The sequence below is a fragment of the Sesamum indicum genome, linkage group LG3 (genome assembly GCF_026168435.1).
Source record: "Sesamum indicum cultivar Baizhima isolate 11 linkage group LG3, ASM2616843v1, whole genome shotgun sequence".
In the NCBI taxonomy this organism is placed as follows: Eukaryota; Viridiplantae; Streptophyta; class Magnoliopsida; order Lamiales; family Pedaliaceae; genus Sesamum; species Sesamum indicum.
The window spans coordinates 1,880,739-1,950,572 of NC_142659.1; the positions used below are offsets into that span (position 1 = coordinate 1,880,739).

The 69,834-nt window shown below is 34.7% G+C and overlaps 10 protein-coding genes across 11 annotated transcripts in view; 8 read left to right on the forward strand and 2 right to left on the reverse strand.

The window, feature by feature from the left end:
- The window catches only part of LOC105156993 (uncharacterized), an 8,997-nt gene extending 3,567 nt beyond the window's left edge, over window positions 1-5,430 (forward strand). The window contains exons 4-8 of the mRNA XM_011073277.3: window positions 670-905; window positions 2,073-2,159; window positions 3,312-3,411; window positions 3,551-3,743; window positions 3,871-5,430. Of these exons, the coding sequence (XP_011071579.1) occupies window positions 670-905; window positions 2,073-2,159; window positions 3,312-3,411; window positions 3,551-3,743; window positions 3,871-4,982 (1,728 nt within the window). The 3' untranslated portion in view covers window positions 4,983-5,430. The remainder of the gene's footprint in view (window positions 1-669; window positions 906-2,072; window positions 2,160-3,311; window positions 3,412-3,550; window positions 3,744-3,870) is intronic.
- Window positions 5,431-6,886: 1,456 nt separating this feature from the next.
- LOC105156994 (imidazoleglycerol-phosphate dehydratase, chloroplastic) lies at window positions 6,887-9,998 on the forward strand. Its single transcript, XM_011073278.3, has 8 exons — window positions 6,887-7,113; window positions 7,218-7,342; window positions 7,608-7,712; window positions 8,196-8,288; window positions 8,968-9,042; window positions 9,256-9,318; window positions 9,423-9,532; window positions 9,610-9,998. The coding sequence occupies exons 1-8, from the start codon at window positions 6,999-7,001 to the stop codon at window positions 9,620-9,622; spliced, it is 699 nt and encodes a 232-aa protein (XP_011071580.1). The 5' UTR covers window positions 6,887-6,998; the 3' UTR covers window positions 9,623-9,998.
- A 2,091-nt stretch (window positions 9,999-12,089) lies between these two features.
- LOC105156995 (imidazoleglycerol-phosphate dehydratase, chloroplastic) lies at window positions 12,090-16,381 on the forward strand. The gene is made up of 9 exons (XM_011073279.3): window positions 12,090-12,267; window positions 12,374-12,498; window positions 13,288-13,386; window positions 13,877-13,969; window positions 14,516-14,590; window positions 14,802-14,864; window positions 15,335-15,444; window positions 15,633-15,693; window positions 16,067-16,381. Exons 1-8 carry the CDS (start codon window positions 12,168-12,170, stop codon window positions 15,658-15,660), a joined length of 693 nt encoding a protein of 230 aa, XP_011071581.1. The 5' UTR covers window positions 12,090-12,167; the 3' UTR covers window positions 15,661-15,693; window positions 16,067-16,381.
- Window positions 16,382-25,476: 9,095 nt separating this feature from the next.
- Window positions 25,477-28,321, forward strand: LOC105156997 (imidazoleglycerol-phosphate dehydratase 1, chloroplastic). The gene is made up of 8 exons (XM_011073280.3): window positions 25,477-25,678; window positions 25,756-25,880; window positions 25,950-26,051; window positions 26,229-26,321; window positions 26,450-26,524; window positions 26,692-26,754; window positions 27,602-27,711; window positions 27,856-28,321. Exons 1-8 carry the CDS (start codon window positions 25,561-25,563, stop codon window positions 27,872-27,874), a joined length of 705 nt encoding a protein of 234 aa, XP_011071582.1. The 5' UTR covers window positions 25,477-25,560; the 3' UTR covers window positions 27,875-28,321.
- A 14,635-nt stretch (window positions 28,322-42,956) lies between these two features.
- On the forward strand, window positions 42,957-46,911 carry LOC105156998 (FRIGIDA-like protein 4a). The gene is made up of 3 exons (XM_011073281.3): window positions 42,957-44,005; window positions 45,510-45,685; window positions 46,145-46,911. The coding sequence occupies exons 1-3, from the start codon at window positions 43,099-43,101 to the stop codon at window positions 46,622-46,624; spliced, it is 1,563 nt and encodes a 520-aa protein (XP_011071583.1). The 5' UTR covers window positions 42,957-43,098; the 3' UTR covers window positions 46,625-46,911.
- A 2,174-nt stretch (window positions 46,912-49,085) lies between these two features.
- Window positions 49,086-50,972, forward strand: LOC105157000 (Ribosomal L18p/L5e family protein). The gene has a single exon (XM_011073284.3). It carries the CDS (start codon window positions 49,501-49,503, stop codon window positions 50,590-50,592), a length of 1,092 nt encoding a protein of 363 aa, XP_011071586.1. The 5' UTR covers window positions 49,086-49,500; the 3' UTR covers window positions 50,593-50,972.
- Window positions 50,973-51,339: 367 nt separating this feature from the next.
- Window positions 51,340-51,960, reverse strand: FDC1 (2Fe-2S ferredoxin-like superfamily protein). The gene has a single exon (XM_011073282.3). The coding sequence runs from the start codon at window positions 51,890-51,892 to the stop codon at window positions 51,437-51,439; it is 456 nt and encodes a 151-aa protein (XP_011071584.1). The 5' UTR covers window positions 51,893-51,960; the 3' UTR covers window positions 51,340-51,436.
- A 7,119-nt stretch (window positions 51,961-59,079) lies between these two features.
- On the forward strand, window positions 59,080-62,805 carry LOC105157001 (cysteine synthase). 2 transcript variants are annotated; one of them, XM_011073285.3, is made up of 11 exons: window positions 59,080-59,218; window positions 59,798-59,854; window positions 59,981-60,090; window positions 60,254-60,311; window positions 60,441-60,704; window positions 60,789-60,926; window positions 61,068-61,119; window positions 61,737-61,816; window positions 61,924-61,983; window positions 62,104-62,184; window positions 62,512-62,805. In XM_011073285.3, exons 2-11 carry the CDS (start codon window positions 59,813-59,815, stop codon window positions 62,602-62,604), a joined length of 978 nt encoding a protein of 325 aa, XP_011071587.1. In that variant the 5' UTR covers window positions 59,080-59,218; window positions 59,798-59,812; the 3' UTR covers window positions 62,605-62,805. The 2 variants fall into 2 exon arrangements, with proteins under 2 accessions (XP_011071587.1, XP_011071588.1); XM_011073286.3 differs by lacking the exon at window positions 59,080-59,218 and adding an exon at window positions 59,300-59,430.
- A 2,628-nt stretch (window positions 62,806-65,433) lies between these two features.
- On the forward strand, window positions 65,434-68,336 carry LOC105157002 (prefoldin 2). The gene is made up of 2 exons (XM_011073287.2): window positions 65,434-65,588; window positions 67,629-68,336. The coding sequence occupies exon 2, from the start codon at window positions 67,639-67,641 to the stop codon at window positions 68,080-68,082; it is 444 nt and encodes a 147-aa protein (XP_011071589.1). The 5' UTR covers window positions 65,434-65,588; window positions 67,629-67,638; the 3' UTR covers window positions 68,083-68,336.
- Window positions 68,337-68,776: 440 nt separating this feature from the next.
- Window positions 68,777-69,586, reverse strand: SECE1 (secE/sec61-gamma protein transport protein). Its single transcript, XM_011073288.3, has one exon. The coding sequence runs from the start codon at window positions 69,493-69,495 to the stop codon at window positions 68,995-68,997; it is 501 nt and encodes a 166-aa protein (XP_011071590.3). The 5' UTR covers window positions 69,496-69,586; the 3' UTR covers window positions 68,777-68,994.
- Between the last annotated feature and the right edge of the window lie 248 nt (window positions 69,587-69,834).

The following is a 69,834-nucleotide window of genomic DNA, read 5'->3' on the forward strand; positions in this document are numbered from 1 at the left end:
GGTGTTTGCAGTTATCCACAGTTTTCTTTCCCTTACTTCATATAGCCTAGATTATTGGATTTGGTCTCCTATGTTGTTATTGAGGATTTGGGAGAAGAGAATTCTCGTTGTTTCTTTTCCATTATATCTGAATGATTCTTCTATATGTGGTTTTTGAATTAGTGATTCATCTCCCATCGAGCTTTGGTGCCTAAAATTTTCAGTTGAATATATCTCTTTCTCTAATTGATCAGAGTTTTATGCACCCAAGCTTTTGTTGCTTTCTTATTTTTGTTTCCACTTAAATGGCTGCTAGCTAGGGGCTGTTTTTACCTCTTAAAACCTTTGTGAGAAAGTGTCATCCTGATCTATATATAGCCTCTGATCTCTCTGCCTAGCCTAAACAATTGACTACAGGTTGTTAGTACTAATAAATTTGAAAGGGTCTTTTGCGTCAACTTCTCTATTTATTTATTTATTCTTTTAATTGCAAAATACAAGATGATATTCATTGACCAATGCTCAAGATCTTCAATTGTAAGTAAACTCTACTTGTGCCTGCATCCTGGTGCACTTCACTGTATATTGTGGGATATAGTGTTGATTTTGCAATTTCTATGTTGATATACCCTATTGAATCAATGGCTCAGTTTAGCATAATTTTTCTTGTACTTGTTTTTGGTTCTACAGCTGCATGATCATTTTCAGAAGATTCTCGGAGTCAAACACGAACTGGAAACAGGACTTTCGTGGTCTCTTATTCAGAGAACAGATGTGTCTGATGAGTCACAACGTAGTTTTTCTCAAAGGGTGGAGTGTAACTCTAAGCTCGCTGTTGCATTGTCCGTTATGGATGAATGTTTTTTGCCTATCATTGATAGGAGAAGTGGGATAAATATTATACATAATGTTGCCTATAACTGTGGGTAAGCTGTTCTTGACCATGCTAATGCATCCATTATGCGACTTTCTTCACCCTCCTCCACTATTACACCCTGATCTTAGTTTATATTACTTGGCTTAGCAGATTGCGTTCTTGTAGTGTGTATACAAATCTTGTATGTATCATGATCCTTGGGGAGTCCATAAATTTCTTTGTATTTGCTAGTTGTGGATGGTCTTGTTAGATTCAGTGCCCAAAACAGGGTTGATCTCCTCGTAATCTTCTTCTGAATTTTAGTTTACTTTTGCTTACTTCTCATCGAATTAACTATAACTTAAACTGAGGTTATCAAAAGAACTGCTTTGCTTAGAGTTACCATTTGCAAGCCTAATAGCAGGTCTTATGATGTTTCTGTTTGTAATTGGTTTGTTATGGTAGTACTCTATATTTAAAGTCCCATTTGATCATATTTCACTTGCCTTATAAATACCGAGAGTAGTGTCGCCGCACCCCTCTCTTTTCCTTCAGATGACTTCTAGTTCTTTTTACCATGCAGTAAATAAATCTTGCTTCTTTTACCCCCTATGATGCACACCCCTTATGAAGCAGGGACACAAACACGAATGTCCTAAAAGCTTTTAGGAGTCGGTATAGCTGGGACATGCTTTGGGTGTGACACATACAAAAACATAAAATATACACTATGTGCTCAGTAAAGGTAAAAGTACATTGAGAAAGACTTTCATCTTGGTTATGGTGTCTGGTATATGATAATTTGATTTGTAACAATGATATTGTTGGAAGTGAAAAGGTATAACCTTCAAAAGCTAGAGTTCAAAGGGGGAGACAGAGAAACGAACTTAGGTTGAATAATACTAGTTTTTCAAGTTAATTTCCTATTCTTTGAACAAAATTTATTAGCCTGATTATTGGTATTTATCTTCAAAAGAAACCACTCCGCATGTCTAAAATGTCTAGTACACACCAACAGCTGAGTCAGTGTCATGTCTGTTCCAGGCAGTGTCAGAGCCATACTAGGTGATTTTTCAGAGTGTGGGTGGTGCATACATCTGCCCCCTATCCTGAATATCATTTTCCACTCTCGTTTCCTCTCTCTCTCTCTCTAGCAACGGTGCACACAGACAAAATATTCAATTTCACCGTCCATAGAAACAGATTTACTGATGATTATTTTTCTTTCATCATGCAGATCAAATTTCAACCGGCTGAATTTTCGTGGATTTTATACAGCAATTCTGGAGAGGTCTGATGAAATAATATCTGCAGCGGCTATCAGGTATAGAATGACTTCACATAGGTTGGTCTGCGTCTTGTAGTAATAATCGAAGCACATCCTATGTCTGGTAATCTTAATAGCTCTGTAGACGGATGATCTGGTTCTCTGCAAAGCAAGTCTGTTGATGTTTATTGTTTGATTTTACTCCTAATCTTTTGATAATGAGTTTGATCCAACCCACCAATAAAAGGCGTTACTTCCTCTTTTTTCTTTTTTTTTTTTTTTTTTGAAAGGGCGTTACTTCCATTATCAGCAATTGATTTGAAGCATAGTGTGTTTTTCTCTTTGAGAGTGAGGATTCTTAACCAAGAGCCAAAAAATGTGGTTGGGTGGGGGTTCAATGACCCAAAACTTCTATTTTTCTAGGAATTTGATCCTACCCTCTTACCCCAAATTGGGTGTTGAGTTAGATTGAGAAATATGTTCACATATGGCAGCTTTCATTCTATTGTTTTCATACTGTCAAATCCGACACACCTTGTGTACAATGTACCAATTTCCGTGCAACTTTAGCTCCAAGTAGTGGCTGTGAAATTAATTTCTTTGATAAAAGAACAGTAACAGAGAAACACAATCCTTTAGTTATCTCTTCGCTCAAAAGATGCAGACTTTTGTTTAACACCATCAAGTTTAGGGCCTTTTCATTTGTTCGGACTATTCATTCTTAATTGCATCTTATCAGTATATGGAATCCATTTTTAGCTTACATGTTACCTCTTTTTCTTTGGATAGTCCGACTAGTATTGTTTTGTTATATTTTGGGATAAATAACATTTTTCTATCCGAACTCTGCCCGTTTTATACTTTGCCATTGAAACTTTTTTTTGTATCAACTCCATCTCAACTTTATGAAATTTGCCCTTTGGCATATATGACCGCCTTTTTGTTAATTTTTTCTACCAAAAAACATCACATGTTTTGTATACGTTAAAAATATCACGTTACATAACCTTTAAATATCATATGCGCATTGCATGTGATGTTTTTTCGACAAAGAATTTGGTTGAAAAATAGTTACAAATGGCAAACTATAAAATTTTGTAAAGTTGAGATAAAGTTAACACAAAAAAAAAGTTTAGATGTCAAAGTGTAAAAATGGTCATAGTTCGGATGGCAAAATGTAATTGACCCTATATTTTGTTTCCTTTTCAGGCTTCATGGAACCCGTCTTGCTGAGATGCCATTTATTGGGACTCGTGAGATGTATAGGCGGCAAGGAATGTGCCGGCGTCTTTTGTCGGCAATCGAAACTGTAAGAATATTGGATTTGCCATTATATTCTAAACTTGATAAGTATGCATAACTTTTTCTTAAGCTGTGAAGTCTTGTCTGCTGAGTCCTGAATTCTTACTCCTGGGCTAGTGATTTAATATCTACTATTGTGATTCCAGGAACTTTGTTCTCTCAAGGTTGAACAATTGATTATTCCTGCCATATCAGAGCACATGAACACGTGGACTACAGTTTTTGGGTTTGATGAACTTGAGGATGTACATAAGAAAGAAATAAAGTCCATGAACATGTTGGTGTTTCCGGGGACAGATATGCTACAGAAGCAGTTAGTGAAGCCGGAAAATTCTGATGGTAAACCACATTGCCACGTGATATTTGTTAATTGAACTATTATACCCTGTCAAATAATCTGTTTTTCTTTTCTATTTCATCTAAACTATGCTATCTTTGCCTCTGACTATACCTTTATCAATTTCAGGCGACAAGATTTCTGATTCAACTAAGAATCAGCCTCAATCGCCAATTTCAATAAAAAACTCGCACTCTGATTCATCTTCAGAGCAGAACAGACAGGCAAATAACGACTCTGGATGCTGCGACGAGTTCAAGACTAACGATGAAGTTGGTGTTCTGTGTTCTGGTTCTCCAGCTCTTGCCACTCCTTCAAATGATAATACAACAGCTAGTCCTTCAGATACAACTGGTGAAGCTGATGCTCTTCTTGCCAGCCAGAGAGCTGTGGTCAAGCCTGAGGTGGAAAATGAGCGAAAAGAATCCTCTGCTAACTTGAAGTGCTTTCCTACACCTGCTGAAAGCAATAACGGTACCACCGACGTGGAACGTCAATTGCTAGATCCTCCTGCAAAGGATAAGGCTGACTCTGCAGAGGCTACCATAGGCAAAACATGCAAAACTGGAGCTCCTTGCCAGGAATCTGCAAATATTCAGGTCAATGCAGATTGCTCTGTGAATGTTTCTGAAGATAGTAACCCTGGCAACACAGCGAACAACGGTTCTGTTGAATCTCAGCCTGGTTTTGTTTGTGAAACATCTGAGAGTTCTATGGATAAATTCAATGGAGAACCCGACGTCACATCTTGTCAGACAACAGTTTCCAGTGAACATCTTAACCTGGGCCCAAGTGCACTTGTCATGAACAGTAAACTTCATTTATCCATGGAGCCTTCCCCTGATTCTGCTGCCACCCATGATGCTAGGGTGGATGGTGCCGATGATAATAGCAGATGTGATGGCAGAGCCTTGTGCCATACCCTCAAAGTTAGTGCTGCCCAGCTGACTCCTGGTCCTTCATCCGAAGTTTCTGCTAATGATTCTTCTCAAACAACCAACGAGAAACAAACTCTCGCCCTGATATCTGCTTCTTGTGATTTCCAAGAAAGTAGCATGACATGCAACACTCGTAACACTGAAACTGATAAACCTGATGGAGAACTCGAACCATCTCGTGGGTTTGTCCAAAAAGTTGCTTCTCCTATTTCCTCTTGTGATGCTTTGGCTGAGAATACGGCAACCACTGAGAACCATCAGAATCAAGTGACTGCTGATAGAAACGGAAATGCAGCAGCTTAGTGAAACTCAGTGACTGGGCTCATTCGGTTCAAATTTGACATTCCTATTCCAACATAATCTTCCATTCCCACAAGCGCTGCCAAAATTTGATCTCAAATAAGATGAAAGTTTGAAAGAAGAGGAGCTTCAACGGCAGCCTTATGGCTCAGGAAACAATTTCTTGCGGATTCTGCTGCCCTTTATGGTATATATGAGTAGCATTGGACTTGATACAATGTACATATGTAGATCATATTTTAGGGGACCTCGTTTTTGTTACAGCGTATGGGACGATGATAGATGTGAGTCTGCTGTATTTGAAGCAGGTGATTTTGGAATATGTTTATAATCCTGCTTTATCTTCTTTCTCTTTCATCTGTTATTATAGACTATAAGTAGCTGTTCCTGGGGGTTTACTGATTATAATTATTATTTCGAAATTGACAAATTCTTTCCTTTGAGTTTATAATTAGTAATGTTATGATATTTGACGCGATGCAGTTTTTTTTTTTTTCTTTTTTGGTAAACTACAACAATTTTTATGAAGTTTGTTTTAATTACAAATATCTCTGGTTGTTTGGAAAATTATAAATGAGCCCTCTTGAAATTTAAAAATACCTTAATAATTACTCTTTTGTAATAGTTTATTGTGTAGAGTGTCTGTTAGAATTTGTAATTTTTTAAACAATAAAACATATTTATAATCAGGCGAACTTCATAGAAGCTTAGTGTAATTTACCCTAGTGTTTTCTATTTTACAGAGTTGAACTGTTTTGTATCAAGAAGGTATTTAGATAAAGCTGTTTTTTCTATTTTACAGAGTTGAACTGTTTTGTATCAAGAAGGTATTTAGATAAAGCTGTTCAGAGCCATCATATACGTTTCGTATATTTATGAGATGTTTATGAAATTTATAAGACTTCGGATCATATTTTAAAAAATAATACTAAAAAATGTCTTATTATATAAGAAATATTATTTGAAAATTCTTAGATTAATTATAAATTTATAATATATATTATTGAATATTTTCTATATTTAAATTATGTTAATAAATACTTATTATTTATATACTTTAGCATACAGGTCGAAAATATAATATAAAATAATATATGATATATGCTATCCTATAATGCACAGATACGAACACGATACGATATGGACACAATGACATGGATATAAAATTTTCAGACGATAAAACACTAACACGAGTATATAATATATATTTTTAATTTCTCATAAAATTAAAGTATGCAATATCAACAATATCAAGATAAAATATAAAATAGGCAATTCCTAAATCTATATTTTTAACCAAATGTGGCTTAAAAAATATACATAATCAGTTTATTTTAAAAAAATATGCAATAAAAATATTTAATATTCAAATTAATTAAACCATTTTGACCATCTCCCAAATTTTTCGTAATTTGTTCTCAAAATTTTTAGTTGAGATGAGTGAGTTAATTCTTTTTTTTATTAGTCAAAATTCTTTTTTTTTTTAAAAAAAATAGCTCAAAACTTTTTGAAATTATAAAAAAAGTTAAAACATGCCGAAAATGTGTTTTTTGTTTTTTAATTTTCGGACAAGCAATCCGCGTGTCTGGCACGTATCCAAGGAGTGTCAGTGTCCGACACTGCATTGAGTAGTTTTTTGGAGTGTTCGTATATTATAGATGCTATCACCTAATATTTTATATTTATAGTAATATTAATAAAGATCTTAATATTTTGTCAAGAAAAAGAAGTCCATTCGCTACATGTTAAGAACATGTAATACCATGTTGTGGTAAGAGAAGAATTCCTAAGAATGTGTATATTTGGATTTCTGGCTTGAAGCTCATGGTGGGAAGAACGGCCCAATTGGTGACCGAGACGACAATATTAGGACAATGAGTCGGCCCATAAGGAAGTTGTTGGAGAGGGATAGCGCGATTTTTATCATAAATTGAACGTTTGTTCTTGAGTACAAAAGTTTTCACGCGTAGCAGGATCACTCCACGAAGCGAAGCGCCTCCAATCGCCGCCGTTACTCTAATGGACCCCTTCAATCCTTCAAGCTCATTCTTTCCGGCGTGGTCGCGTCGTTGTACCTCGCCAATTAATCTCTTGAGACCGCCTCCGGTGGACTGCGCGAACACTCTTGCCTTCGGTAACAACGGAGCTCCATTGATAACAACAGATCAGGGTTAACTTAGATTTATGTTCATATTTTTTGTTATTATGTTTTGTCCTTGATAGTTTCGAGTATTGCAGGGGCAAGAGTTGGAGAGGCGAAGATAATTACGGGAAAGACTAATGTATATGTGAAGATTAATCTGGATGGTCAGGCTGTCTCTGAAACGAATACCGGGATTCCTTTACTGGATCAGATGATAGATGTAAGTTTTTGTTTATATGAATATATTGTTTTTCCTGTCGTACAGCGGATGATTATTAGATCATAGAATATGCTGAAGTGGTTTCTCTTTGCTGATCCTTGTTGTCAGTTCAGTTGTAATATATAGCAATGGGCTAAAATCATGAATAAGTTGAATTTCAGCTCTTCCCGACTCTTAACTCATAACAGTTGTTTTCTTCCTCCTTTTTTGTTCATCCAAATCTGCTTGAGTGCTAAATGTGGGCTTTTTCTTGTATTTGTTTCAGCAACTTGCTTCACATGGGTTATTCGATGTGCATGTAAAGGCCCATCGGGATATTATTTCTGATGATTATCACAGAACTGAAGGCGTTGCCAATGCAATAGGGACTGTAAGTCTCGAAGGAACTTTTGATATTCTGTTAAATGTATAACCATTTGAAATATTTTTAATCTACCTTCTTTTTTCTATTGCTTCTTGTGTTGTTTTTCTGACATGTAAAATCCTTCTCCACTTGTTGGTTTTGATATCAGAGAGCTAGATTTATTACTATTGCCCTTTTAGCCGTGGACTTGGATTTTAATCATTTGGTGGAATTTGGAACTGGAAATCCTATTTGAATCTTCAATTAGAAGGCTTCATATCCACTCTCCCATACCATTACAACATGAGATAATTTAAGATTGATTTAATATCCATTCTAGGTTAAGTTCAGATAGGCTTTCCAAGGTCTAATGTCGAAATTGTGTTAGGTTGACTCCTAGAAACCCATAAAGCTTCTGTTTTTCATTGGCGCATAGTCATTCTGTGTTTACCTGCAAGTTTGTGGAGCGTTTGTGCTGAAATCACTGCATGACACTGATTGTTTGTGCAGGCTATGTTGCAAGCACTTGATGATAGGAAAGGAATAAGCCTCTACGGAGACTTCTCAGCTCCTCATGCTGAAGCACTCGTACAGGTTTCATTGGTATGTTGTTGCCCACATACTTGCATCTTTCGAAAAGCATCAATACACCGGATTATTTGTCTATCAGCAAGGGCAAAATATAACCTTCTATCTTTGACAGCACATTTTATTATCTCTGAGAAATCGATAAAAGACTGACAAAGAATGAAAGTGTGTTAATTAAAAGTATGTGTATGATGTAGTCTTTCTCTTCATGTTGTCCCTAAATTCTATGGCCAATTCTTGTTGTGTTATTTTGCTGAATGCTCTTCATGAGGAATAGGTATTAGAATCTAGAATCAGCAGTTCTAGATAGATCTGCCAGTTGGAGACAGAGAACTCTGGTGTAAGGATGACTTAACAAAATATTAGTTAGTTGTTTTGCTTAATGTCAGAGCACTTAATGTATTTCCAATCACAGTACAGGGTATATCATTCTGACTGGGGAAAAGGTATAATCTTCCATAACTATTGTGATTGTGCCTTGGAGTAATTTCAGTCTTTCTGTTATATGCTATAGCTTTCTAATGAATGAAAGTCTCAATCAGTTTTCACATGCACAGAAAGGAAGAACACTCATGTCCAATCCCGTGATTAGTTGGAATGACATTCTGTTCTGGTCTCTAACAAATTTATGTTGTTTCCATTTCATGAGAAATATCGGATTTGCCATAATTTCTTTTTGAAATTTCTACTGAAGGGTTTGTCTGGAAAGCCACATTTGAGTTATGGTTTGAACATACCAACAGAGAGAGTGGAAAATTATGACACACAGGTAAGCTTGTGCTCTTATTTGAACATACCAACAGAGAGAGTGGAAAATTATCACTGCTGTTGCTCAATTTGATCATGTTTTTGATACTGTACAATCCCCTGTTGGTTTGCATGAATCCAGTGTGGCCGCTATAATATAACTCTAGTCTTCTAGACTGAAATCCACTTGGGTATGTTGACTCTGCTCGTACTGTCGTACATTTGTTACTTTCAGCTGGTGGAGCACTTCTTTCAGTCGCTAGTCAATACCTCTGGGATGACATTGCACATACAACAGGTAAAAGTTTGCTCTCAGTTTTGTTATATACTGTTAAGATATAATAGAAGGGTAAATTCATTTTAATCCATGTTTTTGAAATTACTGGATTTTGAATGAAATAGCTTGCTGGGAGAAATTCTCGCCACATTATCGAGGCAACCTTCAAGGCTTTTGGAAGGGCTCTTAGGCAAGCAACAGAACGTGATCCTCGCCATGGTGGTGGTTGCCCAAGGTTTGTATTTGGTAGTGCCATATATATACTCATGTTAATTACGATGAAATCAACTTATTGTTTTGTATATTTTGCAGGTCAATGCATTAAGGTTTCCTTTGTCTCTTTCTCATCTTGTGCTGCTTTTCTCGTGTATTAAGTATTGTTTGTTGTGACATAAGCCAGACCAATCATCATATTAAGTACGATGTATGTTTAGATATTGGACATCGAGTGACTAGTGGTGAGAGAAGTAACACCCTTTCCTCGTATCTGTGAATTATGGACATTGTCATTTTACAGTTATAAGGTGTCAAAACTGATCCAGAGTTCGAGTTCATAACGTTCTCTCTTTGGCCTTAGAGAACGTTTTGAGTATGTTGTATTATGGGTGAGTTTGACCCCGTCTTAGAACAACGGATTGTAGAAGAAATTGATATCATAAAATTGTGTGGGGAAAAGGCTGCAAAATTTTAAGGTTTTTGTATTCAGGTTTTCATGCCTTTGAAATCACCATTGATCTAAAGTGATTATAGATTTAAGTAGTCAAACACCCTTTGAAACTCCTACTTATTGTATGGCTTAATCACGTTCTTCCTTAGCAAAGTTTACTTTCTTAACATCATCGTAGATCATGAGCTCAGCTTCTATGCTGCGCAACCAAGTCATTTGAAAGTTGAAACTAGCGTTGTTTGGTGGAGCTTATAAGCTTTTCAAAGCCGTCATTTCTTGATTATTAGATGTTTGAAAGCTATAAGTTTAAAAAATTTGATAAGCAAATTTTACATTATTTAGAGATCTTGTTAACTCTTCTTTAAAAAAAATCAACATCATCTATCTTTTTTTGAAATTTCTTATATGGTCCATAAGATTAATATTTTGTAAGACAATATCTTAACTATTTTGTTTGTATTCTCATTTCTATCCTTCACATAATTCTTTTTTTTTTTTAGGATTTTAAAGAATTTTATTTGCTATTTATTTTCCCTTCATCCGGAGAAAGAAAATGCATAATTTCTTTAAGAAATAAATTATTTTAGTTAAACAAAAATAGAAAAAATAAAATTTTTTGATATTATATTTGTCGAAAAAAATATACATTTAACATTTGTAAATTAAACGACTAAAATGGTCATTGCAATTAACAAAAAGAGTATCAATTATATATTTATGTTAATATTCGATTAGCATGAACGTACATGTATGTTATTTTGGTGCAAAAGTTTTGGTAATAATTACTCAATCTTTTTAATTTGGTATAATTACACTCCCCTTCTTTGGGGTTTGGTATAATTATATACATAAATTCCATGTGATTTAATTTCCGTCTAACAAATAAGCCTTTTCATTCGTGAAGATTTACCATATTTACTAATATTAACAAAAGAATTAGAATAAAATATACTTGCCCCGATTGACTTATTACTGATTTATTACAGGTCAAATAAATTTTTTTATGATTAAATTACCCTTATAAATTTTCACGCTTTAACGTATGTGAGGAGGTGTACTTCTACCGTTATAAGAGTAATTTAATCTGGAAAAAAATTATTTGACTTACAATTAGTCAGTAATAAGTCAATTGATGGTAACTATCAATATTCATTTGATTATTTTTTATTAATCTTAAATTCAGCGAATTCTAATTAATGGAGGGACTAATATATTAGATAGAAGCAAACCTCAGAGATGCTAGGTTATATTTTAAAATATATTATAAATAAGAGTAAAATATTCAAATCAATGCATTATATTAAAAAGAAAGAAATAAAAGAAAAAACCAATTTATTAGTTAATGTATAATTTTAAAAGTTGAATAAGTTAGTTATCTTATTAGTTGAATGGTACTTTTGACTTTACAAAAAATTGATGCGGCGGTATCATTAACCATCATATGTGAGTATGGAGGACCTTTTCTTTTTATATTAATTTTTTTGGTACCTATTTTCTTAACATGTGTGTTTTAGGTACATCGTGAAAACACAATGAGAAATGAAATTTACCTTAATATTTAATCAAACTAATATTGATGCGCATCACGGTCCAATAGCAACACAACGATCGAAAAATCTTCTTGATAAGCCTAAGATTATAAGAGGACTAACTTAAAAAAAAAAAGTTAGTATTCCAATAGTTAGGATGAACTTGATTAGTGAGATTTGTGATGAAATTATTTGTGTAGTTGAACGTGAAAACTGACACGAAATTAAATGAAGAGAGCGGAAAGATAGCAGGAATTCGTACAACCTTACTGTTCGAGAGATAAAATGTGCTTAAATTGCCCTGTTGACTTAGGCCATCATTATTTTGAATTATTAGTTGGGATATTTCACTTAATTACCTTTAATTTTTTGAATCGGCTCGATATTATAGCTAAAGCATACTGTAGTTGATTATGACTTGCAAATTTAAAATTAACCATACAACTCAAATCCCATCACACGCCAAGTAAAAGAGGCCTTAAATTTAAAACGGTTTATGGGCTTTGATATTTGGGAATAATCAGCCCAGCAGCCCAATGGGCTACTAATATGGTAACAATTGGACAATTACTTTGCACATAAATTTGTCAAATCCCCTAACCTCCGAGTCGAACATCCACCAATTCAGAATACCTAGTCTGTCATTCCCTCTTCTCCAGCGAATCGCCGCCGCTATGCATATCGACTGTCTACTTTTTCTCTTAATCAAAATGTTTTTGCCTCAGTTTGCCTTGCCGGTCCCTCCAATGGACTCCGGTAGCGCCCGTGCCCTCGGTAAAAGCGGTTCTCATCATAAGAACATCGTTGGATGAAATTGTTGAGAACTTAGTTTAATGTTTATAATATTTCTTATTATGCTCCATCTTGGATGGTTGTTCAGGGGGAAGAATTGGAGAGGCGGAGAGAGTTACGAGAGAGAAGATTGTAACTGTGAAGATTAATATGGATGGTCATGCCGTCGCCGAGATTAATACGGGAAATGCTTTTTTTGATTTCTTGTTGAATGTAAGTTCTTGTTGGCGTTTTTCTTTTTCATTTATATGGATATTATTGATTTATTTACCATGTCCTCGGCATTTATGTTGAATATAGAATTTGTACAATTGGAAGTAGTCCGGAAGCCAGAAAATAGCTCAGCCCAGTCAAAATATCAGGCGAATAAAAGTATTATGTTCTTCAAAAAGTTTAAATTAATATAAATCACTACAAATTGAAAATAATGTACAATCTGATGGTGTGTGCATTATAAAAAAAATAAAAAGGATAAGTCATCCTGCTGCTGAGAATAATACGACGATTGCTATTCTTGATCACTTGTTGGAAGTAAGTTTTTTGTTCGTGTTTTCTTATGTCATAGGAATAGTGTAGGAGAAATTGTTTCACTGAACTTATAAGCTTGAGTGCTTGCGTGGATGTTCTTTATTTATCCCATTGTTAGTTCTGTAATGAAATATAAGCTTGGGAAAGTAGTTTTGCTTCAGCTCACTCTATGTTCCTAACTGATAAGAGTTGTTTCATTCCTCTCTTAATCAGGAAGAGAAGTGCAACTTAAGCTCCTTTGATTTTTAACTGATAAGAGTTGTTTGTTTCCTCTTTGTTTGTTCATGCAAAAAGCAAAAGAAGAATCCTTTTTAGGCCAATCCAACATAAATCTGATTCTGTTTATTCCTGTAGTTATCATGTAAAGACAGGGCATATTATTCTATCTGCAATAAGTTTGACATGGTATTGCTATTTATGTGGTCATCTAATATACTTGCATGCAAATTTGGCCTTTTTCTTGTACTTGTTCAGCGACTTGCTTCAGATGGATTATTTGATGTGCATGTGAAAATCACCGGTGATTGTGATGATTATCACACAACTAAAGATGTTGGCGTAGCAATTGGAACTGTAAGTCTACAAGTATCATTTTGGTATTATGTTCTATGTACCATATGAATTTCTGAAATATATTTTAGATTGCCTACTTTTCTCTGTTGCTTCTTATTCAATTTGAACTATTTAGAATCTCCTCTCTTGTTGTGAATTTTGCATATTTTGGGCTTGAAATTTTGCAGCATCTAGATTATTGCTATTACTCTTTTAACCAGACATGAGTTTGGAGCATTTTGTTGGAATCATTTTGAAATGTTCAACAAGAGTCTTTCATGTATTGTTTCAAAGTGTAACAGCATGATATAATTTGTATCCTCTTCAAATAAAATTGATCTATTACTGATTCTAAGTTTAGATAGGCTTTTCAAGGTCTGGTGTCCAAAGTGGGTTAATTGACTCCTAGAGACCTATATAGATTCCGTTTTTTATTGGCACATACCATTTACCTGCAACTTTGTGGTGGTTTATGCTAGTTACAACTCAATGACACTGATTCTTCATGCAGGCCTTGAAGCAAGCACTTGGTGATAGGATAGGAATAAACCAACTTGGATGCTTCTCAGCTGCTCTTGGTGATGCACTTGTACTTGTTTCATTGGTATGATGCTGCCTGTAAATTTACCAGGTGGAAAGCCATTATTCACCTGTAAGGATGACTTAACAGAATACTAGCTAGTTGTTTTGCTCAGTCTCAGAGCACATAGTGTATGTTATTCGATCATGGTACTGGAGCCCTCATTTGGAACAAATTGATAGATGACGGACCTTTATTTGTTGAGAAATGTAGGTTTTTCAACCATAGTACACAAGAACATCCTTTAGGGGTTCGTGACATGTTTTAAGGTGTCCTCGCTGAAATTAGAAACTAATGAAGGTAGATCATTGTGAGTGGAGAACAGTTATAATGTTCCTTACCTAGTATGACTTTATTTTGGAGAAAATTTTAATCGTTGTGCGATATGCTTATAGCTACTAAAGATTGAAGGTCTCCGGTTAGTTTCCGCTGAAAGGCAGAACTATTATCTTGAATACTGTGATTAGCTGGAATGAAATTCTGTTGTGGTCTATGATTGCGTTTGTTGTTTTCCCTTTCATGAGAAATATTGAAATTTTGCAATATTTTATCATTCAATCTCTATTGAAGGATTTATCTGGAAGGCCACATTTGAGTTATGATTTGCGAATACCAAGAGAAACAGTTGGAACTTACGACCCACAGGTATTCTGCTCTCCTATTTGTTTGACATTCATTAGTCCTGTTCAAGTTACGCTAACGTTGTTCATGTTTCCCAATTTGATCATTTGTTTAATATTGTACAACCTCCCTTTACTTCACCTGGAATCCAGTGTGGCTCCCATATTTTAGCTTCAGTGTGTTTGCTAATGTTAACTCTTTTTGGTTGACTCTAACTTGTACATGTTGCTTTCAGCTTGTGGAGCACTTCTTTGCGTCCTTAGTCGATGCCTTTGGAATGACACTACACATACGACAGGTAAATTTTTGCTCTTGAGGTCATACATGTATTATTAACAATAGCTAGTGTGAGATGTATATTTGTTAACTGGCAATTGCTTTTTATGCATTTTACAACAAGCTTGTTGAGAATTGAATGTAATGAAGTTAGTTCCGTATGTTTACCATATTGACTGTTGCATAGGACATTGACTAGACCATCTTGTAGAAAACTACTGAATTGGAGAAATATGCTGCTATCATGCATGCTTATTTCATCCTTGTGTTTGTTTCAAGCCTACAACAATCATTTTCCATTAATTTTGATCTTAGGGATTATTGTGCAGCGGGTTATTGTATCAATTACCCCCTTGCACACAAAAATACATCAAACACCTTCTACACTCCAAAGCCCAACATAAAGTGACAAAACAAATTCTTTGAATCTTAGTAATTGTTAAATTGGTTTCGGTCCATATTTCTGAATTGCTGGATTTTGAATGTAATTAGTTTGCTGGGAGGAATTCCGACCACATCCTAGAGGCAACCTTCAAGGCTTTTGCAAGGGCTCTTAGGCAAGCAACGGAATATGATGCTCGCCGCCATGACAGTGTGCCAAGGTTTTCATTTGGCTCCCTTGTTCAAACTTTTAAGTCATCTTATAGCCTCCTATAGTCAGTCTAATGGTGATTAAGCATTGCTGGGTTTTTTAATACTGGCCAAACGCTGTTTGCATTGAACAAAGCCCAATGTTCATTTCTGAACATAGTTCTATATGATGAAATCAGTATCGCATTTTCTGTTGCAGCTTGGAAGGTGTCTACCAACTTTCTTGACACTTCACTAACTGTGCTGAAAGTTGGATACCTGTAAGTATATATGTTCACATCCCGATCCCTCATTTTTGGTCCAATAGGACTGGGAGTTTGCACTTTTAGTCTCTTACTTTATGGGGTTAATATTTTTGGTCTGGTACCGACAATATGTTGGGTGCCATAGGATTGAAACGCATTGAAGATGTGGTCCTATGCACTAATCCTGTGGGACAGTCTTTGGGACAGCCTCTGCAATGTTTTCTTAATGCTGTGAGACCAAATATGTTTGTTCCGCAAAAGTGCGAGACTAGAAGTACAAACCTCTTTATCCTATGGGATTAAAAGTGTAATTTTACCCTTTTCTTTTTTTTTTCTGAGAAAGGAAATTGCAATAAGGTATACCTCATCTCTAGTTCATCTTTTGCAGCTTTTATCATGGAGCGAATGAAGCACGTTTGTTTGTAAAGCAAGCCAGACCCTCATATTCATAGCATAGTTTCGGCATCTGGTGACCAGTTGGGGAACATACATCCTCTTCCTCTATAATGTGGATCATGGGAATTTGCATTTTACTGTTAAAAGGTGTTAGAATCTGATTTTGATAGTTTTCCACCTTTAACGACTGCAAGTTAATAAGGTTTCTCGGATTCTTTACTTCAATGTTTGTGTGTAATCTAAAATTTTATTATATCCGTTTAATTATAAATGAAAAAGAAAAAAAAATTGAGTTGTTTTACTGTAACAGATGAATAGATTTACCAAAACTACTAAAATATTGTAGCTTTAAATATGTATTAATAGAATTATTTATAGAATCAATTCATTTAATAGGATATTTTTTAATTAGAAAAGAAGTTCGAGGGTTTTAACCAATTAGATAATACTAGAGCACATTGGACGTGTGGGTATAATTTAATTCTTAATTATATTTATTTAATTGAGTAAAAAAATATAGAAAATATAAGAATTAATAATTGATTAAAATTTATTACATAAATCAACTGTATATGTGGACGAATGAAAAATTGTTAATTGAATTAATTAATAAACAAAAGGCCATTTTAACGATGTGTGTATAAAGCGCTTATATAAAATAAATGATACGATAAAAAAATACAGTGCTTGGGCCACATTTGGAGTGGGAAGTACTGAAATGAATGTCAGAAGATAAAATGGCTTAACGAGTGAATAGTGTTATTATTCAATTTTGTGTACGAACACGATGCTTGTTTAAGTTAACATAGTAGTAAAATTCTAGTAGGTGGACTAAAAAAGTACAATATATAAAAAAAGACATGAATGTTTAAATGTGTACTGTTTTTTATTAGGGGAGTTATCTACTTATAGCTTATTGGAACCCATAAGGGAAAAAATTACGAATTGGCCAAAGCATAATCTCAATGTTGTTGGATAAGGTTGAATTCCCCTCTAACTTGGTACAGTGTCCTAGCGGTTAGTTGATTCCCCTCAAACTCAAACTTTAGTGACAAACAAGAGGATCCCCTCAAATCCCGGGGGGAGTCGGTTGTGTATCTTCTGAAGGATAAGGCTGCCTTTACAAATTTTTAGGGAGGTGGTTGAGGAATAGTTTCTTAACTGATTAGGGTTTATGTTCTCCTCCCTCGGGTTGCCTGCTAGTCCCCCTAGGCTTCTTGGGCTTTATGGCCCCTCGAATTAGGCCCATGGGGTTCACCATGAGCTTCACATTTTTTTTGTTCTTTCTCTTTGGATTAATTTATTTCTATGCACATCATGCAGTCCCTAATGCTAATAAGTACGATTTTGACCTTATTGGAGTAGGAGTCTTAGAGGAAAAAGACTGACTTGAAGAGAAAGCCGTTATTTTCTCCAATTCGTGCGAAGAATATTAGAAGCATAAGCATGTTTAGAAGAAGAAAAATTACTTCTTGCCTGTATGAAGTAGGGCTTTTACGAAGGTACGTTCACAAAGGAGGGCTTAATGGGTGCGTTTTGTGCCTACTCCAGTGTAGGGCACTATTTTTATTTAAGAGAATATAAATACCAAAGATGTCTAGTATGAATGGGTGCAGAAGCAAGATTATTGTGCTTTCTCGGAAGAATACTTATTTGAGGGACCTACTTGGAACAAGAGTTAGGGTCTCACCAAAGTAAAGATAAGGTGTTCATTTGAAGTAGGGCTTAGATGCCTCCATAGAGGAGGGCTTAAGTGTTTGCACGGAACAATCTTAGAAATCCCCTAGAAAAAGCGCTATGTGCTTGCCCGAAGGAAGGCTGGTGGATGCCTCTACGGAGAAGGACTAGTGTGCCCATATGAAGATAGGGTTTTAATTTGAAACGGTACTTGTCCAAGGATTGGGTTTTACTCCAAGAAGGTGCCTACTTGGGGTGCAGGGCTTTACGTTGAGAAGGTTGAGAAGCTGCCTGCCAAGGGACATGGCTTTATTCTGAGATGGTCGAGAAGCTGCCTGCATGTGGCCAAGGCTTTATTCTAAGAAGGTGGAGAAGGCAGGTCCCAAGGTGCAGGGTTTAGTCTAAGAAGGCTTAGAAGGTGCCTACGTAGGGTAGGGACTCGTCCTCCCATTCCTTTTCTTTTTCACCAAGGACTTCATTCTTGTAGTCCCTCACCTCCAAGTTTTGTGTATTGTTCAGCTCGAGCTAGGAGATTGTAAAAATTGTGAGGGCTTCTTAGTTAAAGATTTGAACTTTCCATTTTCTAATCCCTACAAAAAGCATAGGTTAGTACATCAAATGTAGTAGTAGGGACCTCGCTTTTAAGTTAAAATGTTTAAGATACTCCCTCATTAGTTCTCTTTATTTTGCTATAAGGAAAAAAGGCTCATGATTGTTTTATAACGTCGTTTACTGTTGGTAAATTGGTGGGGAAAGAGAGCAAATTCTCCGAATGTTCAGATTGATCCCAAGGGCAATTGGTTGAACTATTGTTGGGTTGACCTTGTGAAGGTGGTTGCGAACACAAGACTCTTGACCCCTGTGGTATAACGGTGAAGAAAAGCAACAATTTTGAAGCGTAACAGGTGTTCCTGAGGATCTGTGGTTCCATTGTATTTCGGCAGATTGTGCACCTTCTAGTTTGGGGGGGGGGGGGTTCCGTTTGTCAGGACTTCTTCAGTAAAGGGGGTTTCTTTCTACCCTCCCAGGCGGACACTAAAAAAACGCCTCTAAAGGTCTTAGAGTTTTTGTTGAAGCTTATCAATATGCACTCTCCAGTCCCAAGAGGTACCTACTTATGATGGAGGGTGCTCTTGCCTCCCTAAGAGGATGTCCTGTCACAAGGTCTCCTGCACATTGAAAGTTGGGTTAGTAAGGACATTAACATTAGATAATGATGATAGTGGGGCGCTGATGTTGGGCCCTGAGTGGAGGTAGTAATCTATTGGAGATCCCCGGGGTAAGGGGACCATCCTCCCAGAGGAGGTATCAAGGAGGTGCTAGGTCTGACATCGTAGCTTTCATTATTTCACGTCTTATATCTGTACTCCCATAGGTGACACCGATTAATGCGTGAAAAAATACATGTATAGAATAAATGATGCGAGTAAAAAATGTGGTGCTCCTCCCACTTAGAGTGGGTAGGTGAAATAAGTGATAGAAGGTAAAAACGGCTAAATGAGTGCAGAAGATAGTGTTATTGCTCGATTTTATATTCAATAGAGAGATTGATATAAAGTTAAATTTTTAAATACGAAATTACAATGCTCTTTTAAGCTAACATACTAGCAAATAGGTGAAAATTATAGTAGGTGGGTTAAAACAGTATAAAACACATCAAATAATGAATGTCTCAACTTGTGCCCTCTCTCTTTAGGGAAGCTCTCTATTTATAAGCAACCATAAGGTTGTTGGAGAAGGTCACGAATTTGGGGAGTATGGCCTAAAAGTTGTGGGATAATGCTGAATCCCCCTCGAATTTGCTGCAGAGTCCCTGTTGATTAGCTGATCCCCCTTGAACTCGAGGGACAATTAGAGGATTCCTCTTAGATTCCAGGGGGGAGGAAGCTGTTGGAGCCTACTGTGTTTCTTCTGAAAGATAATGCTGCTTTCTCATATTTTTAGGGAGGTGGTTGAGGAAACTTATCTCAGTTGGACTTCTATTAGAGTTTATAGTACTTTTCTCTAGGGGTGCTTGCTGGTCCCCTTGAGCCTCCTAGGCCTTATGGGCCCTCTTTCAATCGGGGCCCTTTGGGGGGGGCTTATGGGCCTTGTATTTCTTTCTTTTTTTTAGACCGTTTGGATCTGTTTGAACCAATTTATTTTTATGAACATTGGTTAAAAATAAAAAATACAATTAAGGACACCTTAGGTAATTTGACATATGCCAAAGACTAATTGTGTTAGCTTGAACTTATTTTAGAATAAGTTATATTTAATTTAGTCATGAGTTATAAAATATATTTTTTTAAAATAAAAAAAAAATTGCATGTTACTTGAAATGAAATATATTTTCTTTTGTTATATCACGCATGCACCAGACACGAAAAAGAATTCATAATATAAAGGATTAAGATAATTTATGAAAATTACTTAAAGTTAGATTTATCAGATTGAATGGTAATTTATTTCGTGCTTGGAAAAGGGTCAAAAGGGAATGGGGGTAAGCCTGATTTATGGCACCTATTCAAGAATTTCAGTGTGCGAATTGAGAATTCATGCTCTAAGACTTAAATGATTTATAGAATTTTTTCTCGAATAAATCATATATATTTTAAGATGTTATTATTAAGTATCTTATCGAAAACTTAAAGCAGCTTGCCAAAATCAGTAACAATCTTATTCAAAAGGTTGAAGTGATAGTAAAATAATAAGATTTCAACAACATAAATAAAAGATTAAAATAATTAAAATATGAAAGTTTAATATTTTTGATAATATATATTTTTGTAAGATAATAAGCATTTGGATAGAGAATTTCCTTTAAATTCTATAAATGTCTTTTGTATTTTTAATGAATTATTTTCATAAGCATATCTCATTGGTAAGTATATGAATGTTGCATCGAAAATTTGGGATAAGGTTGATTTAAGTGAATTTGTGGTATTGGTATCAGAGTGAATACATACATCCCTTCACAAGCCTGAAACGATCCACAGACTTGGGATTTTTTGGGCCAAATTTCTTGACAAGCCTGAAATGGGGACCTGCAAAAGAAATGCTAGCACTTCAATACTCAAATTAGCATATAATTTTAAAATGATAAAGTTAAAAGACAAATGTGTAAAAACGGGATAATAAGCTATAATGCAGGAGTAATTTAGATATAAGCATGTAGGAGAGATTACGTGTATGAATAGTTAGACATCAAACCTTCTTTCATAGCTGACGTCTCCCAACTGGTGAGGAGGCGAACATTCAAGGGACTCGAGTGATCAGTTATTTATAGATAGGCTTTCTCAACGTCTTGGACTAGTTAGTGGATACCTTCTCGAAATTCTGAATATGCGGGGGGTATTTAAGGGATAAGCCTTCTGAGGGATATGCTTTGAGATTTCAAGAGGCGGTTGGAGGTTTGAGCTTCCAACTCTTTGTCATTGTCATCATCCATCTGGGCGCCTACTCATTCCTAGCGCACATGGTTCTCTCGCCATTTAGGGAGAACAATAAACTAAGTCATGTGGTCATGACCAAAAACCTTGGGTTGGTAAGTTGGGGTCTTAGCTTGTCTGTAAGGAATCCATATGTGAGATTTAGCGCCCGTGTAGTGGGACTATTCACTCTTGAAATTGGTGTGCTCTAGTGTCCCATTGTTTTGGGATTTTGTGTAAATTTGGGCACTTGAGTAGGTCAGGCTATTTAGCTTGGTTGGATGCATTATTCTGCCTCTTTTAGCCACCCCCCCTACTTTGAGGAGGAGGGTGCTAAATAGCTCCACCTTAGAGTAGCAAAGCTAATGACTTTGGGGGTCTACCATTCCCCTTCCTGGAGGGGGAGCTTTGCATTTGTCTGCTTTTTGTGCTCGGATTGAACTGCGTTCTAGGAATCATGCATTCCTTGTCAGAGTGATTGGACGGCTACTTAGCCTACCTAGAAAGGCAGGCGCATGATCACATCCCCTCAAGCTTAGTGGGCGGTTAAGGTTGACCATGTTAGGATAGATGACAAGAAAGCTAATTAGATTGGCTTGGATGTAATCCATTTTGACGAATACTCGATATTATGTAATATTATTTTAAGCGAATAAAATAATTATTTGTTCATTTGCCATTTACTTTGTTGTGCTCATTTTGTATGTTTGCATCTTCTTGAACATTACAACACAACCCGCAGACCAATTGGAAACCATGAAGTTGGGTTACGCATTGAATGGTGGTCATAAAATTAACAATCAAGGGGTTGGATTTAAAATGTTCCAAGTCGAGGACCTCGAGATTGGGCATTGAGTGTCCTATGAAAACTTGCACTAAGAGTTGCATTCATCTGATGAGTCCCACGTTTCATCGGTGATAGATGTGGAATGCTTACGTGATCTTAGCGGGTTGATTGGTTAGGTGTCGAATTAACTGAACTGACTCGTGGGGATCGTTATAAGGAAGCCTTGGAGGTTTTGTCCCTATGACTTGGGTCCCCGACTCCGATAGTATAGGAGTAGTCCTTAGACTTAAGGAATCACGGCATTCACGTGCATACAATGACTGCATCTTGAATGTGTGCGAGAAGTGATTGTGTCCCAAATATGATCATCATAAGCCTTGTCTAGTGCAGTTGGAGTATGTAGCGAGGGCGGTAAGTTTGAGGAATATGATCCATCCCTTATCAGTATTTGATAGAGGTATCTCCTATGCACTTGGAGACATGCTCATGCCTTACGAACCTATGGCTACAGTGGTTGATCGAATAGGAAAAGAGGTTCTTATGTCGATCAATTAAGCATTGCGTGGTCTCAAGTTCCCATACCCAGACTAAGACCGAAAAATGGTAGACGGAAAGACTGCGCCTGTATAGGCTCGAGAGCTTAAATGTTTACACAGATATCACCTAATCTCTAGTGCCATCGACCGTTACTATATGACCATCCATGGTGACGGGTTTTTTTGATTAAGGTTAATCAAGAATTATTAATTAAATTAAATTTAATTAATAAATAATGTTAGACACTAGTCCAAGTCTAGTTAAAAGGTGAAACTAAAGTGTCACAGATAAATCATCAGGAAAGGACAAGAAATTAATTTTGAATTAATTCAGCAAGTAATCCAAATGAGAGATCCATTGGATGGAAGGCCTAAGGATAAATTAATGAGATTAATTTATATTAGACTTGTCCTTATTATTTAATAAGTTGGACCTTGTTAATTAATAAAGACAATGTGGGCTTATGTATTTAATTGGATTAAAATAAATATTGGGTTCATTATTGGATGAATTTGTATTAAAATTAAATTTAAATAAAAATTCATTGGGCCTTCTATTTTTAATCATAAAAATCGACCAACCCCATTTATTGAGCCCATTGAAAAATTCTATGGAGGAAAAATATTGGCTAGCAAATCGCAATTTTAGAAAGTGCAATTCTAGTCATCTTCTTGATTTGGAATTAAGAAGACTTACCTTGTAGTTGGATGAGTGAACCTAGACACATTTGTGTACATCCAAATAAGTCATATATATATATTATTGTGCATAATATTATTGGGAATAATATTATTACACAATAACAAAATACAAAATATTTTTCCTTCCTAGTTTCTTTCTCTCTCCAACTCTTGGAGTTCTTCTCTTGTTTTCTTCTAGTAAAGAAAGCATTGGGTTCTAGTAGCGGTGTGGTGTGAATGAATTAGTGGGATCCTACGTTGAAGCATCATGTGAACGTTTTAAGTAGCCGAATTCCGACAAAGGTAAAATTTCATCCCTTGGTCTCTTTTTGGTTTCTTTATGTAATTTTACCTCAACCCTTTTATGTAATTATTTCACGTTTATTCTACATCAATCGTCCGGGAACTTCAAGAGTACACCATTTGGATTCATTGTTTTACGCTTAAATTTTAATTACTGTATGCGTTCTCCTTTATCGCTTTCGCTCACGCGTTCCTAGGCCAATTCACACGATCCTTCAGACCACCCGTAGCGTTGATGGTCACTTGACGAGGAAAGGGATGATTTTTTCTTTTTCTAATACAGCCTAGGCTTTCTCTTCCTCCCTTCCCCACATTCTCTACAAAAGAAAAACCATGGAGTATGTGCATTTTCCCTTCTTCGTGCATCATTCTTGTAAGGTGAGTTCTCCTTCTTATGTTTATTTTAATCTTTTCTATTATGATTTCCTATTTTGCTCCTTTTCTTTGCTCAGAATAACCCTCACATCATCTTCGATTTTATTAATGGCGTCCTCCAACGAGTTTGTGCGCTTTGTAGGTGATTGACCCCATTGAAGCCAATTCTCGAGAGGCGGGGCTTGGTTTGTGTGCCGTGAGAGGGGCTCAGCTTTGGAGTATACGATGGCCAAATGCAGCTAATGTCGTCCAGTTGATTAGCCCTATTTTGCTAGATAGGATGCCGATTTGGTGATGTTTCGTACATCCCACTAGACACCTCCATAACATAAAAAGAGACTTAATGAGGCATCAAAATTGACGAACGCCTATAAAGATACCTTGAAACCAAGATCGGACCTTAAAGTATTTAAGATATGAAGGATATTTGAAGGTCCTAGAGACCCTGAGCACAACAACAAGAGTGTCAGAATACACTCACTTCATAGTCTGCACAGTTTTGGTTCCTTGGACCACTTCCTGTCCTTATCAGCTAGATATGTACGGCCTATTGCTCTTGTTGGATTAAAATTAGATCTAAGGGTGTACATGAAATCATACAATCCTCCATACAACCATCCGTGTACTTTTTCTCTCTTCATGCTGGGGTACTCTGTGTGGTATACTTATATTGCTTGTTGTACTAGGATGAATGGTTCAATGAGATGATAATTAGGATGTACCTTCATACCTCTCACGAGATCGACCCAACCGCATTTAAAGAAAACGATCTGCATGTTTGGAATATTTAGTTTGCTTGATATTAAATCTTCAAGCTTGATATTAAATTTTAAAGAATACTTAGTTTGCTCCACAAAATCAGAAGACAACCTCCCATTTGATTCAATAATAAGCTTCAAGCATTTGGATCAACACCTAAAGCAAAGAATTAGGGGACATAATCTTCAGACTGAACATTTTCAATTCAAAAAACTTTATGTCCATTTTTTTTAGTCTCGTAATTCTTATTTACAGGTTCAAAATTTGTATAAACATTACCTTCTCTTTTGAAAAATTATGTCAATTACTGAATCTACAGACAAACATTATGTATTCTCTCGTGTACTTTAGTTTAAATATATTATAATTTTATGCTAATAAATCTATAAAATTATTTGATATTTCTTTTTAATAGTTTACAAGATTTCAAAATAAAATATTTAAGATTTTATAAATTTTTTTATTAAAAACATAAGCTCAACCCATAATTTTTTTTTTTTGTATGAGATATTTTAGGTTATTTAATCTTAACATCCAATAAACAAACATTTTCACAATTTTATTGGATTTCACTTTTATCCTTCACAATAATTAGCATGTCCCTTTTTTTTAGTTTTATTTTTTATAAATTAATTATATTTAATTAATTTTTAGCAATATATTAAAATTCATTGAATATAATTAATTTATAAAAAATAAAATTAAATGAAAAATAAATAAAAAGAGAGTAGGCCATTTCTTTTAGAAAAAAATAATTTTTAAGTCAAGTCTGTGATTCGCAACTCAATATATTTTTGTTATATAATTTATATAAACTATATGTATAATTGTTTTTATAATAATATTAAAATAATTAATCAGTATTAACCGTTAATAATGCTTAGGGTTTATGGCAAAGCACCTCTTAATCAGCTTCTCACCGTAGCGCCGCCTCCGATCATCTCGCTCCTCTCCACCAATGGCTCCTTCAAGCTCTGACTCCTCTCTGCCAGAGTTCTGCTACTTCAAACCACCACAGATTCACCTTTTCCATGAGTCCATTACTGTCGATAATTCATCAGGACAAATACGCCCAAGTAATTAAGATGCGAAGTTTGTTTTATGTTTAACATTTTTGTTATTTTGTTATTCTGATTATTGACGGTTACTCCAGGAATTCGATTTGGAACTGGGACTATCATTAAGTCCGAGGCAAAAGTAACCGCAGAGATCAATCTAGATGGTTTTGCGGTGCCTGACAACAGTACTGGGGTTTCTGCTCTGGATGGCATGTTAAATGTAAGCTATTATTCGTAGAGATCTATATAGGTTGGTAAGCAATATGCTTGACGCGTTTATTTGTTTCAGAAATTTGCTTTTTATGCGGCGTTCGAAGTGCGTACAAGGGTTGTTGATGCTCACTACGACGTCTATCACCTAACTGAAGACGTTGGATTAGCACTGGGAAATGTACGACCTTCTTTCTATTGCTTTTGTATTGTTTGTGTAACATGTAAAATTCATTGCTTGAAAATTCCTGTACGTATATTTATTAATATTGACTATGGTGTTTGGAATTGAGAATTGTATTTGAAATTTTTATTACAGCATGACCTGATTTTTTGTACTACATTTACCTGATGCTAGGCATTGTCCGAAGCCCTTGCGGATAAGAGGGGGATAACGGGGTGTGGTGATTTCTCTGCGGTGCACGATGAAGCACTCGTGCAGGTTTCCCTGGTATGCTTTCATCAACACACCGGATCATTCTAAAAGCATCAATACACCAACCAATTATTTGTTTATGTTGACAAGGAGCAAAATAGATGGATTTTCATTATCTTCTTTTGAAATTTATATGTTGTAAGGATTTATCGGGAGGACCGCATTTTAGTTGCGTCTTGAGCATTGCTGAAGAGAGATTTGAAACGTATGACCCGCAGGTTTTCTTCTACTCTTATTTGCTTGACATTTGCAGTTGCATTCAAGTTTTGTTAAGTTCATTCACGCTGTTATCTAATTTGATCATGTGATTAATACTGTATAACCATCCATTGCTTTACCAGAATATGTATCGTCTAAATTGAACTCATACGTTTGCTGCTTTCAGCTGGTGGTGCCCTTTTTTGGGTCCTTAGTCAAAGCCTCTGGGATGACGGTACACATACAACAGGTACAATAATCGAGGATAATCCTCCGATTTCCGCAATCAATATTAATCTACTGTGTTCCATTTAAATGAATCTCAAAATAAAGAAAATTGGAAAACGGTATCCTAGACATGCATTTTAAACGCAAAGCAAAAACAACAAGTAGATTATAGCAATATTGAGTCGAGTTAAAGACTCGGTTTTTAGTCGTTAACTTTTTCCACTATTTCTACAAAATCCTACCACTCTCAAGTGAGGTTTTAAAAAATTCTTTCCTAGTGGATTTGGGATCCACAAGCGAATTTTTCATGTCCAACTTTTACAATTCATATGGCAAAAGTCTCGTGTGAGTATCCAATATTATTCTCATCCCATGAGATTCCCAAAATCTTTTGGCTCACGTCTTCACATGATTCAGAGGATTCCAAACGAATCATGCTATTCGGTGTTAAGCCTGACCTATCAACCAAATCATACCTCAATTGTCGCTCCCCCATGACTTGTAAGACAAGAAACAACGAGCGTATTCCTTTGTTCATAATAATAATGCAGCTTGTCTAATCTTCTAAATGTGTCACGACTCATGAGACCACATTTGGATAGCGGTAATTTTCTCATGATATTGCTGTGAATGGAAGGTCAGGACAAATCGAAATGCCATTTTGATCCAAGTCCATTTATGGGCTTAATATTTGTTTAGCGTTGGGCTCAAACCATCGATCAAATCACACCTCAACTGTCACACGGCTCTCATCAAATGAATGCGACTCTTAATACAAGTCTCAACTCTAAAACCCCCTTCAACTTTAGTAATAGTGTAAATTTGTTTTAATCCATACTTTTGAGTTACCGGATTTTTAATGCAAACAGATTGCTGGGAGTACTGCTGACCACATCATTGAGGCAACCTGCAAGGCTTTTGCAAGGGCTCTAAGGCAAGCAACTGAATATGAGACTCGCCGTGGTGGTAGTCTTTCGAGGTTTGTATTTAGTTCCCTTATTCAAAATGTTACATCGTATTATGGCCACCCAAACAGGGTAGTGTCTGCATTGAAGAAAGCCCAATGTTAACTTGTGAAAATAATTCATTATGATGAAGTTAGCATCACATTTTGTCCTTGCAGCTCACAAGGTGTCTTTTGAAGGACTTGCCAGTTCATCGGTCATGCTGAAAGCTCGACGCCCGTAATTGCATTTTTGGGACACGAAACTGCAATGTTGTTTATCCTCGTCACTGTCTAATTTTATGCAGCTTTACTCATGGACTGAAGCATTCTTGTGTGTAAAATAAGCGAAAACTATTCTTCATATTCATACCATAACTTAGACATCTTTAAGATGTTTGATATTGGATGTCCAGCGACGGAACTTTCACCATGCCTCGTATATGTGTATTATAGAGTCGTTTTGTAGTTATAAAGGTGTTCAAATGTGGTCCTGACAGTCTTGTCCCAATGCGATACCAGAAGAGAAGACAAAAAACTTTAATGTAGTTTACATTCTTGATAGCATTGTAGTTTTGGGTAGATGATGAGCTAAACTTCTATATAAACTTCAGTTAATTGAATAAAAGAATTTCTGTTATTAGTACTTTTAAGTTTCTATGTAAACTTCAGTATGTTCCAAGTTTTTTAGAACGTGGGGCAAATTTGAATAATTTTGTATTTTCATAGAGCTTTAAGGACCAGGAATATATATATATAGTTAAGTGGGCAATGCCAACTTCACCCTATATTTTGTCTAAACTCTATTTTACTTTATTGTGTTTTTTCACGAAATTGTTAAAAACATTCTCCTATTTTAAAAATAGGTAAATAAATCCCCCGTATTTTTCAAAACTCTGCACGAAATTTTCCTCATGTTAGGAACTAACGGAAAATAGGGAACAGGCACTTAAAATAAATTATGGTTTACTTGTATTGATCTTAGTTTTAAGTTTTTCGCAATTTCCTCACTTCTAGAAAAAAATAGACAATTTTGTTCTTAAATATATTTAGTTAAATAAAAGTGTATATCTTTAAAAATTAAAAATTTAAATTTTAAAAAAAATCAAAATCACAATACAAAAATTAATATACTTAAAATTCACTTTTTAATGTTAATAATCTATATGAATATAAGTATTAATAAATTATAATAATTACATATTATTAATTACATTGTATTAGTTGAAACTTTACTTTTTCTTGACTTTCTTTCAGTATTTTTAAGTAAGTTAATAAAATTAATTAAGTTTTTCTGATTTTTTTAAGTTGGGGCGACAATAGATATACAAGTTTATTTATTTTAATAAATAAAAAATAGTAAAATAAAAATATATTTCCCGCCTGTTGACAAAAGTTGACTACTTTTTTTTGTAACTGCCTTTGTAATGGTTTTTATATAAATTGATCGTTTCAAATAATAAAATTAAAAAAAAACAAAAATTATTTATTTTAACATTGCTCGTATGCCATGCACATGATGTTTTCATTAAAAATTTAATGAAATTAAGGCTTAAAATTAAAATTGCAACATTTTTGAAATTATGATGTACAATGTGGTGAGTTGAAAAAAATTGCGACAAAAAAAAAAAAAAAGAGGAGTACTAACTTGTGGGATCGATGTAAAATGCAAGTTTTTCTGCAATCATATTATGTCAGGACAATATAAATTCCATTTTTAAGATGGTTTCAATTATTTTTATATTAGGGGAGAAAATCATGTTGGTTATTAGGGATTTGAGTTAAAGTATGAAATGTAAGTTCTGTTATGCTATATTATGATGGAAAAATTCAAACAAAAGAATTTGAATGGCTTCATACGAAATGGATCTAACATTAATTATAATACTACTAAATATAACTCAAAATATGAAATCAAGAATTTGAAATTCTTTGGAATATGGACCGTCGAGACAAGTTAATGTAATTGATAACGCATGTTAATGTAATTGGTAGGAAACGTATGATTCGTTGCAAATTCCGTTGCAATGAAATAAAATATCCCAATAAAATTATCACAAAATTTTGCAACAAAAATATAGTAAATTATACTACAAATATCGTTGCAAAATCTATTGCAAAATTATCACTTGATATTCTATTACGAATATCATATTTTCTTGTTGTGTTTTAATATTTCATAAAGATGAGGGAGATGATGCATATTACTAATTATACTAACTACCAACAAAAGAAGTCCGTAGTAGTCAAATTATTCTAACTACTGCTACGAATTGATTAGTGTGGCAGTTGACATTCTCTTGGACAACTAATCATATCCAACGTGCAGACAAGTCTGTCTTATTACTATACTGTCCCCATGAAGCTGATCAAATACACCTCCTATTCCCTCTGCTTTACTGCAATCCCATGGATGGGTACACAGGTCTCATCCCTTACTTTCATGGGCTGCTTTATAACCTTAAACGAAGATGGTCCGGATTTTATAGAGTTAGAAGAGTGGAGAAGAACTACAACGGGAGATTCCGGACACTAATGCAGTGGAGAAAATCGGAAAGTTGAAGGTTCTGATGAACTCCGAATGTAGGGATATGCTGTCCGTAAACTGGAACGCTGGCTGTTCGAGTTTAATGCAACTTATATTCTTGCTTAATTTCCAGGTATCAAGGATGAAGGTTTCGTGTTCTGAACTGAACGTCTATCGAACATCATCGTGTCATGAAGTGATGATCAGATGTTGTTTGAGTTAGTTTCGTAGAGTGTGTGTGCTTTGCGGTTGCTTGATTTGGTTGTCTGAATCTTTATAGCTTACTGTTGTTGTTGCAATGTAAGTATGAGACTTTTACACTACAAAAACTATAATCACCTTTTTGCAACGGATTTTTGTTAAGGATCTGTTAAAAAATCCATTACAAATCAGAGTTCGCGACAAATGGGAAGGGGAATTCGCATGCGGCAGAATTTGCGACGGGCTCTAGTACTTTTTGCAAATATATTGCAACCGGTGCAAGAATATGATATAATTTCGACAGGAAAGGGAATTTGCCCTTTGCAATGAGCATTTTGCGACGATTTCATTCTCATTAATGTCATGTAATTGTTGGGGAAGCTTTCGCATTTTGTGATATATTTCCATCATAAAATTGGGTGATAGGCTCATCATTTTGTGATTGAGTTAAATTCAATTTATCCCCTATGATATATGAAATGAGCAAATACCCCCTTGTGGAAAAAAAATAGCAAATTAGCTCCCTGTGTTGAAATAAATTTCCACCCTATCAATGTTTAGATAGGTGGGAATTTGCTTCGTTTTTCAAAACACATGAGATAATTTTCTATTTTATTTTCTATAGTAAGTTTTTTTTGCTCATTTATCATATCACTGCATTTTTCCATTTTGTGATTCGGAGCATCCGTCACAATATCTTGGGATAGGAACTTTTGGGACAAAATTATGTTCTGCTACCAGTGCTGCACGTATATGAAAATGAAGTTTGACCATCTCAAATCCGCATAGATTGTTTTTCAATTTTTGTCAATTTCATTATTTTTTTTTAATTTAGTTATAACTGCAGTTAGTAAGAAATATTAATACTCGATGTAATAAATATTAAATGTAATTCGCTAAAAAAATATTTTAAAGATAAATTAATATATTGTTTAAAAAATATTTTAAAAAAAAAATCCTAATATCAGCCCTATACCCCGAGGCCTCATCGCCTGAGCTGTTGGCTGCTTGTCGGGTATTGTTGCAGTCTCAGTGGGTGGTTGAGAGATGCTGAAGTGCTGCATCATGTAGGCATCATCAATTGATGCATCTCATCCACCGAGTGGTGAATGTGGGATGGGTCTCCAACCCCATCTCTTTTTTCATCCATTAATCCGGGAAGATCTCCTATGGCGGTCTCTCGAGCTCGGCCTCTTGTATTAATTTTAATTTTAAAATTAAAAGTTATCAGTTTTCATTTATGTTGCCCAATGCTGGAGGACCATGCGGCTTAACGCTCGCTGAAGTTAGAGTGGTCACTCAATTGGCCTTATTCGGCTAACTTCTCTTAAAACTTGGGTGTCGATCGACCAGACTAGGAGAAAGTTGAACATATCTCAACTGTAACCACACCGATGATTGTTGTTCGTTTCTTTTTCTCCTCTCTCTCGGAGCCATTTGGCTGTCTTTTAGTTGAAGAGCTTTTTTGTCTCGTGGTCTGAACATCCCAATAGTAGTGAGCTACAAGACTGGAAATAATTAAATATTGGTATAATTTTGTAAATTTAAGAATATTCAAAAATAAATAAATCTGAGGCAATCATTTCGAGTAGAATGTATGTTATTTTTCATAGGATTAAATTCAATAAATCTTGTTGTGAAAAAACCCAATAGAGTATATCATATCTTGTTCGAGTTAAATATAACAGGCTTCTACGTAAAAATATTAATGAAAAAAAATCACTCTAATGAAATAAAACAACACGATCGTTGAACTTCTAAGGAAAAAGGACAATACGACCCCTCAACGGATGAGACATTGAATTTCTCTTTTTTTTAAAAAAAAAAAAGTTCAGAATTTCGATGCTACTTTTTTCAAATTTTATTTTTCCGAAAAGGGTTTTCTTTGTAAAATTTGAAAATCCAAGCTTAAAAATCAAGATACTATTACCAAATTATCTGATCTTCTGGTATCAAATTGAAAAGTTTGTACCAACCAAAAAAAAAAAAAAAGAAAAATTAAAAAAGTGAGAAACACTTAAAAAAAAATTTAACGTCAGAGAAAACTTTGCTGGAATGGTTCATTGCACCCAGTTGGTGCATTCATCAGATATCAGTCCCCGTCATTGATTCAAATCATCAATCAATACAAGAAATTAAATGAGCCGTTAAATTTGAAACTTTTGTAGATATAATTGGCCTATTACTTGCTTTCCTTTTGCGCTCTGAAAAATACCATTCTATACTCAACTACTCCTCCATCCAATAATAAAATTGATCTTTCACAATTAAAAAGTAATATTATTTTCATTTTATGAACGCGAGTGTATATTTAATTTCGTAATAATTATTATTTATTTATTTTATTAAGGAGGAATTAATAATGATGTAGGTCGCATAAAATTCGGATCGGATCGCGGAAATGGGTCTCAAGATCGGGTCGCTAAATCCTTCTTTCGAGCTACCTGTTAGTGGATCCTGAGAACAAAGCAAACGTAAGACTAGTCGAGTAGCCTTCGGGGATGGCCCTCCGATGCCTAAGTTAGAAACGTGGGGTCGAAAAATATAAGGTCGAAGATAAAGTAAGGTCGAAGGAGACCAGAAAATGACAGTAAACAGTAATAAATGCGTGTGTTTGAATAATCATAAATGAAGATATTTATAATAGTACGGTACAGTTTGAGGGAGTGACGCGTGGCTACGCTGAGATGCTGCCACGTCACCTAATCCAAGGGCAACCTTTGGAATTGATTTTCAACTTGGTCAAGATTGGTCAACTCTGGTAAAAAATAGTCAACCATACATATAAATATGCCTTAAAAGGCAGGGGTATTTGGGTAATTAAATAATCTCCCTCATCAAATGATATTTTCAGTGTTGCACTGAGAAGATTGTTATTTTTTAATTTGATGCGGGTAAAAATAAAATTTCTTAATAAAATAAGAATAAGGAATTGTATCTTTTTATATTGAGTGAATAGCAATTTATCCCCCTATGATATTGAAAATGAGCAAATTATTTTCATATGAGAAAAATATAGCAATTTACCTTCTTGTACTTTTTAAAACGAAGCAATTTATCTTCTTGTCTAAGGAGGTAAATTGCTTGATTTTAAAAAACATAGCAAGTAAATTATTATATTTGAAAAAACACATAGAGGTAAATCGTTATTTATTTTTTTATAGAATTAATTTATTCATTTACAATATCACATGGGGTTTGCCTGCATTTAAAGAATTCTAATGAGCAATAGTAATTTTCTCCTTCATTATACTGATAATTTAAAAACGATGTTTTATGAAATACAGAGAATCAATTCCCTCCTTTTAGTTGCTTATTAGTATATTTATAGGAGCATGGATGGTTTCATGCTTCTTTTGTGACAAAATGCATAAAAGCTCCTTTTTTTTTAAAAAATTGTTTAACAATCTTTTTTTAATTTAAAAATAAACTAAAAATTTCTCTGTATTTTGTGAAATTCAGCAATAAAAATCCCTTTTATTAGTAATTAATGGAAGGCGTATTATACGCGCTCTTTGTGCATGTGGGGGTAATTTTTTAATTATTTTTTACCTTCTTTTTAGGTGGTTTTTACTAAAATGCTTTTTTGTTTTGTTCTTGTATTTCTTTTATAATTTAAATTGAAATATTAAATTATATTTAATTTATCTAATATTAAATATTAAATTAAATTATATTTAAATTCAAATAATTTTATAATTATTAATTATTAAATCTAAAATTATTTTTAATTAATTAAAATATATATTTTAATTACTATAATTATTTTTAATTAGCTAAAATATTTAATTATTATAATTCTTTAAAATATTATTAATTAACTAAAATATATTTAAAAACTGAACAGACGAGTTTGCAGCCCTAGAAACTTGTTTCTAAGTTTCAGGCGCCGTGCAGACGAGTTTCTAGTTGTCAGTGATAGCATTCGAATCCTCTCTTTAAAAGGAATATTTTCATACCTTCAATTTGAGTTTTCGTCAATCGGAGAGACTGGGCTCAGGCCACGACCGCCGAATGAGACCGACCTCGGTTATTTTGGTAAAGTATTTGTGGAGATCTGACAATTTGAAGAATTTCCCACCAATTCTAACGTGATGGAAATGGGGAACAAGGGGTGAGGGGTTGTGGTTGGGATAGGGTGGGGTACTTAGTTTTTATATATATATATATAATAATAATATATTTTTTAATTTTAAATTATTTATATATATTATAAGTTAAATAACTTGTTGAATTTAGATCTTTCATTTTTTAAAAATCTAACAGTTGAGATTAACTGATTAGATCTAACGATCAATATTTGATCAAAGAAAATTCAACGGTCATTAAAATAAGAAATAATATATATTAAGGATATAGCGGTTATTTTCTAAAAAATTAAAACTTTTAGTTAGATTTAACGGTAAGGGGCGATTGAGCTACATTTAATAAACGCAGTGGGGTTTTTAACCCATATTTAAAATAGAAAAGGGTTTTTAGCCGACTTTTTAAAAGACATGGGGGTTTTATATATTGTCCCTTTTTATTGGTGCTAACGAGTGTCAGATCTGTTAAAACATCCAAGTGAGTGGGTATCATGAATTTGCCCAACTCGTATAATTTCAACTCGTGTAGTTTTATGTCATACAATTTTAGCTCTTATAGTTTCACAGCTTTAACTTTCAGAGTTTGAACAAATTTTAGTTTGTGTAAAATATTTATTAAGAATTATTATTTTTATTAATTATCTTACGATCTATTTAATACTTCTTTCCTTATGAGAATTTTTTTATTAATTATTTTGGAACTACCAATGTGTTTAATCAGCTTTCAATATTTAAATGTATGGAGTGACTTAATAAGCCATATTCATTGGAAAATATATAAAGGAAAAGACAAGAAAAATAGCATTCTGTAATAAACAGTATGACATGGATTTGCATTGGCAAATCCATTCTAACAAAAGAACAAATACCTTGAGCAAGTGGAAGAGTACTGGAGATAAGGAACCAAAATAGTGAGAAAAGTAGGTAATCAATACTTACGATACCACGAGTTTGAGTGATTTATAAATCTTATTTAGGGAGCTTCTTTCTAAGAATGAATTAGTGAGCTTCATGTAAAATTAAACTGGGTTTAATGTAATTTACCTTTCCCTATGATATTACAAATGAACAAATTGTTCCTTTATAAAAAAATGATAACAATTTGTTCCCTGTGTTTTCCAAAATGAAGTAATTTACCTTCTCGTTTAAGGAGGTAAGTAAAATTGCTGTATTTTAAAAAACACGAGAGGTAAATTGCTATATATTTATTTTATATAGATGTAATTTGTTTATTTACAATATTACAAAAGGATTGCTTGTATTTTTTTCAAACTAAGATAGATAATATCTCGGACAACGAGATTCCTACCCAATGCACATAGAGAAGAAAAAAAAAAATAAGCAAGTGGAAGAGTGGAGATAAAGGGACCAAAAAGATTGAGAAAGTATGCTATTCTAATATCAGAGAATGATTTTGCCACACGTCTCACATCGATTATGGATAAGTAATTTGAGTGACTTAATCATAAATTTCATTAAGAAGGGTTCTTTTCAAGAAAAAAAAATAAATTTTATATAAATTAAAGTAAATAAATTACTCGCGCAACGAAGTTCCTACCACAATGTTAGGGGTGTAAACAAATCAAGCTCGGGAAAAAAATTCTGACTCGAGCTCGACGAGCTCAAAATTTTTGGCACATAATAGTCGAGCTTTTTTTTTTTTTTAATTTTTTAAATTTTATTATTAAAATAAAAGTTATTTTAGAATTTTTATATATGATGTTAGATTGACCAGCCCAAATTATTTTTAACAAATATTCCTAATTTTTTTGAACTATTAGATAATTTAAAACATCAATAATTAATATAAAATAAAATATATTATGAACTTACTAACTTGTTGATTTAGCTCATTTTTATATAGAGACTAATTATATAAATAAAACTATCATATTTTATCATTAGCTAAATTAAAAATACGTGATATTGCTTAATAATTATAATATATGAGTTAGATATACATAAAAAATTTAAAATAAAAAATATAAAAAAATTAAAAAAAAAAGCTCGCGAGCTTCTAAATAGAGTGTTTTTGGCTCAAACTCGAGCTCAATAGAAATTTGAATCGAACTCAAATGAAGCCGGCTCAATTCATCGATCACCCCTACACGATGCAAAGCGCATCTGAATAGGAACAAAATAAGCAAGTTGTTGTGTTTTCTTACAAGAGAATAATGGCAATGCCAAAGAGTCGTGTAAGAGTTGAGGCTTGTTATGATTTGTTTGTTTGACTTGATCCCTAGTTTAATTAGTTTAAAAAACTTTCAGCTTTATTTCGTGGATTAAGGTTTAACCACTTTCATAATTAAGTGGAATCCTATAATTGAGCTTAATTAGTTAGGCTAATGATGTGGTCCGAATTCCAAGTTGCAATTGGGGGGGGGGGGGGTGGTAGGAATGACAACTCCTTCATATATATGTTTGGGTACGTCCTACTCTATAAATAAATGTTAGAAGGGTTGTAAAGATGTATATATGATTGTAATTCTTCAATATTTAAGTCAATTTATTGTTATTTTTATATAAAAAAATAGTTTTATGTTTTATGGGTATTTGAAAAAACTAGTTAGTTAATTCGTCAAATAAATAAATAAAAAGAAAGTAATTTGTTCTTTTTGGGATTAGGTCTAGTTGGTTCGAATTAATCACATAACAAGTGTAATTTATATGATAAATCACTCTTCTTAAATTGTATGCTTACTTATTATATTTGTTATTATATAATTATTTAGACCTGATCAGATCTGAATTAGAATATCTCATACTCTTGAGATCAAGAACACGAGGTAAATTATAATGCACCTCTAAATGATGTCGTATAGCAGTCGGTCCGCATTTGCTCATATAAAGAAATGTATACATACATAAATATTTATATGTAACATAATGAAAAAATATTATCCTCTAAACAATAAACCATTGCAGCTTAAAATCATTGCAAATCATACTATTTACCACAGTCAAACAAAATTGATGTAAAATTTAAATTTGGATCGCGATTAATCATATTTGCTTTGGTTTTACCTATAACCAAAATATTTATCATAGTTTTTAGTTTAAAGGCAATTTTCATCCTCTAACTTCAGGGCATTCTCGTTTTAGTCCCCTAAGTTACTAGAGTTCCATTTTGGTCCCGTAAAACTGAAAAAATCTCAATTTTGGTACAAATTTGATTGGCACTTGCCGAAAAAGTTACATGTCAGGCATGTGACTTTTTAAATTGGGGCTTGCATTGTGATTGACTGAAAATAAAAGGCTTAAAGACAATTTTCGTCCCCTAACTTCAGGTCATTCTCGTTTTAGTCCCCTAACTTCAGGCCATGTCTTCACCACATCATCTTTTTCAGCCAATCACAATGCAAGTCCCAATTTAAAAAGTCACATGCTTGACATGTGACATTTTCCGGCGAGTGACTCAACTTTCTGACCAAATTTGTACCAAAATTGAGATTTTTTCAGTTTTACGGGACCAAAATAGAACCCTAGTAACTTAGGGGACTAAAATAAGAATGGCCTGAAATTAGGGAACAAAAATTGCCTTTAAGCCTAGTTTTTAGCTGTAGTTAATATTTTGGTGTCGTTTACAAAAACAACGACTGATAGTCGTTGAACACCTGTGATTAATTAGTATTTGTATTATTTTTTACTTTTAATTATAATAATTAATCATTATAAATAATGGCATCTCTTTTAGTGTAAAATACATTCACATGTATGTATAATTAGTAGAGTCCCAATTAGGGTACGATTATCAAATTAATTAATTAATTAATTAACAGAAAACCCTAATGCTAGAAGCTTATAATTGCATGCACTCTTGTCTCTATCATTACATCCACTAATACGTGTAATCAAACATAAAAGGAAAATTGAAAAGACAAGATTAGGGTTAGAGTTAGGGTTAGGGTTAAGCACGTGGAATTAGGGTAAATTTAAGTCGAAGCAAAAGTGCTAATCCAAAGATTCCACCATGCAGATGACATGGAGTGGAGTGCGCTTTACTACTACTGTTCACAGACATCAGATTTCGCAGGTGCGCATGCCTGCTCTTCTCTTCATTCCTTCATGCATCCCCACACCCATTACTTGCCTCTTTTTTTTTTTTTTTTTTTTTAGTAAAATTATATTTTTGGTTCTATAATTATACTTCGTTGGTATTTTTGGTCCTGTAACTTATTTTATTTATACAATTAGTCACCTTGTTTTTATGAATTTAGTCTTGAACATCTCACATTTAGTCATTTTCTAGCAAATCTAGTCGTGTATTGACAATTTTGTTCCTAACGACTTATAGTTAATGGACGAAAAATGAAATCTACTCCAATATGAAGGGGACCAAAATTATCAACACATGACTAGATTTGCTATAAAAAAAATAAATATGAGATGTTCACAACTAAATTGGTTAAAATAACTAATGTGTAAGATGTAATAATTTACAGGACCAAAAATACTAACAACCTATAGTTATAGGATTAAATATGTAATTTTACCCTTTTTTTTCCAATAAAAACGGTCAGTTACATTATACAAAAAATTAAAGTATCCACGATCTTATCAAACTTATTAACAATTTCATAACAAAAAAAAGCAACAAAGACAATAAATCACAAAATATTATTTGAGTAGACAAATATCTACATTCGTAGGACTCGAACTAAGTCCTCTTAGGAAAAGTTGCATTCTACATTCAGATTTTTTTTTTTTTTTTTTTGTGATACTGGTCTCGTTATTTTAAAACTCAGCAGATTACATCCCATGACTCTAAAAAAATTTACTACGATTCCAAATCTTAATTCTGTTAAATTTCTTCTAGAAACATCAGCAATACCCCTCAAGACGTAACGAAGCCCGTATGCCATGCCCATGATGTTTTTGTCAAAAATTTTATGGAATTAGGACCTTGGGATTAAAATTGCAACTTTTTTGAAGTTACGATGTATAATGTGGTGAGTTGAAAAATAATGGGACAAGAAACGCCAAAGAAGTTAATCATGTCGGATCGATATAAAATACAAATTTTCCTACAACCATATTATGTCAGCACAATATAGGTTTCACTGTTAACATGGTTGTTTCGATTATTGTTGTTTTATGGGAGAAAATCATTATGTTTATGTGGGATTTGAGTTAAAATATGAAATGTAAGTTCTCTTATGCTACATTATGAGGGAAAAACTCAAAAAAAGGAATAATAACCCCATCCAATCAAATAATAACATTAGACAGAACAAAATATGGCTTCAAAATTCATGAGAAATTCCACTTTTAGACTTAACAGGGGTTCAATAAAAATATATAAAAAAAAAGATAAATATCCCAAATATGATTTAAAATGCTACAATCGGACATGATCCCTACGCTTACACGACATAGGAGCTATGGATGTCAGGTCACTTGTAGAGCGGATATTCGGATACGTGAATCCGTATAAGTATGAACATTTGTTCTTTACAAATATTTTTGATAATTTAGTGTTAATGTATACTATTTTAAGTGACGATGTCGTGTTCTAATGCTTCAAACTCGTATCCAGATTATTAAGAACGTCGAAAGATTTTAGTTGGGAAACTTTCAACTATGGGTTAGACGTGGAGTGAGATGAAGAGCTAAGAAGTTGACAAATTAATGTAGGAATTGAAAGAGAAGTAGACAGCCTCTTTCCTGCATTCCTTGTGATCCACTCGAACCATATCTCATCGTACCACACTAATAATTATGAATTTGAAAGAGAAGAAAGGCAATATAATAAGGGGCTGTTTGGGAAGTGCCACAAAGCTATACAATCAACCAACCCCTATCTCTACACAATAATACTCTCTCTCTCTCTCTCTCTCTCTCTCTCCTCTTTCTCTTTCTATATATACATACATATATAATAGTGTTTATAAGGCCGGCAATGTCTTTACTTTATCTGACGGCAACCATGTGGTGGTCAGAAGGGTGGTCCACCACCACCACCGCCACGCCCCCCACCACCCCTCCCCCCTCCACTTTTTCCAGCTTTTCAGCCTTTTACTTTCTTTTTTTTTCCTCTTCGGTTTCCGCGAAAGCTTTCTTTTACCTAAATATATTTATCCAAACAGCCCCTTCAGCCTTCTCTTTCTCTACCCCCATTTGTCTTCCTTCCGTTTAAATCTTACAACTATTTACATGTCAAATGTGGTTGCTCTCACGGGTAGGAACTAAGGGAGTGTTTGATGAAGTGATCATTCTTCGAAAAAAGTTCGAATTTTGAAAATAATAATTATTATTATTTATTTTATATTGTCATTAAGTTGTACTGTAAATTTGTTAATAATTTCCAAGAACAGTGAGTTATATAAGTTTTTTTGTCATTAATAATTTTCTAAAAATTATATCGTGGAAAAATTACCATTTAATTTTGTCACTAATATTATCTTTGTTGCGCTGAGTGAAAAATTAATGTAATGTATTTGATAAATAATTAAAAAAATAGTACGGAGATGAATTTAACTATTTAATTATAAAAAAGTTCGAAATAATTAAAAACACCTTCCTACTTAGTTTTAATTTTTATTCTTTTAAAAACTCTGAAGTAGATATTCAATTTACAAATACTTTAAAACTTCATCTGGATCGAAAGATTTGAATTTTGAAAAAAAAATAATAATAATTTCATATCAAATGAATTTGAAGTTCGTTAATGTTTCACAAAAGGGATAATTTTTATTTTGGTACTTTATGTTCCGACCTTGTTAATTTCATCCGAAGTTTTTTAAACATGACCAAATTAATTTTGGCCGTCATTTGACCATTTAATTTAACGAAAAAATCTTTTTGGCCAGTTAATTTTAATCATTTTAAGAAAATTTGATCTAAAATTAATGATGTCGGATAATGATATACTAAAAATGAACTAACTCATGGGACCAAAATTGAATTTCTATCTTTTAAAAGTATACTTCAAAATAAAATACCAATAATTTGATTTCAAAATAATTCTTTTTTACTAATATTCATAAAAAAAAAAGAGAAAGATAGAATTATATTTTTTGTATCATAATTTAGAATACATTGCATTATTGGTATCATATTTTTTAAAATAATTTTTAAATAATATAAGAAAATATATTTCGTTTGTAATTTTTATGATGTCGTCGAGTTTCTATCAGTAAGGTCATGTGTAGTTGATCGGAGCGAGCACAAAAATAAAAAAAAATATATTTTTGATATTGTCAAAAAAATCATTGAACTAGCACTATTTTAAGAAATAATTACACTCCCCTCTCTTAAAATTTGGTGTAATTACATGTAGGCCCCTCTAGTTTGAAAAATTATATCTAGCACCTCTAAGATTTGCTTCCGTCTAACAATAAGTCCTCATGTTAGTCAAAATTCACCAAATTATGATATTAATAAAAAATATTTAAAAAAAATCTATATTTACCTTTGATTCACTTATTACTGATTTGCTGAAGGTTAAATAAATTTTTTTATGAGTAAATTATCCTCATACATCTTCACACGTTAATGTATGTGAGGAGGTATATCATAACAACAAATTTAATAGATTTTGGCTAACAAAGATACTTATTTTTAGACAGAAGCAAACTTCAGAGGTGTTAGATGTAATTTTTCAAACTATACGAAATTCACATGTATTTACACCAAACCTCAGGAGAAGGGAATGTCATTATCCCATATTTTGAGAATAAAATGTAGGGATAATTACACTTTTCTCCCCTAAAATTTGGTATAATTACACGTAGACTCGTGTGATAGAAAATTACAACCAACACTTTTGAGATTTGCTTTTGTCTATCAAATAAGTCCATCAATTGCTCAAAATTTATTGAATTTGCTGATATTAACAAAAAAACTGAATGAAATTTGATACTTACCATCGATTAACTTATTACAGACTTATTGACGGTCAAATAATTTTTTTGGATTAAACTATTTTTATAACGGTAAAAATTTACCTCCTCATATAGATTGATGCATGAAAATATATGATGGTAATTTGATTTTTAAAAAAATTATTTGAAATGCAATAAGTCAGTGTAGATTAGAATTCTTTTGTATTTTTTTGTCATATCAGCAAATTTTATAAATTTTGACTAATGAATGGACATAATTGTTAGACAAAAACAAACTCTAAAAGTACTAATGTAATTTTTCAAATCGCAAAAATTTATATATAATTACATTGAATTTTAGAAAAAATGAGTATAATTATTCCTCAAATATAATATTAAAAAAATATAGAGATGCTGCGACATTCTATTTCCACTTCAGTGACTGACATACTTCTGGAACGCCCCGTTAACTGTAATAATACCTGTTTACAGTGCGCACCAACCACCCCCTCCTGCTCACGTTAGCCTACACCACCCTCTACATTTTTAACCCCGACAATATCACACCTGTCGTCTTCATAATCTTCCACGTCACCGACCTCCGTACCCCCCCACCCCGCCAACCCCCCCCCTTCTCTTCTCCTTGCCTTTACTTTATCTCGCCCGCCACCAACACTTTCTCGCTCCTCTCTCTTTCCCCCTCGTCTGATTCTCTCTCTAGAATTTCCCTAGGGTTTAATTTTCCTCTGAGTTCGCTGACTCTAACTCAGAATCCTTCGCTCTCAAAATGGGTTCGCTGCCCGATCCCGGCGAGTTGACTCATCCTCCGCCGCCGCCTCCGAGTTTCGACGAGTTTCAGCGCCAGACCTCGCTGATGACGAGCTGCACTCTGCTCTGGAAGGAACTCTCCGATCATTTCTCCTCTCTGGAACAAGACCTTATCAAGAAGTCCGATGCTCTCAAGGCGAAGTTCCAGGCCTTGAACAACGAGACTCAGCAGTCTCTGCAAGCTCTCGACACTCGCGAGTCCTCCATTTCTAAATCCATGTCGATTGTTTTAGAGAGCCTGGAGAAAACGACAAAAATGTCTATCTCATTGGCGGCTCCGGGTGCTGAGAGCCAAACTGAGGAGCCGGAAGTTGATGATTCGGAAGGTTTGTTGATGAAATTGAAAAGCTTTTGCCACAAGATGGCGGCTAAAGAGTTCTGGGTCTTCGTTACCGCTCGGAAGAAGGAACTTGAGTTGTTCAGATCGGAGTTGCCGAAAGCCTTGGCTGATTGTGTCGATCCACCGAGATTTGTTTTGGAAGCGATCTCCGAGGTTTTTCCTCTCCCGAGCAGTAACAGTACTAGTAATAGTTCCGATTTGGGATGGGCCTGCGTGTTGTTGTTGGAGTCTTTGATTCCGGTGATGGTGGATCCTGTATTGGGCAAGGAGAGGATGCTTGTGACTCCGAGCATTAAGGGAAGGGCGGAGGAGATAGCAGAAACGTGGAAGAAGAGCTTGGAGGAGAGGGGTGGTATAGAGAATGTGAAGACACCTGATGTGCATACCTTCTTGCAGCATTTGGTGACTTTTGGAATTGTTAAGGAGGAGGATGTGGATTTGTATAGAAAGCTCGTGGTGGCGTCCGCGTGGAGGAAACAGATGCCCAAGCTTGCTGTTTCGCTTGGCCTTGGCGATAAGATGCCCGGTAAAGTTTTTCTAGGTTTACTTGTGGAATTAGTTCTGCTTTTTATTCTTTGATTGTGTGTTTGCTCTGGTTCTTTTGTACTAATTTGTGGAATTTAGCGTTATTAGTGTTGGGACTGGAATACTTTTAGGTTCGGCATCTGAATTGTGATTATTGAAGTGGTTAGGATTTCCATAATTAGTTTGTGACTGTTATGATGCTACATTAGATTCATGAGATAGTTTGGAGGCTTCTTCAAGATGAGTAAAGGAAACATAAAATAGAAGATGGTCTCATCATGTTTGGAGTGGTGTCTCGATCCCCAAACGCATTCTGTGTGCTGCTTTTTTTCCCAATATTTGTTAATATTAAATGCAAGCCAGATGCTGGCAGATATCTTTGAGATACCAGGAACATACCTCTCTTTCTTAATTTGACCTTGTCCGTGATCTTTTTTTTTTTGGGCCCAGATTATCTTGTGTTCCATGGCCAACTTGTGAAGGTTACTTTCTTTATTGAGACTCTGACACTTAATTTTGAGGGAAATGGTGGTATATAGTGCAGTGGCTTATAGTTTTGTGATCTCTGTTCTGTAACTTCTGCATTTGCATGTGGAGCTAAGTGAACTGTGGCAGGCTGCTGAGTTACATTGTAAGAGTAGGGTAATTAAAGTTAACCTTGGATATCTTCACTCCTGGGTCTTGAGTTTAGAGTAGTCTTAACCTCTTCCAGGCCTCTAGTGAATCAGACATGAACAACATTAGCATTTTCCACGTTGGTTAGCAGAAGCTATTCTAGGGTCTGGTCAGATAGATGACTGGAGCATATTCTTTGTCAGTGGTGCTGATCTCAAGTACCAATCTGTAACAGTTGATTTCACATTTTATGTAGGCAATAGGCCTACAATGCCTTATAATGTTGAGGTTAGATGTGTTCTGTATTTCCTGTGGTATCTGCCGTTGTTCAGAGTCTGCTAACATATTAAATGCCATCAATCTAACTTCTCATCAGCTAAAATGGAAGCTATAGGTCCGTTTGTTAGCTCCTGCCATCAAGGCTTGAGCAGTATGATTTATTTAGGAAGTTGCTCATTCTCTCATTGGTCCAGGATCCTGTTATACGAACGCTTGAGCCCATCCAAACATATTCCCAATTAAATTGCTTTGTCCTGTGTCTGTGTACTTTACTTTCTGCTGTGTGCATGTGGTTTATTTTACAATCAAGTTATACAAATTTCATTGACTTTCTTTCCCTCCTTTTGAGTAAGTGATCAGAAAATATCAATGATGGGAATTCATTTCTAGTTTTGCCAGATCTCTGTGTGGTAAAAGTTTGTATAGAGTCATTTATATTGTCTTGCAACATAAGTGGTTGACTTTAAGGTCTACTTTTGGACCCGCCAAACATTTTATATGGTATCTTATGTGTTTCACATACATACTTGCACATATGCCCTGAATGAATTAGGCACACTGGCGGCTGCGTTTTGCCTTAGTGTCTCAGTGTTTCTATGCATCTTGTGCAGATATGATTGAAGAATTGATTGGAAGGGGACAACAAGTTGATGCTGTACATTTTACATATGAAGTTGGTCTCGCTGATAAATTCCCCCCTGTTCCACTTCTGAAGGCTTTTCTGAAGGATGCTAAAAAGGCTGCTACATCAATCTTGGAGGATCCTAACAATTCAGGCCGTGCTGCGGTTAGTTTTTTTTTTTTAAAAAGATTTTTGTTACAGATTTATTGTTTATTTTGAGGTTGCATAGCCTTTCTGTTTTTATAGAAAGATAAAGTAAGATTTTCTGAAATACTTTGGCAACTTTGAGTTTGATGGGATGCTTCTTCTTTTCATATCCGTGTCCTCACTCTGAATTATCCTTCTCTAATTTCATTAGTCCCGTCCTTCCCAGCACATTTATGCACTGATCTCCTTTGAGACCATGTAGTCTAGTTAAATTGTGAGAGGCACTATGATAGTGAGACTGAATTGGCTGACACACACGTTGCACAGTCTCACGAGTGCTTTCTCTGTATGCTATTCATGTGGGTTGCACTTCCAGGGCATAAAGTTCCTCGCAAGTGGTGGTAGTGTATGAATTGGCATACACTAGAGTTGGTTATGCTTTATTAATATGTTGTCCCCCTTACGCAACTTGTACAGCACATGGCTGCCAAGAAAGAGCAATCAGCTATTCGTGCTGTTCTCAAGTGCATTGAAGAATACAAACTCGAGGCTGAGTTCCCACCAGAAAACCTTAAGAAACGCCTTGAACAATTAGAGAAGGCCAAAATTGAGAAGAAAAAGCCAGCAAGCCCAGCTGCTAAAAGAACCCGTGCTAGCAACGGAGGCCCTATGCCCCCTGCCAAAGCAGGCCGTTCAACAAATGCCTATGTCTCGTCTTTCCCATCTCCTCCAACATATGTGAGGTCTCCTTCACACACCCAGTACCCCGCTCCCGTCCCAGCATACCCAGCTGTTCCTGCTGTTTACGGGCACGGAAGCAGGAGTCCCCCTTATGCTTACACTGAAGCTCCCCCACCGGCCATCGTTGGATCTTACCCTGTTTCTCCGGTTAACTTTCCGGCTTATGGAGGATACAACAATGGGATGGCACCTGCTTACCAGCAACCTTACTACTGATCTGATCAACGACATGACTGGGCTCTTGGAGAAGGTGACTACTGATATCATGACTCAAAATCCAAAATGTCATTTTAATGGTCTGTAATCACTAACCTTTAATGGTAGCTTTTTATCTGTGTGTTAATCCTTTAATTACTGACCTTGACAAGGGCAGGCTGTATTTCTGGTTGTTGAAAACTTGTAGTAGTACTAGGTGGTTGTGAAAAGTAATTAAAAAAAAGAACGGCAACGACTCGCACTAATGCTAGGATCAATGGTGGCATTTAGATGGCTATTCTGCATAATCTCATTCTCTTCTTGGGTTTCCATATTCCAACATTCTTGATCATGGCTTTATACTGAATAGAACAAGTGGTCGAAATATAACTTGTTTTGGGATGCCTGTAGAATATTAACCTTATTTGGAAGATGGACTTATGACAAGATTGTTGCAGCTTACAACAAAGTTCCAGTCTTAGTACTACTAAATTCTTATCTCCTGTCCTGTCTTTCTGCTGGGTTTGTACAAAGAGGCGTCTTTTGTGACAATTCTTTTGCTTCTCTGACCCAAAGAGGGTGAATTTATGAATTCTTTATAATATATTATAAAATATTTCGAAGCTTATAATATCTTATAAAATGTATATTGGAAAACGGATTTATAAAATTAAAAGAAAATAAGTTAAGAGCTTAATTTTTTAGAAGAAATGAGTACTTTTTAATTTATTTGTCAAAATTTGAACATACTTTTTTTCATTTTAATTATTTTAATATATAAAATTTGTCATTGTCAATATTTTGTGAGTTTTATAATTTTATTTTATCTAAATACTTAAATTATTTTGTGGGGTAAGTATACTCTCCTTCTCTGTGATTTTGATGTAATTATACGTAGAACTTCATTGCTTTGGGTAATCACAGATAGCACTCTTGGAGTTTGCTTCCGTCTCGTAAATAAGTTCCTCTGTTGGTCAAAATTTACTAAACTTGCTAATATTAACAAAAAGAACTAAATAAAAATTGATATTTACCCTCGATTATTGATTACTGAATGAAAATCGATATTTATCATCGATTGTTGATGACTGATTTATTGCAGGTTAAATATTTTTTTTTCCGAACTAAACTATCTTTATAACGGTGAAGCTCCTCATATGCATTAACGTGTAACTTAAAAGAAGACAAGTGTAATTATCCCATAATTTATTATTGAAAAGAGATATAAATTCTTTTTAAGTTTCAAATTTTTTATATAAAATACATGAGTTGATAAAATTTTCTAAATAAATTCGGCCGAGATCACCTCCTTAAGTTAGAAAGTTTATACTATTCGTATGCTTTCTGCCGATATATTTATGAATAGGATGATTATGTCCCGACAGCAACAACTAAAACTGCTGGGCGGCTCTGCTCCTCAGGCAATGGCCAGCAAATGTTGTCTGATTTGGAAGCAGTGGGTTGGTTTTATGAGCTCATAAACCTTTTGACTGTTTCCACATGAGAGAGAGACAGAGAGTTGACGAGTTTTTGAACTTTGTCCGGGTACGAAGCAAAGAATAAAGAAGTACTCTATGTGTATGGGGATTTTGGTTTTGGGCAAGTCCATAAGTTTTGATCATCTTTATGATGTATTAAGCGTATGATAGGTCCATAAGTTTTGATCATCTTTGAGGACAAAACACGGCGACGGAAAAATAGAGCCCAACACATGGGCTTAGCAGGACTGCACTCACATCCGTTTTGGACTGATAAAGAATCGATGGTCGTATCGGACCACCAGCCTGATGAATCACATGCTGGTCCAAAAATAAGTAAATAGGTAAGTGAGCTGATTAATTGAGAAATATCAGATCTAGTCAGAACTAGTAAAAATGGCTTTGTGGATTTGTTATAGGTACCATGCACAATCCTTCTTGATGTGTCTTGATTTCGGTACGCTCATAACCATGGTACGTTCATAAGTTCGTTGTAGAGGTTTGGGATTCTGGCGAACTCATGGCGTTGTACTTTTATGGGTTTGCTAAAAGAAACTAATTCTGCTACATATGCTTATGTGCAATCCTCTTTAACACGACTGTGGAGTCCAACCAGTTACTTTTCATATAATAGAAAAAATCCAACAATTAAGAGGGTAAATCGGAAAATCATGTTAAAAGGGTACGATTAGGGCTGAAAAAATAATCAAATTACTCGATGCTCGATTGTAATCGAATGATAAATATTCATTTGAGCGCTATTTGTTAAACTTAACAAACTAAACTTGAGTAAATTTTTTTGTTTGATAAACTTTTGAACTTGGTTCAAACTCGATTCCATTAGTGCAAAAATAATAAAATATATTTAAAAATATTAAAATTATTCGAACCCGTGTTTTATTCAATTAAAATTTGTTTGAGCTCGAATAAATTAATATTTAGATTTTTAAATTCAAATATAATTTTTAAAGTTGACTAATAATTCAAATAATGATGTGTTGTGTTTGATTAGAATCAGATACAAACCCCCTAAGAGTGGGGACGATCCTAACAAATCTGCCATTTATTAATTTGGATCGGGTGTGGGTTATGGATGAAAAAGAGTAGGAAAGAGAAGACACGGCTGCCGGCAGGTGTGCTTTATTTTCAGACACAGGCACACACGACCTCTCAAAGCCTCCGTTCAGGTGGAGATCGATCTGAATCTCCGGCGAAACCGCTTACTTTAACCGTTCTTCCGGCGTTGTTGTTGTTGTTGTTGCTTGGGTAAGTTTTCGTGTAAACTGAGTGACTGTATGCCCAAGAAATTGGCACATGAAGAACTGTTCCTGGAGCACCAGCTGTTCGACGGAATGTCGCTTAAGGAAATTCTGTCGAGTTTCTAGCTCTTAAAAGGTCTGCTGCTTTTGCTACTTAGCAATGGCGTTTTTGCTTCTCAGAAGGGTCATCTTCATAAGATCAACAACAAAGTCGCTTCTATCGTCCCAGTGTAGTAGATTTTCTTCTGGGCGAGCCACGGAGTTTCTTGGTCATGACAGGGGATATTCTGTTACTAATAGGCTTCATCTGTCGCCCCTATTTCCAGAAACTAGTGAGGATGATATGAAGCATTGCAAAATTGAACTTGTGGATGATACTGCGTGGCAGGTCTCCTCGGGTTTGGCTGATGCTTGGAGAGGTAATATTGAGGACAAAGCCCCCAAAATGAACTCTGCTTTTATTGATGGAGAGGAGGATGGTGGTGATGGTAATGGAGTGATTAGTTCCTTGGATTCGAATCAGGAGGATGCAAATTTTGATGATATTGAGGATATGAGGATTCGTGGGAAATTGTTTTATAAGCTTGACAAGGATTCCAAAGAGTATGAAGAATATAAATTTGATTTCCACAGGAGGAAATCTGCAAGGAATGAGAAAGATCAGAAAGAAAGTAAAGAGAAAAAGAAGAAAGAGAATTCAAATGGCACGCCAGCTTCCATTGTAGAGATAGCTTCAAAGAAGGATCAGCCAAGAGAAACCAAGAAAAGCAAAAAGAGCAAAACGGAGTTGTTATTGGGATGTGACAGAAAGAAGAACTTAATCTCTCGGCTTCATGAAGTGGGAGATTTATACGTTGGAAAGAAGCAAAGAACTCTCACTTTCAATCAGCAAACGGCTCCCTATCATGAACCATTCTGTTTGGATATTTATATATCTAAAGGTTCTGTACGTGCTAGCATAATTCATCGTGCCACTAGCAATGTTGTTGCAGTTTCACATTCTATTTCCAAGGACATGAAATTTGATCTGGGGTCAACTAAGAATAGGAGTGCTTGTGCTGCTGTTGGGAAAGTGTTGGCTCAGAGAGCCTTGGCTGATGATATCCATAATGTTGTATATACGCCAAGAAAAGGAGAGAAATTGGAGGGGAAGCTGCAGATTGTGCTGAAGTCTATCATTGATGGTGGGGTTGAGGTCAAGGTGAAACTGAAGCAGAAGAAATCAAGACAAACGAGATGCCTGCCACCATGAACTCAAGATACCGTTATTGATCAGAAGCAAGATGTGTTTTCTTTTTCTGCATTCCATAAATGATGAGAGTATTGGTCCTGATTGTTTTCCGTTAAAAAGGAGTCCTCCAAGAGGCATACTCTGCTGAAGGTTATCTGCGTCTTTGAATTGGTTAACACTGGAGTTTGAGGTCTTTGATATGTCAACCATGGTATTCACTGATCACGAGAGAGTTTGATGCTTCCCTCCCCTATATCTTGAGCTAAATGAGCATGGAGAGTTTCGTCTGCTGAAGCAGATGTTAGTATAATTACAGCGTATGGTGTGTGTTTGAGGTATGTCATTTCGGGAGACTTCTTCCGTTTTCGCAGCCAACTTGATGAAGGAAGGCTGTTTCATCCCTGGATTTGCAACTCACAAGAAAACGGCCTTCATTGGGTAATTGCTTGAATATATTTTAAAATTTGATTTGAATTTAATTAATGAGTAATCCGACTTTATACTTTGATTTGAAATTGATGCTAATGAACTTAACATTCGCGTACCAATACAATCTTAATCTAGGACATGATGGTTCTTTTCCACTAGAAATTTGCTAGTTCTGTAATTAGATTTTCTATTTAAAATTCTATCGCGTCTTCTATTTCATTAAAAACAGTGGCCCGATTGTGAAGTTCCCCCTTCTCAATGAATAAAATTTTTTTACACCTGAGTTAAACTATCTATTTCAAATTTGGATCTCTCTTTAACATTTGCTGTTCATACACATGACAAGAAAAAAATAGTTGGATACTATTTGGAAAAACCCAGATAAGAATACTTGATAGACAAAGTAGGAATCAGTAGAAAAGGATTCCCATCCAGTTTAATCATTAGCAGTAGCCAACTGCAGAGACAGCAATTCCTCCTCGGGTATAACCTTTACATGACAATCCGACCTCGGATAAGACACACACAGTAAAGCATAGCCCCGCTCGACGACGTCGTCGCTCAGCATGCCCTCGCTCTGGTCAACATTCCCGGCGACGAGCCGAGCCGGGCACGTCATGCACACGCCGAGCTTGCAGTCGTGAGGCACTGGCAAGTCGCTGTCCAGAGCCTTCGCGAGGATGGTTTCATCTGGCTCCACTTCAAGCTCCGTCCTCTTGTCGTCTTGCTCTATGACTACTTTGTAGGCGCGGATCGAGGTGGACAGTCTCCGGCGGCGGCCGATGCGGCTGGCGTTGGGGGTGGAATGTAGCTTGAGCCGGGGACTGTTTAGCTGAAATGTTTGGTTTCTGAAGTTGAGAAGAAGAGATGATGATGAGTGGAGAGCTGCCATTTTTGTGGGGGTTTGTGGGTGGAGGAGATGGTTTGTTTGTGGTAGTTTGAGAGGATAAGGTTTTTCTTGGTATAAAATTTAATTTCTCTTTTTTCTAATTTATTTATCAATATCTATAATGATATAAGAGAGAATAACCTCCACCCTTACAAACGACAGTTAATGATATTAATGCACCAATTTTTTTGTAAAACCAAAAATATCGTTTCACTAATAAGATAACTAACTTATTCAATATTTTAAATTATATATTAATTGATAAGTTATTTTTTTTCTTTCTTTCTTCGTGGTTTTTAACGTAATATATTGTTTTATATATTTTATTTTTATTTATAATATCTTTAAAACATAAAAAAATATTTATTATAAGTTCACAAGAATGACATATCACAATGATTAGTTATTTTATAATAATATAAAAAGTAAAGTCACGCCATACTCATAAATGGTGGTTAATGACATTGGCGGACCAATTCTTTTATGAAGCCAAATAAGTCATCCAATTGATAAGATTATTAACTTATTCAATTTTTCAAATTTGACATTAACTAATAAATTCGTTTTCTTTTCTTTCTTTTTTTTTTTTTAATATAATGTGTTGATTTATAAATTCTACTCGTATTTATAATATATTTTAAAATTTGAAAGATTATTTACTATATGCACGCAGGAACAACGCGCTACAACGGCTAGCACAAAAAGAAAAGACCTCCCATACTCACATGCACCAATTTTTTTGAAGTCAAAGGTACCCTTCAACTAATAAAATAATCTATTCAATTCTTTAAATTTTATACTAATTGATCAATTACTTTGCTTTTTTTTTTTTTTCTTTCTGTTAACGAAATGTATTGATTACATATTTTACTCTTATTTATAATATATTTTAAAATATAAAAATATTTATATACACGCAAATACTACTAGTATATATTTGTGTATACTACTGTAACGAACTTTTGTAGCCGTGCCAAGCCTTGAAGCAATAAATCTTCTTTTTTTATATTCACAAATGGTGGTCACTGATACCACCGTACTAATTTTTAAATATAAAAATTATATTTTTAATTAGATAATTTAAAAAATTAATTATATATATTTTTTAAAACAAAAGTGACTCAACCTCATCTTACACCACTTCATAAGCTCTTTAATTGTAGCATTATTATCTTAAATTGATTTTCTTTAATTTATTTCTTTCTTTTATTTTTTTAAATATGATTTATTCATTTATATATTTTCTTTTTTTATATAATATAATTTAAAATATTAAAAAAATTATTTATTATATGTAAGCAGAGACGATGGAGGTTTTGTTTCATGGAATTTTTTTTTTCTTAGGCAAGAAGAGTCAAAATGGGGAATGCTAATGGAAGGGAAGAGGGTGGTGGCGGCAGCCCATCTAGAGTGGAGGAGGGCGGAGGTGAGCAAGTTATCATGTAATTGTCAAAATTATTTTCTTTCTGATTTTTTATGGGTTCTTGAAAAGGCTTTATTTTTGGTTGCTTTAATTGTCAGAATTGTCTGTTTTATGTTATTATTGTGTCAAATACGATCTTTAAGTAAAACTTTTGTGGTACTGAGTTTTAGATGCAAGAAGATGAGTATGTAAATGTCTTAGTTTGTAGATGAAAGGAAGAAGAAGAAAAGAGGGAATGAGAAAATAAGGAAGGCAAAGTGTCAAGACTTCTCATCTTATTTGGTGGACATTTTGATAATTTGATAATTTTATACTAGACAATCCCAATATTTACATATAGTTCTAGCTAATTTTTGTGCTTGTAAACAAAATACAAACTTGTCCTGTACCAATTTTAATCATGAAACAATATAAGAGGCCTTAATCTTATTGAGATAAAAATAATTGAAATGGGTGGTAGAAGAATTGTATAGACAACATTACAATAAATAAGTCAATTTAAAATTTAAATGTATTGGTTCTTATTGAAATATATTAACATAACTATTAAGCCTCTAGGTATAAAATATAATTATTTTTTATGCCCCTAAAATTATGGACCAAGCCCACAAGCTAGCCATACTAGTCCAGCCGACTAAAAGTCCATCTGGCTCATCAATAGGATGAATAAGGGCCCACTAGCAGGACGAGTAAAGCCTATCAGTAGAGAAATAAGACCCACAGGCTTACCTGCTACTTTACTGGACTGATAGGCCGAAGAAATAAACTTATTTCAGCTGGACACGTTAGCTTGTCAATACATTTGTACACATCACCCTAAAATATCTCCAGGTTGTTCCAAGTAAATCGATAGCAAATGAGTTGGTAAATCCACAAACAATCAACTCTCGGGTTTTTAGGTAGATATGATAGGACTCAGTCCGGCTCACATATCTCAGTCAAAATTTATCCAAATCACAAATGATTTATTTTGGATGATAGCCTAGAAGGGCTTTCCAACACTGCAAACACTCTGCAACAACCCCCATATCCTACTCTATACATGCCTATAAATAGAGGCATTGTACAGTCATTTAGTAACATCCTTCCACACCCTAAAACTCTCACATATTCTCACTATTTTCTCTCAGTTCTTAGGCCATTTTTAGCTGATATTTTCCACTAGATACTAATATTTATCATTCTTAATCATATCTCACCATTATCTTCACTTTACTGAAAGTTTTTATTTTTATTTCTTTTTTGATCCGTTTCTGACTTAAGCATTAGAGTGCTAACTCTATTTTGCAGGGTTAGTCCCCGATAATTTTAGGAGTTTACAGAAGATCCTTCGACCATTATGGTGTAGCCGAATTTCTGGTACACATCAGTGGTGTCGTCTGTGGGAGCACTTGAGCTTTCATGTGAGAAGTGGCGAATTAAGATAATGGTGGTAACAATGGATCCTATGAGGGAAACTCTTCCTTCCCTGCTATTCCTGGTCCTATTGTTTCACCTGCAGATCCCAATACAGGAGCTACTAATGCTTCTGTTCCCAATCCGACCTAAGGGGCCGATACTCCAGCCTCAGCACTAGCTTTCGACTCAACAACTAGACCCATCACTATGAACCTGCGCTTTTGTGCGCAACTTCGTCATTCATCATGGTGACTATCAACTCGACCGTTCATGGTTCCCAAACTAGTGGAGTAGGACCCTCTTCCCAGCTGGAAAGAAGTGGAACATTAGGAAGTCAATGTATCGATAAATAGGTTCCTGCTAGGCTCCAGCAGGATCGATCCACCCCTACTGACTTTGCAGGCAAGGAAGCAGCCCCCTGCAACCCTCTAAAATCTGGCAGTCATTGAGGAAAGAGGTGGTGGAGCTTCAACAGCAAGTTATAAAAGAGACAATGCCTGTTGTACGCGACATTCCCTTTAGTGAGCACCTCATGGTGGCAAAACTCCTTTCTTATTTCCGGGCACCTTCACACCTACCTGCTTATGATGGCACCTCTGATCCAACTGAGCCTATCCGTAAGTTTTAAAACGCAACCCTGCAGCATAGGTATACTGATGGCAGGAGGCTTTCTCGACCATGAGATGCTTATAATCTCATGAAGTTTACTCCTGAATTTCCTACTCTCTATTTATAGATTTCTATCCTTGTAATCAAGTATTATCTTGCATCATTAAATGCAATTCTTGCTTCCCATTTTATTTTATTTGCAGATTTAATTTTCAGCTCCTAGTTGACTCCAAATAAGCCGCTACCACCAGCTGTCCCAAATTTTTACATAAGTCGTTCCCAGCTGGCACGCACTTATGTAAACTGCCACCAACTGGCGCACGTTCCTAATAAGTAACCACCAACTGGTGCATCCTCCTAATAAGCCGCCCCTAGTTGGCGCACGCTTCTACATAAGTAGCTCATAGTTGGTGCATGCTTCCAATAAGTTGCCTCTAGCTGGTGAGCTGGTGCACGCAGTAACATAAGCCGCCAGTAGCTGGCGCACACATCTGACTCAGCCATCACCAACTGACACATGCATCTCTAGTTACCAGCTAATGCACTCACTTCAGTTTCTAGCTGCCTTCTATTGACATATCTGTTTTAGCATCATGCTAATAAAACCTACTTAGGCTAACTTACTGCTTGAGTTCTATCATTGCTATACTCTCTCTTACTAACAAAATCACATATTCCTTGCTAATGATAAGATCAACTGGAATAAGTACACATGCATCAGTTGAGCACAAAGGTCAACATTTCTTGCCCTATAACAGGTTGCCTAAACTTACAGGCTTATCGCAGTAAATGCTAGCTACTTGGATTAACAATTATCTTATCCTACTTAGCATTGCTCAACATATGCAGGGAACATTATTACATAGCAAATAAATTGGGTATTTTTTAGTCAAGTATTTATACTAACCTACAGGAACAACGAAGCATAGCAGAAAGGACCCTCCAGCTAGAGTCCTTCAGGCCCTCGGCATTACTCGAGAAGTTCAGTGGGATTCGTCCTATTGGCGAGCAGGAAAATTCTTCTCTTTTTTGCAAGACAGTCACCTACTCCAACAATCCAACTCTACGATCTACACTTTTGGAGGGGGGCGGTGGGAGTGATGATGGCCCTGTTGTGCTAAGCCTACAAGCTAGGCATACTAACCCAGCAAGCTAAGAGCCCATCTAGCTCATTAGCGGGATAAATAAGGGTCAACCAGCAGGACGGACAAAGCCCATCAGTAGGGAAAAAAATGCCCATAGGCTTACCTGCTACTTTACTGAACTAGCAGGTCCAAAAAATAAGCCCATTTCAGCCAGACACATCAGCTGCCAACACATTTTTACACATTAACTAAAATATCTGGTTCCAAGTAAATCAGTAACAAACGAGCTAGGAAATCCATAAACAACCCACTCCCAAATGTTTAGGTAGATATGGTAGGGTTCAGTCCAGCTCACGTATCTCAGTCAATATTTATCCAAATAACAAACAGTTTACTGTGGATGATAGCAATTTGAAGGACTTTCCAATGCCATATGGCACTCTGGAACAACCCTCGTATCATGCTCTGTACATGCATATAAATAGAGGCATTGTGCGGCCATTTGGTAACAACCTTCCACACTCTAAAACTCACATATTTTCACTATTTTTTCTCAGTTCTTAAGCTATTTTTAGCTTATATTTTGCACTCTATACCAAAATTTATCATTCTTAATCTTATCTCACCATTATCCTCACTTTATTTCAAGTTTTCCTTTTTATTTCTTTTTTAATCCGTTCCTGACTTAAGTATCGGGAGTGTTAACCTCTGTTTTGCAAGGTTATTCCCCGATAATCTTAGAATTTCATGAAAAATCCTTTGACCCTTATGGTGTGGCTAAAATTTTTGGTACTCATCAGTTTTGATATTAAGGGTTTATTCAATTTGAATTATTGTTTTCATAAATATGCTAACAATTGGTATATCAATAAGTTTAAAAAACATTGAGAAACAAAAAGAAACTTCACAAAAAAAATGTATACATATATATGACGTCTAACTTATATCACGAAAATAAGGAAAGTCAAACGGTAAATAAATGTTAAGATGATAGCAATTAAAAGTAAGATTTTAAAATAATTGAATACAAACGCATCAGTTATAAATTAAATTTGAATTGCATAATTATATTTTTCATATTAAGTAAATTTATAAATTTTGAGAATCAACTTACAACAACAAAATAATAAATAGAAAAGGAGTTAATTATACTGAAAACCATAAATTAAAGATGGCATATAACAAATAAAAATGAAATACATTTTTTTAGGAATAAACTTATAAAAATAACTTAAAAATTATTGAATATAAAATAGATTAAACCAGCTAGAATTAAAATTACAATATAAAGGCAAAAAAATAAAATTTTATGTAAGAATATTTCAAAATTTAGATCGTTAATAAAACATGTAACAATACTTTTGGCAACACTTAAAAGGTTGATACTGAAATATAATTTGCATACATTATAGGATCTTACAATACAAATACTGACACTATGGTCTAATTAGATTACTTTTTTTTATTAACAATAGTTTATAAATATAATTCAAAATTATTTAGTGTCAATAAAATAAAGTTAAATGGCATTCAGAATATAGTAGCAAAACATAAGACACACGTAGATAATATAACAAAAATATAAAACAAAATTAAAAATAAAAAATAGGCATCATAAAACGTACAAACAAAAATTGATCAATTTTATTAAACTGAAATTTCTTGTAAAAACAAACCAAAATAAAGAGCTTTTGAATAATTAATTTTATTTTGATATTGAAGTTTTTGATATTATGATTCTTAGTTTCATATTAATTGGTTTGATACAAGATAATGAAACATAATCCTTAAATGAACACAAAATGCATAATTTTAAATTTATTGAATTTTTTTTATTTAATAGTACCAATTAAATTTAAAAAGTGAAGTAAAAATATACTAGGATTTAATATTTTGTTATTAATTAAAGTAATCATTATCAATATTGATGCCCCTCACGCATGTTGACCCAGTTGGGAGTCCAGCTGACTCATCAACAAGAAAGATAAAGCCCAATAGTAGAGAGGACCCAGTTTAATAGAAAGGACTCAGTTTAATTTTTTTTTCTGAGATAGCAGAAAAGATACGAGTACATTTCAGCTGGACACGTCAGACTATAGTTGGAGGGTACGTCATATGACTTCCCCACACATTTTTACACATCACCTTCGAATATCTACAGGTGGTTTCAAACAAATCGGTGGCAGATGAACTGGGAAATTTACAAGTAATCAACTCTCGAATTTTTAGGTAGACAGAGCAATGTTCAATTCAGCTCATGTATCTAAATCTAGTACAAATCTAAAATGGTTTGTGGTGTGGCAAAATATCTGATATGCTTCAAATATGTTTGAAATATAATTATTTATACTAATATTTATAATATAATTTATATTCCTGTCATTGAAATATTGGTATATGCAATTATATTTTCAAATAAATTGATAATATATAAAGTTAATATTTTTAAACTAATTATAATAAATTAGTATTTACCTCTATTTTTTTTATAGAATCTAAAAATATATTTCTACACCTGGAATCCATGTCATAGTTCCCACTTTATTAAAAATAATAACTTTAACACTTTAAACCATAATAAATAGTAAGGTTTACGACAAAAATAAGAGAATAAAAACCAAAATTCTGTGTATCTGGACATAACAATTTTTAATGGGCCAAGATTCAAGAAACATTCATTGCATAGTACTGAGTGAATCAAATATTAAATTCCACGACATTATTATAAATAAATCGATGTAAACAGGTCATTTCACTTGCTCTTGTTCAAACACTTCAGGGAAACCAGAAGAGCAGCAGAGCACTAATTAACAGGTAATCGTTCTTGATTATTCTGGTAATCTTCGATTAGTGTTCCGCTTGTTGTCTACCTCAAAGTTTGAATCTTGTCTGAGGGCTATGAATAAATATTGTCTTGCCTTAAGTTTGCTGCCAAGAGAAAAAAGAACTCGATCAATTTACTTCTGTATCTCGGGGGAAAAGAAGGAAATTGGTCGAGTTTTTGAAAAAGCTCTTACGCGATTTTGGTTAGTATTGAGTGATTATTCCATTCTAGGGAAGGGTCTGCTTTTATGGGATTTGGCCAGTGAGATTGTTGTTGTAGTTGGTGAAACGACTGAAATTTTTTTTAACAAAAAAGACTTTCTTTTGATTTTTTTTTTTCTGGAAATTTTTGACAAGGGAACTCTCTGAAAGCAACAGTTTCTTGATTTTTGAAATTCGATGGGGTGTCAGATTTGGTAAAATAGAGGAATGCTTGCAGCTTTTATTCTGACATGCATCCACTTCACTTTATCATAGAACATATGATGTGTTATTTCTTTTTGGTAATTGACATTTTGGCTTTTCGGAGAGACAGTCAGATTCTGAAGTTCTTGGTGGTTTTTATTGCAGGTTTGATCCACAAATATGGCAGAGGATAAGACTGGAATAGCAAAGGATGTCACTGAAGTAAGTCTTTCCTTCTCAAGGGCTTGTTGGACAAGCAACTTTGATTTCATTGAATATCTCTTCATCTTCTTAAGCTTTTCTATTGTTGATTTGTTTGTGTTAATAGTTTTGTGATTTACTTTGTAGTTAATTGGTAAAACTCCATTGGTATACTTGAACAATGTTGTTGATGGTTGTGTTGCACGTGTTGCGGCCAAGCTGGAGATTATGGAGCCATGCTCCAGTGTCAAGGACAGGTATTCCCTGTTGTAGTGGCTCGGATCAATACGTGTGTGTGCCGGTGTGTTTGTCTGTGGAAATGGGAAGTCCCTGGTTGTCATTTTATTTTCATGTTCATGTTTAGCTTTCCCCGCTTCCCCTGTACTGATGTTTTCTTTAACTATGTTTTCATTTGTGCAGGATTGGTTATAGTATGATCAAAGATGCTGAGGAGAAAGGCCTCATCAATCCGGGAGAGGTGGACTACCATATTTTCTCTGCTTTAGTATTTGTAATCAAATTATGGTGCAATCTTTATTCTGGTTGCATGTACAAATTTGGATTTTGAGACCAAGAAATCATGTTATTTTTTGCATTTCTGCTGAAGAGCATCCTGATTGAACCTACAAGCGGTAACACGGGGATAGGCCTGGCGTTCATGGCTGCCGCTAAAGGTTACAAGCTTATCATCACCATGCCTGCTTCTATGAGTCTTGAACGCAGAATTATTCTCCGTGCTTTTGGTGCCGAGTTGGTGCTCACGGATCCTGCCAAGGGAATGAAAGGTGCTGTTCAGAAGGCTGAAGAGATACGAGATAAAACTCCCAATTCCTACATCCTTCAGCAATTTGAAAACCCTTCCAACCCAAAGGTAATGGATCTTCATTGCCTCTATATTAAGGGATTTTAGTTCCAGTTTGGAGAATTAAATGAATTACTTGTAATGTGTTTATAGATTCACTACGAAACCACGGGACCTGAAGTCTGGAAAGGAACCAGTGGAAAGATTGATGCTTTTGTTTCTGGAATTGGTACTGGAGGCACAATTACTGGTGCGGGAAAATATCTTAAAGAACAGAAACCTGGCGTAAAGGTTAGCATCTTCTGTTGAATGCTTAAAGTGCTGAGCCGTAAATTTTGTATAGTGAAGGATTTTGCTCCATGTGTCTAGTTTTATTAGTGGTCTCTTACGGGTTTTCGTTTTCTTTTATTACTCTTGTAATTGGTCTTTTAGCTATATGGCATTGAACCAGTGGAAAGTCCTGTTCTTTCTGGAGGAAAGCCAGGTGAGTTCCGTTGATGAGGTTTCATCTTATTCTTGTCTGTCTTTCTAGTTTCTATATAAATAAAACAACAGAAACTTTCCGGTAGTAGGCTTTTCTCAATAGCAATGAGTCCGCTTTCGTTCAGTTAACTGCTGGGTTCTTTTATTGTTCCATCATCTTCATATACGGTTTTTGCGTTGGTATAATTTTTTTCCATTTATCTATTTGTTTTCCATGATGTAAAAGAAATTGAGTCAAACTTGTTTATAGAGACAAGATCGTGAAGTCAGAGATCAAGGGAAAATAACATGAACGCACATCCAAATCAGGCGCGCAAAACATGATGAAACACTACTAGACCAAATATAAGGACTATACAACCAACTAAAATATTAAGCGATAATCATGTAAAATATTTACATATATCTGCATTAGCAGTGAGCTCTGTAGGCGGCCACGCAAATTGCTGTTTCTATTAGTTATCAAACTTGATCGACAAATGAAGTTGAAATGCATTGAAACTGGTGGGTGGTTTTCCAGCCTAAACAAAGGATTTAACGCCCCAATTTATGTTTCAATTTTTATTGTGGGTTTGTATGTTTATCGACTTGGTAAATGATTATTCCATAATCCCTAAGGTCCACACAAGATCCAAGGAATTGGAGCAGGTTTTATCCCTGGTGTTTTGGATGTTAACCTCATTGATGAAGTGATTCAAGTAAGACTCAGTATTCTATGAACTCAATTGTCAACTTACACCTACTTTGGAAAAGCCTTTAGATGCGTTACAAATATCGCCATGTTCTTCTCTTGTATCTCTTCCAGATTTCAAGCGACGAGGCCATCGAGACTGCTAAGCGCCTTGCATTGAAAGAGGGGTTATTTGTAAGTTAAATTGGTTTAGTTCACAAGAATAGTTGATAATTTCACCTTCTTCGGAATCTAGATGACTACATCCTATTTTTCTTTCGGAGAATACCCTAAACATGTGATAATATGCTGCAGGTGGGAATATCATCTGGTGCGGCAGCAGCAGCTGCCATTAAGATTGCGAAGCGACCGGAAAATGCTGGAAAACTCATTGTTGTAAGTCTCCTCTACTATTTCCTCCTTGATGAATATTCTATCTGAAGATGTATTGAAGAGGATGGGGTTGTTTTTAACGACAACACATCAAAAAGTATAAGCAATATGAAGAGAATTCATTACCCAAATAGCTATATACTTCGTTCTTATTTATTGGAAAATAAAACTCTACTAGAAAATAAAAGATGGTTGGTTGATAGGTGATGAGAAGCTCTGCTGCCACTGCATTTATTTCAAGCAAAGGCTAATGGATTTTAGATAATACTCTGAAATTCATTTCGAGATATAATTTGCCGTTGATAACACTTTTCAAAAACTCGGATGCAGGTTGTTTTTCCAAGCTTTGGCGAACGGTATCTTTCTTCTGTGCTCTTTGAGTCGGTAAGAAAAGAGGCGGAGAGCATGACTTTTGAGCCGTGAAGCCTTGTTCTGGCATCACAACGATAGGATTTGATGCCATAGCACAACAAATTAGTGTGTGCAAAACGATGTCGTTAGATGGACAACTTCAGCTTTCTTCGAGTAGTTGGATGAATCGAGTGATATTAGATGGATAGTTTCATATTTATATCAATGACCCTATTGAATTTTATTCTACCATCTCTTATGGGGTTCTTGTCATTTTGAATGCTTTTGAGTTGATATTGCATGCCTATGCTGCTGCATCTGGGGTTCTTTAATGTCTGAAACCTGTACATTTTGTAAACATATGGTGAATGTTTTAGGAATGGTAACAAGCAAAAGGCTTCCAGAAACCCAGATCTTTTTCTGGCAGCATTTTGGAGTAATGGTTTGAATTTAAGGAAAATATTTAGAGAAAAAATTTCAAAGGCTAAATTACCTTTTTGGTGCATAAATAAGGGACTTTTTCCTTTTAGTCCCATGCTTTATGTGATTTTTGCAATGGTCCCATTTTTCAAAGAAAAGTTTCTAATTTAGTCTCATACCTCATTCACCGTCAAGTTTAGCGAAAAAATGGACAATACGTTAATTGGTTGTTATCGTTGGAGGGAAAAGTTACACCTGTGCACCATATGTGAGTTGTGTTGTTCATTTTTCACCCGTGAATCTTAAAAATTTCGTAAGTTAATTTTTGTCAAATTGCTTGAGTATATTGGTTTGATTAGAAGAAAAAACAAGAAATCAAGTAAAGATAGTGAACATTTAAAGGTACGTGATGATATCCTTAAGTCCCAACCATCTCATCAAGTTGGGAAACCCTAATTATAGTATATGTTGATATTCTATGTCTAAAGGTTTTATCTTTTAGGGTTTATCTTTTTTCTGCTTGTAAATATTGGCTGGATTTATTTCGTATATTAATGGCTGGAATTGGTATGAACGTGGGGTTGAATTTTTGTAGTATTTGTTCTCAAGTGGAAATATCTCCTCAAATTTGTATTTTTCCATGAAGTCCATAGTTTTACAACCTCTCCGTAAAAGTAATTTATTGTGCTCATTTCAGACATTTTTTTTGGCCAATCAAGCAAGCAAATAATAGAATAAAGGAAAAAAATGAAAGACTTTTTCCACGTTACCGCACAATATAAACACGTCTTTTTATAGATGCTTATCATTGTTTGACGCCAATTTTTGCCTCCAAAAAGACAACTGGAGTAAACAGATTGTCCCATTCTTCCGATTAAACTTGACGGTAAATGATGTTTAGGGCTAAGTCGAAAACTTTTTTTAAAAAATACAACCAAAAATGAAAATTACGTGAAGCATGGGACTAAAAGGAAGAGGTTCCTTCTTTATGAGACCAAAAAAATAATTCAGAATTGATATTTTAATTTGAGACAAAAGAGATATGAGCTTGGCCTCTCAAGAAGAAATGTGCTCAACACCAAAGACATGCCCAAAGAGGGCCTAATTCCAAGTGTTCATGCGCTATCGGATGATCGATACATGGCATTATTTGAATATTTTCAGGTAGCGTCTGTACATTGGGTGGAAAGTATAAAAATTTTGTATTTATGGGACCATCATATCTTGACGTATTGCATTTCTTGTCGTTGACCTCCAATTATAGGTATACAGATCTACGTATGACCTTGCGACCAGAACTCATCAAGAACTATCCAAACAATCATCAACTCAAATGAATTCTTAATACAAGAATAAACTCAATTCAGTGCAATTTTTGGTATTTTTTTGTTGGATGTATTATTGTTGTATAATTTATAAAAAGTGATTAAGTACATGATAAATATAATTATATGAGATGCATATGTAAACGTATACGATCGATGGTTGCAATACTCACTATATGCATATATTTGGACGTGGAAAAACTCTCAAATCCGAGGGCTCATTGACGGGAAATGTAATAATGGATTGAAACCAATCACACGATGAGATAATAGTTTATTTATTATGTAATATTAACTGTAATTATTACATTTCAATTTTATTGGATATATTTAAATATCACATCAACTGTAATTATTATATTTGAATTGGATCGTCCACTCAAATTAAATTGATAGTTTGCAAAAATCCATACATCAAAATTATATATCAAATATCCAACTGAATAATAATAATCATTGATTTTTTTTTTTTATGAATTCTATTTCTCTCACTCAGTATCATATTTTAATATCTTGTCAAATACTTTTATTTAAATAAATTACAATCGGTATATTTTCATCTTATACTAATAGTTCTAATGGTTAAATTTAATGTTCTATGAACAAGTTCGAAGTCATTCGTTCGAGTCTCATAGGATGTGTAGGTATTTGTTTTATGTTATGTGAGTATTTGTCTAATTTTATGTTAGTTATTTTAATTTATTTATTATTTTTAGTTATATTAATGTATCGATTGAAAAAAAAAAAACAAAAAGAGAAAAACCATTCCAGTTCAGACGCGGCCTACTAATACCCGACTCAACCCAAAATTTTATATTTAAGAAATAAATAAGGGTAAATTACAACGAACTCTCCTGAGTTTTGACATAATTATAAAATTATCATCGTTAATCGAATTATTAATATCCGTCTGATTTTAACGACTGTTTAATAATTAGTCCAATATGTCAGTCTCCATTATATTTTCATCTTTTTTTTTTTTTATGAACTGACTAAAATATATTTGTGGAATAAGTAATTGCAAAATTGATAATTTTAAATTCATATTTGAGGATTATATAATTTTATTAAAAAGTAAAGAGTATTTATAATTTTTAAAATAATAAAAAATATTTATAATTATGTAAAATTTGAGGAGAGATTATTTACCCTATAAATAAAAAACTAAGAGAGGAAAGAGGAGAAAGTTGAAAGGTGTTGTGAACTCTTCTCTGCTCTTTCTCTCTCTTTGTACCCCAGTTTTACTCCGCCTCCGAATAGGCCAAGCTAGCCGCTGCTGCCGTGATCGGAAAAGAAAGCGGAATCTTCGAGGTATCTTGTTTATTTATTATGAATATAGCTCTCGGAAAGCAGGAGTATTTGTTTATATATGTATTTTGAATTTCTTGAATGTAATGCTTCGAAGATTTGTTTAAACAGAAGTGAAAATATAGAGCGTGTGGACTTAGGAAAGACAGAGTACCAGAAAAGAATTTGTAATCGATGGGGAAAAAATTACTACTACTTTATGCAGCGATTTTTCAGAGGGAAGGTTTTTTTACCCTAATTAGGTGGTGCGCGGAAGTTATTTAGCTATGTGAAAATCGTGATCCTTGGAGAAAGTTGAATCTTTTATTGTTGAGGAATAATGAATGGGAAAAGAAGGAATATGAGCAAAAGAGAGAGATTTCGTATTCGAAATGTGGTGGGATGAAATTTTGTTCTGTAAGGTGATTTTCTGGAATCGATTAGTAATAACCAAAAAGAGGCATTTGCTAGTTAATTGGGGAGCCAGGAGCTCCAAATTTTGAGAAAGAATTATATTTTGTCATCAAAATTAAATTTTTGTCGGTGAAGGGTAAAGGGAAAGCCTTAGCTTTCGTCTATTGAATGAAAAATCCAATTTCCTTTTTCTTTTAAAAAAATGGAAAAAATCTGCTAGGTAAGAATGGAAAAGATCTGCTAGGGCAAGAATGGAAACAATGAGAGCCAATAAATTGATGACATGGCTGGTGTCAAGGAGGGCTGTGTGTTGGAGTTCCAGGAATTCTGCAGTGAAATTTACTTGTGAATGGGAATGAAGGAATATGATTGGGTGACCCGTAAGAATTAAAGAAATGCGGGTGGGATGAAATTGACTTTCTAGAAGGAACGACTGAGTGAGGAAGAGGTGACAAGCAACACTTGACCGGAGACCGGCTCTGGCCATGCAGATGCTAGTGAGGTTCTATGCGGCATGGAGTTTAAAACTTCTAATATGACAAATATTTGATTGTTATGTCTTCTTTTTCACACACTTGATACTTGTACTGATCACTTTGCAACCACATACTGGCTGGTGCTTGGATTCAAAATTTGCTAAGATCAAATAACCATGCTTATTTTCTTTGACATTATTCCTTTGGGTGGTTAATATATATATATATATATATATAGTGCATTGATATTTGATTGAAATCATGAATCTGTTGGCATAATTGACCCAAGAAAAAAGAAAATGGTCTTTTTCTGTTTGCTATATGCAATGTATTATGTATCCTGAATATTATTTTACTGCGTTGCTCCTAAGCAACAGAACAGGTACTTTTATCTTCTTTCAAATTCCTCATACGGTTTCACTTTTTGTCTCTAAACAAAATTTAAGTGATTTTTGTTTAAAAATATTTCTTTAGTAGCAGAAACATCAAGAACGCTCGTGTGTTTGTCGGCATTTGCCTGTGCATGTGCAGCTCAGACTTAGTCTTTTCCCTTCCCTTCCCTTCTTATTAGATGGCAAGCATGCTTTCTAGTGACTCTCATGCTGGAAATTCACTGGTGTTTTGATTTTCAGTTTTCTTATCTTTTGAGGATCGGTTATTGATAGGTCGGCCATGCAGTTTTATGCTCCTTTTCTTGGGGAAATTGCAGTGAGTCTTATTCTGGCGAGCTGCACGAGACCCTAGTTTCCTTCTTTAGTTGTTCTATATGCAAAAGAAAACCTTTTCAATTTTGTTGGATGTGAGCTTGTCTGGGTGAAACATTCTTAGCCAACTTAAAACAGACTTAGAACAGTTTTTGCTTTACTGTTGCTGTAAATGTTTTGGTTAACAGTGACCGAGAACTACTCTTTCTAGTTTTGAAAGGAGAGCATTTGATGTTTCAATTGCTCTTGTTACCCTGAGCATTAGTGTACTCTTGTGAGTTTTATAGTTTCCTTCTCATTCTCTTTCCCTGCCGCAAGGACCTTGGGGAAGGAATTAGCCAATTTTATGAGCTAAGGGATTGTCACACACCAAATGTTGTCACTCAAATAGTTTGCAAAAAGCACTTTTATACATTTAAGATGATATGATGAAAGAGGATTAACAATATGTTCATTTGGTTTATCTTCAGACTTAAAATTATGGCCAAAGTTGAAGGTGATAGCAAGGAGCCAATGAACGAGCAAGCCGTTGCAAATATATACGCTTCCATGAGGACAGAAATAAACCAAATTTACTCCAAAATCACTGAACTGGAGATGGAGGTTAGTGAGCATTCACTCGTGATCAATGCCATAAAACCACTTGATCCATCCAGACGGTGCTACCGTATGATTGGAGGTGTTCTTGTCGAGAGAACTGTTAAAGAAGTTCTGCCAGCCGTCCAGCGAAACAAGGAGGGGCTTGAAGAAGTAATTTCCCGGCTTACTGAAGCCCTGGAAAAGAAGAAAAAGGAGGTAACTGAATTCGAGGCCAAGTACAAAATCCGAATCAGAAAGGGGGACGGTGAAATGAAGGATGAGAGCAGCAAGAAGGAAGGGAACGCACAGGGAGTCCTTGTTGGTCCCGCCGGTGCTAATGAATAGCTATGAAATTATGTTCTTTATACTGTCATATGTTGTGCTATGGCATAACACTTGATGTGATTGCAATGTCTGGATGCAGATCATTTTCTAGTGTCTCCTGTTTGGACTTTTGTAGATGGACCTGGAAATTGATCTGTCATGTTTCCATGTTGAATGGTTTCTTCATCAAGAATTAGGGGACCTTAACCAAACACATGTTTTGATCAGGAATCAGTAGTCCCGGAGCTGATCAAATTTGCTTTTATTATGTTCTATTTCTGGATTCTCGTTTACATATGCTGATTACATGCTCACAGGTCTCACTTTAATCTTAGGGTGTAATCGGATTTGAAGGAATGATTTGGAGAAATAATTTCGAATGACTTTATTTGAAAACGAGTTAAAGTTCATTCATATTCATTAAAATTTAGTTTAAAATTAAAATAAAAATATTTTACATTTAGAATTATGTAAATATGTTCAAAGGATTTGTTACCATCTAAATGCAACTTAAAAAAATAATTATATTTACACCATTTGCTCCTTAATTGTATTTATATACTTTATTTTATGATTTATTTACATAAATCATTCATATTTTTTTAAATAATTACATATACATTTATTAAAAATATCAATATTATTTAAGCAATACCAATTCTTGATATCAATCAATGATAATTCCCACTAACCATTTCAAGAAAATCTCCAAAAATTGTCAGAAATAATATTTACTTTCACAATGACTATATATAGGAAATTGGCAATAAATAAAAATAAAAAAGTAAGATAAATGAAAATGCCCAGAAGTAAAACTGAGCTCAATAGAAGAAAAATTCACTTAAATTCTCTTGATCAAAAGGCAGGCGGAGCAGGGGAAGAAACAGTGCGCCCTTCCACACCAAATCAAGACTCCTTTATCCTCATCCATCATCAACCAAAGAAATCCTGAACGCCCCTCCCCGCAAAAACCCGGTCAGAAATCTCAGCCAAAACGGCATTAACAGTGAGCAAAACGACACTGGAGCCTGCAATGACCCCCAACACAACTCCAGTAGTCCCCAAAACTTTATTAAAAGCAGGCCACTCAATTTCTCTTATTTCCTCAGCGACCCCTCCCAACAGACCCCCTTCCTTTTGCTCCTCCTTCTCCTTCATTGCCTTCTTAATTTCCATGCCCAGTTCCGTCATTTCATCTCTCTGGGAGCTTTCTTCCTGACCCTCTGCAGCTGGGTTCGCTCTGCTTTCGTCTTCGCTGGAGGCTTTTGGAATAACACTGAAATAGTGGAGCTTTTGTGCAAATTGTGAAAATTTCGGGGCGTGTTGGGTGAATAAGGTTGTGGGTTTTGCTGCAGTGGGGAATTCGGTGGGGTTTGGGCGAGAGATGACTACGGTGGAGGGGCAAAATGGGAATCGGGAGAAAGAAAGAGCCATTTCTGATTTCTGTATGGAAGTTTGTGCTCTGGAGTTGGAACGAAAGGAGGCGGAGGGGAACCTTTTCACAGACGCAGTTAAAAATTCGGGCTTTGTCTGTTTTCGTTTTTTCATTATTTGAAAAATAACTAAAAACATCTTGAATACATATTTGCCTAAACTTTTAGAAAATATACAGTAACACCATTTGAAATTATAGTTGTAATTATAACTACATTTCGTGTGTAAAAGTGAAACTTACACAAACACCTCTAAAAAATATTACATTAACACTCTTAAGGGGGTTAGTTGTATTTTTTTTAAAAATAGGGAGTATTTGTATAATTTGACTTTATTTCA

Coding starts and splice junctions, on each gene's coding strand:
- LOC105156994 (XM_011073278.3), top strand. CDS start 6,999: ATGGACCCCTTCAATCCTTCAAGCTCATTCTTTCCGGCGTGGTCGCGT. Junction 7,713..8,195: donor TTGCCAATGCAATAGGGACT/GTAAGTCTCGAA, acceptor TTGTTTGTGCAG/GCTATGTTGCAAGCACTTGA. Junction 8,289..8,967: donor CACTCGTACAGGTTTCATTG/GTATGTTGTTGC, acceptor TTTCTACTGAAG/GGTTTGTCTGGAAAGCCACA.
- LOC105156995 (XM_011073279.3), top strand. CDS start 12,168: ATGCATATCGACTGTCTACTTTTTCTCTTAATCAAAATGTTTTTGCCT. Junction 12,499..13,287: donor TTTTTGATTTCTTGTTGAAT/GTAAGTTCTTGT, acceptor GTACTTGTTCAG/CGACTTGCTTCAGATGGATT. Junction 13,387..13,876: donor TTGGCGTAGCAATTGGAACT/GTAAGTCTACAA, acceptor TTCTTCATGCAG/GCCTTGAAGCAAGCACTTGG.
- LOC105156997 (XM_011073280.3), top strand. CDS start 25,561: ATGGCTCCTTCAAGCTCTGACTCCTCTCTGCCAGAGTTCTGCTACTTC. Junction 26,052..26,228: donor TTGGATTAGCACTGGGAAAT/GTACGACCTTCT, acceptor ACCTGATGCTAG/GCATTGTCCGAAGCCCTTGC. Junction 26,322..26,449: donor CACTCGTGCAGGTTTCCCTG/GTATGCTTTCAT, acceptor ATATGTTGTAAG/GATTTATCGGGAGGACCGCA.
- LOC105156998 (XM_011073281.3), top strand. CDS start 43,099: ATGGGTTCGCTGCCCGATCCCGGCGAGTTGACTCATCCTCCGCCGCCG. Junction 44,006..45,509: donor CCTTGGCGATAAGATGCCCG/GTAAAGTTTTTC, acceptor CATCTTGTGCAG/ATATGATTGAAGAATTGATT. Junction 45,686..46,144: donor ACAATTCAGGCCGTGCTGCG/GTTAGTTTTTTT, acceptor CAACTTGTACAG/CACATGGCTGCCAAGAAAGA.
- LOC105157000 (XM_011073284.3), top strand. CDS start 49,501: ATGGCGTTTTTGCTTCTCAGAAGGGTCATCTTCATAAGATCAACAACA.
- FDC1 (XM_011073282.3), bottom strand. CDS start 51,892: ATGGCAGCTCTCCACTCATCATCATCTCTTCTTCTCAACTTCAGAAAC.
- LOC105157001 (XM_011073285.3), top strand. CDS start 59,813: ATGGCAGAGGATAAGACTGGAATAGCAAAGGATGTCACTGAA. Junction 60,705..60,788: donor AAAACCCTTCCAACCCAAAG/GTAATGGATCTT, acceptor ATGTGTTTATAG/ATTCACTACGAAACCACGGG. Junction 62,185..62,511: donor ATGCTGGAAAACTCATTGTT/GTAAGTCTCCTC, acceptor ACTCGGATGCAG/GTTGTTTTTCCAAGCTTTGG.
- LOC105157002 (XM_011073287.2), top strand. CDS start 67,639: ATGGCCAAAGTTGAAGGTGATAGCAAGGAGCCAATGAACGAGCAAGCC.
- SECE1 (XM_011073288.3), bottom strand. CDS start 69,495: ATGGCTCTTTCTTTCTCCCGATTCCCATTTTGCCCCTCCACCGTAGTC.